Consider the following 62,038-nt stretch of genomic DNA (forward strand, 5'->3'; position numbering starts at 1 on the left):
TAGGACTTTTTCCCTAAGCCGATCCGGAATAGGGTCACAGGATATTGCACAAGTCTTTTCCCTATCCGTTGAGCACTAGAGTCACAGGGTATTTCCCAAGTCTTTTCTCTAGCGGCCAAAGTCACCACGATATCTCACGGGTCTTTTCTTTAGACTTTAATAAATGTAAACATAGTCCATGGTCGCAAACACAAATAGAACAACGGAGAGCTGGAGGCACCTGCACCAGGATTATTCTCCGTGTCGTTGCAAAGTCAAAATAATATTATGGAGTAACAAGAAAAATATGTGCAATCCAACAATCGAAAATATCATCAACAAACCTTGTATGCCAAAGGATACGTCAATTGTCAATAAATATGAGAGAGACGAATAAGAACATCACTTATCGAATTACAACGAGTAAACAAATTGTCAAGAACAAATAGGCTAAGGGGAATCTAAAAGAAAGGGATCACATGCTTAACCACTCACCTTGATTGGATAAATAAATCACGAAAAGCAATTATTGCTCGAGTAAGAATACATGTACGGAAATCAATTCAATGAAAACGGCTACTCTGGTTAGGGAAAGTCTTCAATACACACCCCTTTAAGGTGTGTACCATATGTACCTATTGTGTGGTTCATATTGTGCCACCTCATAAAAAAATTACTTGTAGGACCGATCATTCATAACATTTTATTTCGTATCGTAACTTTTATACTAAAAATTCGTAACTTTTCATCATATGATTCGTAACTTTTGAGTAATACATTCATAACATATTGGAAATCATAACATTTTAGTGTGTTTCAATGAGGGTGCATATGATACACACCCAAATAAGGGGTGTGTATTGTAGCACTTCCCCTCTGGTTACCACTGAAACTAATAACAATATAATTATTACTAATATTGATCCTCCTTAAGTTAACTCCAGGAACAACCTTATGGGTTAATGCTTCGTTTACTCCGATATAATAGAATAACGCCCCAAGCGTAGGGCCTAAAACGTCTGTTGAAGTATAATAAACCAGAAATCCGGGATCGTACCCAAGAGAATAATTATATGGCTTGCTCGGATTTGTAGATGCAAGTAGGAGCTTTCGGCTTTAAGACAGCCAACTTTGTTTTACTTTAACGGTGGAAATAAAAGGGCTAAATTAAAAAGGAATTAACTAGAGAAAAGATAGGCTAGGTCTAGGAATTATTAACACCCAAGACCCGAGCTAAATCATACTTTTCACCCAACTACACAATTTAAGATACTTGGTTAAAGTTCTCAAATTGAAAAATAAAATGATTTGAGAATCAAGCTAGCTCTAGAATTCATTTGGCAAATATCTCGTGCGAAAGAGCTCTAAGCATCATGTGTGGTGGGTAGGCGATGCTCCCACCTACACATGATCAAAGAGGTTAACACCTCGGTAATTTGACAAACAAACCCGAACCCCACATCAATTTTCAAATCAAAATTTAAAGCTTTATTGGGTGCAAAATGCAATTTTCGCCCGAGCCATGAGGTGTTAATCACCCCATGACCTAACCCTTGAAACTACTCACTCATATCTAGAGAGATAAAAGCAAGTGAAAAACTACTTGACATAATTGAAATAACAAGACTAGAAGAAAATTAGAGATTAAAATAGATCAGGAGAAGATAAACAACTTTAATTAAGGCAACAATAACAAAAAGTAACAACTAAGGGCAGAAATTGAAATATTCAAAACTGAAAAATGAAGAACACTCAAGAACAATTTGAATCTAGATCTAGATCTAAAATTAGGTAAGCAAATCTAATTCTACTTTTTTTTAAAACAATGAAATAAGCTTTTATACTTCTAAGCTCCGCGCCTGGAATATTCCCTAGATGCTCTGAAAATCCCATGCTAAGCCCCTCGGCATCGATGGCAACGGCCTTAGAAAGCTCTGCTATGGGGCTCGGCATCGATGTAAAGCATTTCATCCCATCGATGCCGAGCTCAATAAGAGACTGGACCACTAAGGGGCTCGCCATCGATGGAACGTATCACTTGACATCGATGCCGAGGTCAATAGTGGGGTGCTTGGCTGTCAACCTCTTGCTCGGGCAAATCTGGCATTGCTCGGGCAAGACAACCTCTGCTCGGGCAAATCAACTCCTGCCTTGGCCATGATAACTTCTGCTCGGGCAGATCTGCTTCCGCCTTGGCCATCCAGCTTTTACTCGGGCAATTACATGCCTTATGCAACGAAAACTCCCCTGTTTGGTGATTCACCTATAAAATAGACTAGAACACTGTACAAGCAAACAGTGTTAATAATAACTAATTAATACTTTAAGTTAAACTAAAACTAAGCACTAGCGCACCCTACATTACATTCTCGGGTGCTTATCAGTTAATCTCTGAATTCTCTCGTCTCGACACACGCACACACTGCACATGCATACAGGTTCATAATATACTCTTAAATATATATATATACTAGTAATTGCCCGTGCCTAAAGGCACGGTGCAACACCTTCTGAGCACAACTAAATGCAATTACCCTCTTTTCTGACCAACCCAAAAAAAAATTCCAGATTTCGATCACGATCTTATTGTTATTTTAAATAAGCTTCAAACAATATCCATTTAATTAGATTCAATTAAGCAGATATATGAAGAAAAAAATCAATCTACAACAACGAATAAAAAGAAACTTGTCTAAATTTCAGAAGAAAGTATAGTTACAACTTAGGCGAATTAAACCACTGCATAATGACATGCTCTTTCCAACCGCCCTAACTTCCGCCAAAACATATATGCAAAGGGTCAGGACAATGACTACCTACTGTTTTTTTTTTTTTTTTGCTTCAACATACAATGCCACAAAATCAGTTCATCACCGATTTGAAAACGAAGAAAAATTAAAAGAAAGATGAATATGGGAAATAGAGTCGAAACTAATATGATTACAATAGCTCGTATGTTTGGGCGCGGCTATCAATTCTCTTCCTTGAGGGTCTTCTTAATGGTGATCATAGACATAGAGGCACAATTTCCAATTTGAAGGAGGCACCTCTCTCGAAGCCCCAAGCTATCTAAAGATGACATGGCATAACACAACCGAGCAACAAAAGCAAAATACGTTGAGCACATTATGAGAGTTCAAAAGGCTGAACACTTACAATTCCATCTCAATTTTCCTCTATCTATAAAACTTTCTAGACCAATTAAAATTTTCAGCATACATTCAAAGTACCTACCTGTGTTCGATCCAAATACTTCCGACTTCAAACTTTCTACTTACACTTTTTCAATGCACATACTTCCGACATCAAACTTCGTACTTAACGTATTTACTTAACAAATGATCTAATTGAAATCATCCAAGAAACAAATAGAATTTTACATGTAAAATATGAACCAACAGCTCTAAGCTACAACTTATGATCACTAAGGAATATTTCAACAACTTTAAAATGCTACCTTCGAACATTGCCTTCTATGCCTTCAATTTCAATCCTGGCTCATTTGCATTCCTTTTAATATTGCATATCTGACCATGAATAAAGAATTACCCCGAGTATTCTGTTAAAACTTTAAAATTTTGAGAGAGAAATATTTCTCTTCACCAAGGTTATAAACAAATTTAATTTGATTGAACTGTACATAAGCAAGAGAAGGAGATACATTAATTATGCTTGAAAGATGAGATTTAAAATTGGTTGTTTTTTTCCTACCAAAATTTGTGTTTTAAAATAAGCTTTAGATATCCAAATGGTCAATTCAATGCAAAGAATATGAGTAGCAATATATCAGAGACGAATCCAATGCTACCCATTTTGCTCTCTTTTTAATCACACGCAAAAGTCAATCAATGATCCAAATTTTCTTTCCATTAGTCGGATTTCTTCAACATTGATATCAAAACTTTAATAGAAACATACAACAATTTTTTTTAATCCTAAAATAGACATCAATTGAATTGATCAGAACTCAAGAACAAAAACTAATTAAGAACTCGTAAAATAGAGATTCTTAACGTTAATGATGGATTAGTGAAGCTGATTGCTATTGTGTGAAGTTCTTGATTCAAGCTTCACTTTGCCAGTTAAATCCCAAGGCTACAATAAAAATGAAAGTCTGGGCCTTATCAAAGACATTGAATGCAATGAAAAAGTTAGGTTGATTTTTTAAATATAACTTAAAGTGTCATTCCCATCAGATTAAACGTCATCATAGGAACCTGCAAAGTAGGAAATAACATTCATTCAGTATTAAAGCAATTATCACATATTGTGTAAATGCACAAAGATTCTCATTACTAAATGGTGTTTCAATGTAGTATACTACGACTAAAGGAAAAATAATAATTGGACACGGAAAAAATGGCCATAATCGATTTGCAAAGAAAAAGAGAAATTATAAAGTCAACTTTGATAATGGACTTTAACGTTAATATACGAATATGTTAATTCTAATCGTGGTAAGATTTGGCCTGATTGGTGGTTTTTTTTTTTTGAAATGTATTTTCGTGGTGATATATTTTTCATTGAAAATGCATAAATAATGGTTGTGATACATTAATTTTCCAAAACATTTCCAAATTATAAACATGATTTAAGAAAGGGGAGACGTATACCAAATGTGTGCCCTAACACCTTTGACCTGAAAATCCATTCAATGCATGCATAGGTATAATACACACAGATATTTTCTAATAAATTCCAGAACTGATTGTTCTACTTCCATAATAAATAAAATCACTCAAAAAATCATTCCTTTTGCAAAAAATGGAAGGGGAAACATGTAAGACTTAAAAGGAATGTTGAATTAATGGTCTAGATTTATGCAGAAGGAAGGGATAAATCTTGAGCGTTGGTTATCTATTGGATTCAAAAGCAGCTCTGTTTTATTATATAGATATATATATATATATAGACACACATATTAACATATGCACGCACCTCTTTCTCTCCTCGCCACCAAATAAAATTCCACCGTCGTCAAACCAAAATCCATAATTCTATGCATATCTATAACTATAAACAATATACCCAGCAAGGAGAAAAGATACAATGAAAACATTAAGCTTACCCGATGATTCACTGATCCGAAAACAACTGATGAACTCTCAACTGCGGCTGCTCTTTCACGCTCTCCTCTCCAACGTATGGAATAAAATAACCCTACTTCTCAAACGTTTCCTCACCCTAATAAACTGCCCATGTTCAAACTTAAAACTTATCTAGTCTAATTACACAATCGACCCAATATTATTATTATTATTTTTCTTTTTTTTATTAGCAAGAAGTTTGAAAAAGAAAAAGTAAATATTTAATAATTTGGGTCAAAAATACTTCTTCTTCTTTTTTTGTGAAAAAGTGGGATGTCACATATAATGAGTCGCTTAATAAGGCCCTGTTTCCACCAATATTTTTGGCACTATAATTTATTCGCTTTAGCTAAGTTATTCATACTAAACTAAATTTTTTCTCAAAAGCTAAGTTATTTCCACTAAACTAAAACATCCAGTACATTTTCTTCCAATAACCAAACACATTTTCTATAATTTATATGTTAGTGAAAACAACATGACGTTTATGGACTACAAGAAGTAGTCCATAATTTAACGTTTAGTGGAAAAGCTCCCTAAATTAACGGTGCAAAATGATAAGAGTATCGACGAGTTTTATACTGATGGGGTACGGACGACTCCACGGGGCCCGCACGAGGCTTGAAATCTGAATGAAAAAATAAAAAATCGGATCGAACATTTACACATATTAGATTGAGCTGACTTTTTATAATCCCACTCAATTTTTTTTTTAAATTACTAAAAACAATTCGAATTATCCATGAGAGACCCGTAGTGAGCCCCATAAAGCTATCGGTACCCCATTGATATAAAACATGTCGGTACAACTAGCAGTCTTCGTTAACAATCATCCCACACACCTAACCTTCACCCAAAAGGATTAAATAAGAGAAGCAAATGATTTTCTTAATCATTGAAAAGTACTGTAATTTGACATTTTGATGTAGTAATCCAGTAATAGTGAAGCACGCGTAAATAACCGGTTGCCATCCCTCGTGGAACGCACTAACAAGAACAAATTGAACAATTTATTAGCGGCTTAGGCCCATTCCGCTACATTTTTTTTTATTCTTTAAGTATTTATTTTTTATTTTACGAAACAGATTATTCTTTTATAATAGATCACATTTAATTTAAAAAATAAATACTTATTTAAACCCATAGCAGAACGGGGCCTTAGTGCAAAGTAAGAATAACCACAAGGGTGGTAACCGAGCAAGGGTGTCGGGTGAAGTCTTACTCTGTCCTTGTGTTCCACAGTTCGGTTCTGTTTGCAATTATAGTCTTTGTGAATCCGATATCGATGACTCGTGAAACGTCACTCTTGTACAGCTCGCGTCCTATTAGGATTGTGGTGACAGATCGTCCCGTCTAGCTAGCTCATTGCCTACCGCACTATCATTCAACGAACGATGAAAATACCATAACATTATATCATAAAATCTTTTTTACAAGAATAATCAAATGTGCTAATTCCGCTACCGGATGTGAGAATAATGAACATGCTCTTCCGTCCTTGTATAGGTAATGGACAAGAGAGAATTGCGTTTATGCTTTCGATCTGAGGTTGAGGGCGTGAAGCAGCCGCTTCCTCGGCCTCTCCCCTAGAGCCGGCTTTGAACCGTTCCAGATACATCGGTGTCCGATTCCGTACATTTTTGTTTGTGCATGTAGTATTGTTCGGAGGAAAATATTAGTGGCCAAGATTGACGGATCAAAAGTGACAAACAATAAAAAAGGGGGAAACCTTTTTTTTATGGATTATGATCTAGACGAGATGTTAGCGGGGATTTTAATTGATCGAGTAATAGTCAAACACGTGTTCGACGGCCTGTCGCTTTATCCGGTGCGCTCACATGGGGTCCAAGTGGTACGGGCACCAACTCCTGTAGGCCAGTCGGAAAATTTTAGTATTCTGGCTCCGTTTCTTTTCGCGTAAAAATGTTTCCCGATAAAATATTTTATTTATTTTTCGATGTTTAGTTGTGTAAAAAATATAAAAAATATTTACATGCAAAATATTTTTTATTAATTGGATGAAAATGACTTACTCTTAAATCTTCCGTAATTTATTTTCCCAAATGAACATGTTGCCTTTAACTGTAATTCTTACTGCTCAGTTTATTCGATCATCAGTCCTGATCCACGTTCAATTCCAATATTCTCATATCTCTCCACCGTTTAAGCCTCTCGTTCTCTCTCTACACTATTTTGTCGATTTCTGGAAAAAAAAAATCAAGTGCCAACCTAACACCAAAAAATAAAAATTTGAAGCTTGTTTTCTAAAAAATATTTTACATTGAAACAAACGGATCCTCAATGTCTTTCGGGTACCGTCGCGTGATGTCCTGGGTCTCTTCACCACCACACATTGTGGTTGGATCCAAGTTGAAGTGTGTGGATCCCCCATTGCAATGTATGGTGGAGAAAAGACCTAGGACACCACGAGGCGATTTCTCAGGGACACTGGATAATTACTCAAGCCAGACGGAGTTTTATACTACGAAAAATTCTACCACCACGAACTTCTACACAAATACTTTATACACACTCTCGGATTTATTTATCAAAAATAAATAAATTGATCACTATTTTTCAAAAATTCTATAACGACAAAAAATAACACATACACATAGCATGTGTGAAGCCCACACACCGGAGGTGTGCAATATGTGTGCACGGGCCCCACATGCTACATGAGTGTGTTTGTGTGTGGGTTCCATGTGAATGTGTGTGTATATAAAAATGTTTGTGTGATTATTTGTGATTGCTGAAGGGTTGTTTATACTACTACTCTTGTTCAAAAAATCTGGACAATTATATTCAGTTTAATAGTTCAGAAGCCAAAGTAGCATCATTAATGGGATTTTTTTAGTGTGCTTAGGGGCGTCTGGATCAACTTACGCTCAACTCAATTAATTCCTTTCGTGGTTCGGTTAAAGGCAGATCATTCACGTCAAGACTAGACAATTCACAATAAATTACATATTTTTCTTGTGCTTGACTCTAAAATTTGAATCCGAAATCATTGTATAGGGAGCATACCCACCAACCCCGAATTAATTACCCTTTGGGTTACCATTAGTGTGATACTGGTTTCGGATTAGTTGTACAGAATCCCCCAAACAAGATGAAAGCACTATAGAAGCTATCTCTTTAAAATAAGCAGAGACGGTGAAAGCTTCAAAACAAATAAAAAATAAACCTATTTTCTTTAGACGATTTATGAGATATGATGTTCAATCAGACTCGGCCTTGAGATTTTCGAGGTCCTAGGCAAGATTTGAAATTGAAAATGAGACCTCTCATTTTCTAGTATGTATGTATGTATGTATGTATTATTTTTTCAATAGAGGACACAAAATAGCCTTGTAGTTCAGTGGCAACACTTTCTTTAGAACCCTAGGTTGCAAGTCTGACACTCCAGAGCATCGTTTTAATACTCACATTTTTTCTACAGGAATCAAAATTTGCGTTAAAAAGTTGAATGCGACATAAATTGAACTCACAATCCCATGTTTCCTAGACGCACGGCTTACCACCATGACACACTATGGTAGTTTTAAGACAATTCTCGTAGAAAATATTTAATGTATAACTTTATTATGGGGCCCAATTTTTTGGCCTAAAAGTGGAGGTCCTAGGCGGTCGTTTGGTGGGCCTGCACTTAGGGCCGGCCCTGTGTTCAATATTATTTCGAATTTAGCAGAAATACGTAGGAGTGGATACCAAAGCTAAGGGACGGATCCAGAAATGTAGTCTAGTGAGGGCACTTTGTTAATCATAATGGTGAAAAAATAATTTTTCCTAGTCAACCATAATAAGAACGTATAAAATTAAGGCATGCATTAGTAACTGTAAAATTCGGGTTTTATCTTATATATGATGATAGCGTTGAGCTCATTACCTACGTCCTTTTCAATACTCAGGTCTATTGGAGCTCTATTTTTATCCTTCCTCAAAAAGTCGCATAATTACATCATTTACTATAAAGAAATGAATGAACGGTACATGGAAATATTAAACATGAGGTGCTAAAATCATGGCCTGGAGTATCTTCAAAGAAACTGATTTTCGCGCTCGACTTTTTATTGATAACGTTTCATTTTTAATGTGAAGTTACTAGTAACTTTATAAACAAAGTGGAGCGCCATTAGTAAAAAGTGGAGCGCAAAAATCAAAATCCTATCTTCAATCAAGAATATGGCTAAATGCGTGTTTTCCTAGTACTTTCCTCAGAAATATAGATTCTCTAACTCTCCCATTCTCTTGTGGCCACATACAATCTCAACATTATATGGTGATGGAAACTTGAGACCATATAACTTAGGTGCCGTTCCGCTTAGATTTTTATAAAAAGAACGAATTTTAACACATTAAAAAGGTGGTCCACAGTGTACCTCGCATGTTTGTTTCACTAGAAATGTCACATTCAGTGAGACAGTGGATGGTGGTCCCAGAGTAATTATTCAACGGGTTTTGGAAATCCCACGCGGTGCCCCAACACCTTTATCCACCAAACATTCTTATGAGGTTTATACAATTAGCAGTGGACCCTCTAGTAATGAGTGATAGATAAGGATGTTACGACACCATAAGACAGTATCCCAAGACGACCAAATAATTTTTCAGATGGTCCTACAGTTTTCGATCTCTACCCATGATAGCCCCGCAGGTACAAGAATCCCATGTGGAGAAGGACACCCAAACTAAGAGATTATTCGTGTACCATAAATACCGTCACGTAATGCCTCAAACTCTTTTACCACTACGCATTGATTTGGAACCCAACCAAGAGATTATTCGTGTACCATAAATACCGTCACGTAATGCCTCAAACTTTTTTACCACTACGCATTGATTTGGAACCCAATCAAGAGATTATTCGCGTACCATAAATACCGTCACGTAATGCCTCAAACTCCTTTACCACTACGCATTGATTTGGAACCCATTTATTTTGTATTAGGATCCCGCTTCAATACGTGATGATAAATATGTGGAGGGTAAAAAAACACAGAACACCACGTGGCAATATCCATGGGCTCTGGATAAATTTTCCCGGACTCACCCCACAGAATCGCTACTAGATTTCCTAATTGACAGAAAGTGGGGAAACATAATATTGAGGTGTTTTATTGTATTCACATATCCTTTTCAAAAATCCCAGAACGTGGGGGACCCCACTTTGAAACTTCGACTCTATTGGGGTAAGTTGTGATGGGCTAGATACTGGGCCGTCAATGGTTTTTGTTTGGGCGTAAATGTTTAGGCCCAGTTTGACAGCTGTAAGTTCGCTCGCGCGCTCTCTCTCCACGGTTGCTCAAAAAAAGGAAAATGACGGCACATGACGTGTTTTGATAATTTCAATATCTGCTAAGGACATGCTGAGTCCTTGGCGGGTATTAAAATTATCAAAACACGTTTTGGGCCGTCATTTTCCCCTCAAAAAATTCGATGACCCGTGAAATCGGTTCAAACCGATCCGTACGTTTTGGATCAGATATGTAGATTAATGGTCTGGACACGATTTCAAAAATTAGAAGACCGTGAACTACTGATTGATCCACGGATTTTCGTTTAGAAATCATGGATTAACCGAATCGGACCGTGAGATATTTACTATAGATACATATAATATATGTATAGTAGTTTTACCTAGTGTTACATACTCCCTCTGTACTAAATTGTTGTGCCTGTTTCCTTTTTGAGACCTCATAGAAAATTGTCTATGCCTCACAATTACTATAATATCCTTTGATGATTTTAAGGGTACCCGCGAGAAATCAGCAAAAAAATTACCAGGAAAGGCTTGATCCGAACAGTTCCGAATAATTTTTTATTGAACGGTTCAAATAAAAACTGCTCAAATCAAGCCTTTCCATGTCATTTTTTTTGTTGCTAATTTCTCACGGACACCCTTAAATTCATATTCTGCACACATTAAACGATTCAGATCATAAAAATTTGATCGGAAACTATGAGATTGAGATTTGAGAAGTTTTTTTAGATGTTTTTTTAGATGTTTCCGGAACCGCCCCAATGAATTTTTGTATTAAAAGTCAAGGTTTAAACCTATCCCCAAACAGTAAGATATGTAGTACTACCTCCATCCCAAATTGTTTGTTCGGTTTGCAAAACGGAATCTTAAAAATAATGTAATATTTTAAAGAAAAAATTCAAACTTTTTGCACAAATTAAAAAAGCTTATTTGATATCTAGTAAATTGTCGAAAAATAACTTGATTTTAAAAAAAAAAATTATATTGTACTATTTTTTAGACTCCATTTTGCGGACTGGACAAACATTTTGAGACGGAAGGAGTATAATATTAGAGATGCCGAAACTTAAATTCGCAAAAGAATTTGTGGTGATCCGCGTAAAACGGAATAGATATGCGACTCACGGATTAGATTAAAACGAACTGTAGGATTTTTGGTCCGGACACGAATTACATTTTCTAAGAACCGGGACTCGTAGTCCGGTCCTCGGATTCCTAGCCTTCCGATCCGAGCTGGACCGAGAGCTGCCCTAGGCTCCTAGCCTCCACCATGCATTGAATTTGAGGGGCCGAGGATCCTGGCATGGCAAGAAAGCGACCTCCTACAAAGCCCTAAATTTCTAGGCTAAATTTCCATCACCCCCTTTACTCATTGAAATCACCTTGCACTCCCTTGTCAATCAAAGTCGTTAATTCTCCAATTAAAGTTAGAACAATACCCATCTGCAAATAAGGCCAAAATGAGTAAAATCGGACGAAACCCCACAACCACCGTTCCACCTAGCATCGCCACCACCACCGATCAGCAACCACCCCAAACCTTGCCATTGAAAATCATGCACCCTCCCAGTAGGATTCTCTAATGACCAAGTTGTATGTATTGGGGGTTTCCGATTTTTGACAAATTTGTCTTTCTTAAACTGGATTTTCTTTCGAAGTAGGTTTTGGATTTTAGATGTACTATAAGATTTTTACTAATACTGATCTCAAATAGACAGGCGAGCATTTGAGATGGAAAATGTTCAGAGAGATAGAGACAGAGAGAGGAGGGGTTCGGCGGTGCCAAAGGAAAGGGGGATTGGATTGCTGGGGAGGGGCTTGTTGGGGTTGAGGTTGCCGGTGATGGAGGTTTTCCGGGGGTGGTCATCAAGGGCTTTCACATAACAAAAAATTAAACACATAATTTGCCAACTGCCACAGTTACCTAGTTTAGTTTCACATAATTAGAGTATGCAGTTCAACAGCATCTCTCAACAATCTGAACCAACTTTGATTTTTGATTTCTCAACACAATCAGTCAACCACAGAAACGGTGACGCGAGTCCTTCTGAAATAACAAAAGATGCCACTTTTACCCCAAAGCTACATATAGAACATGTAATCTTGATAGCTACGCAAGGAGAGTAGTCCAACTTCAATCAATCTTGCTCTCATCTGCTGCTCCCACCAATTTTTGAGGAACGTCCGATGCAGCCAGGTCAGGTTTTTCTGCCACCTACATAAACAAACAATTTCCTTTCATTTGCGGCGCATATACTTTGTAAATAACCAAGGCCAAAAAGATTGGAATCGAACTTGTAATAAAAACATCAGCAACTGGCTTAGAAATTAATTCTAAGACATTAGTTGCTATATTTTGACCCAATTCTTTCCAATATTCATAAGGGAGAGCACCTCTTTGGGGTGGACTCCCTTTTGAGACTGGCTCACATTTTGCCAATGCCAAAATTATCCCCAGAAATCTTTTTTCTCCATAAATCAAGCACTCTATCTTGTACATAACCGCAAGGAGTAAACATGGAAAACCCCTTTGCGTATTTGGTAACCGCTCCTGCTCTCTCTTAAACCAAGTAACCTTCTCCAGAGGAAAACCGCTTCCCCTAAGCCCATGAGAAATCAATCTTCGGCTCATGAAAAAGAAAACTGATCTATCCAGAGAGAGATCCAAATAGGTCTTCACATGGCTCTACCCAATGACTGAAGAAATTGGCACATCACTTCAGCACTTTTAGGCCTTCGTCATCAGAGGCTTACAGAGTTCTTGGTGAGTTGCCACCATCTTTTAGGCCTTTATTGCTACTTTGCGTACATAATTTTACACCTCTGGCTCTAATAAATTATGCACACACATCGCGTGCCACGACTTCTATTGATCAAGAATGACATGAAAGACTAAACAGTAGATACAGGCAATCATTGATTAAACTCGTCCATATTTTACATCTGCATAGCCAAAATTGAAAAAAGAAGCACTGCAGCACATAGGAGTATAGGGCACCAGATTCAATTGAACATTGTATATTATTTGGCCAACCTCACAAGTTATTCACTATGGTTGCATTCTGGTAACCTCAACTTGTTATACACCTTCCCAGTAAAGGGGGAAAAAACAACAAACGAATGAAACAAAACTATCTAATACAACATCCATTGATGAAGTGATACCTATTCCAGTATTATAAAAGAACTCATTAAACAATTATGAAAAATATCCCTATGACAAGTCTCAACTTGTACCTGATGGGTTTTCTCTTCCTAGTCAAATGATCGAGGTCCAAACCTATTCAACTGAACCAACTACCCATCACTATTCTTCGTTCTTCCAGTTTCTTATTCAAACTGTAAACCAAAGATCCTGCCCCAAAACTTATCATTCAGCAATTGCAATCAATCCCACGAAGAGGATATATTCCTACCCCTAAAAGGCAAGGGGAAGGTGTAAGATTCAGAACCCCAGGTGAAGGTGTAAGATTCAGATCCCATCGAAAAACAGGGATGCGGGCAGCACTCCACTCCACTGGATATTCAAAATCGCCCCCTTCCAATTACCCTGATGCCTTCCTCCATTTGCCCATTCACTCTCCGAAGGAGGTTCTTAATCCACATAACTCAGCTGAAATCTCTGGGGATACAAAAACAAAAAATTTGTTTTTCTTCTTCCTAATTGCTTCCTTACTTCCTAGTTTCCAAGATTGTAACTTTCATTGAACTGAATGGACCATACACTCAAACTCTACTATTTCATAATTACAGTATGAAGAAAGTCATTCATATCTTATACCGAGCAAGTCCAGTGGTTTTGCCAAAATGGCTTGAGCCATCCCCAAAAAATGGCCATGAATAGTGGCATTTGGCCAACAATGAGAATGCTGGTGCAAAGCCATTTGCAATGCTATTTTTTACAATAATTTCCCTTGTATCCCTTTTCAACTTGTACAAAAGGGAGGGAGAGATTTGGTGGTTGGATTTGGTGACGCGGCAGAAATGGCTGGGCCATTTTGGTGCCATTTTTGGGTGAAAATGGGTGGCCATGGCTAGGGTTTTTTGCAAATTTGGCCATTTTTTGGGAATGGCTCAAGCCATTTTACCACCATTAGACTTGCTCTAAGACTGATGCAGGACAATGAAATAAAGAAAGACACCCTTAGAATCCACACCTAAGAAACCTAGAAATCCACATCTAGGGGTTGTAAAGGCATCCATACCCATATCAAAAAATCAATCAATTACACTTCATAAATTATTCCAAACAATATCCGTAGAGTCCCTTAAATGGTCCCTTTCAAATGATAACTACACATAAAGATAAATATCCTACGATCCTACCCTAACAAAATTACCGAACAGATAAACCATAAAATAACAACTAAATCTACAAAATAATATCCTTCCATAGATAAGAGTTACACAGATAAATAGTTTCCACGATCAAATACAAATAGCCTGTCTTGATCCCTACCAAGTAGTTAGTGGTCTATTGCACCAACATGATTGGGTTTGAAGACATTGAATAATGAATATATCACATAATTTAGTCTCTATGTAAAATCTGGTTTTCCCCATAGCTCAATGGCCCTTTTACGATGTCTGAGTACAATACGAAGAAATGCACCCATACTTTTAACTCAAATATAGGAAATCTCAAAAGTAGCTACTAGCCAGTTGTACAAACATGAGCCATTTTGGAAAAAGTGGTTATATAATTTAATCCTATGAAGATATAAACCCTCGTTTTTCCCTTAGCTCATTGCCCATTTACTAACCAGTTCTCCAATTACCTTCAGAAGAATCCACGTAGATTCCCCTCTACAATTCGTGACTCAGCAATAATCGCAAATCACAACCATTAAATACCTAATGATGGAAAAACGTTATCTCCTAACGTGAGCTAATAAGACATTCTAACCAATGAGTATCACGTTTTTTTACCAATGATTTGTCACCTTTTTCAGCATCTTCAAATCTTTTCTTCATAATGGTTCCCGACAATCCTTGCAATTTTCCCACCAATGGTTTCTTTTATTTTCCAAAATAAGCATTGAGCAGACAAAGTGTATCAACATGAGTAACAATATTTCCAACAATTCCTCAAATTAAACCTCCAATCTTTTGTGCTTCTAACTTTTGTGTGCTTGAGTTCAGTCATCATAAACATACTTCCCTGGAAAAATTTCTTGTTGAGGCTTCACCATACAAAGATCTAAAACAATTTGGTGCTACTGCAGACCTATCTCAAAACCCATCCGTATAACCAACCGCGTGTAATTGATTACAAAGCCCTCAACAGAGCAAATGGAGAAAAATATATCATGTAGACCCAATTGATTGGGACACAAGGCTTAGTTCGGCTTGATTTGCTTTGGTTTATCTTCACAGGTACATGGGTTTTCAATACCCAACCTATTTTGTTAAAAAATAGGGCTTTAGATACAGGTGTATATCTTAGGGTCGGAAACCTCAAGCCTGAAAATTGAGGATTCGCTGATATGTATCTAAATATGGACACGGATATGGGGATAGGCCACGTCACCACCTAATTCTCAAAATATTTTAGATATATTTTTATATCTAAAAGAAACACTTGATTTCATGCGCCCAAGAAAAAGAGAGACTTGTGAGTAAGATCGAATTAAAAGTCGCGTTTTAAGGCAATAAAAAAGGGATATTTCAATAGGAAAAGAGAATTTAACTATCCAAAAAAAAAGAGTACTTGAGTAGATAGTTCCTACAATAAAGAAAGCAAATGCTAGTACCTATTGGCTATTGCTACATTGATGCAAATACCATTTGGATTTGATAGTCTGAAGTTTTTTCAAGAAGAGGAATAAAACCAAAAAGATATGAAACGACATATCGACTATCGTAGAAGATCGTGGTGGGACTGAGAAAGAAAGAAAAGGGGGAGAAAACCTATTCTCCAGAATTGTTGTGAATATTGGCCTTCACGGCCCAAAAACTAACCATTACGTTACGTAGCGACTCATACTCTTGTGATTTTCTATATCACCGCCATACAATTGCATAACCATAATAGACTCATAAAAAAACACCGTTACGCAATGGCCATTAGGATCTAAAACCGTGGCTTCAACTCACCTTGTTCTTAAATATTTGATATTTCCAAACTATCGCAATGTGTCAGCAACAAACAGTCTTTAGCCAACATTTCCCAAATTAACCTAAGATATCCAACATGCTCAGTTGGTTTCTGCTAAAGTAATTAACCGAACCAAACCCAATAATGGAGATAAACTACTAGATGGAACAACTATATATACACATAGAGGATATCCATCTTGTTAATTTCAAATAAGCCATCAAACTTACTTCACTACTGCTCTTGTTGGCTGCAGGCTTGTAGGGACATGCCGGGGGTGCCCTCACCGGTTTCCGGTACTCCCATCCAAAAACCCCATAAACTTTCCCCTAAAAAAATCCCACAGATAAATGAAATAAATCAGAAAATTCCCATGGTTAACCAACGAATAACCTAAGAAGACATGATTTTGATGAAGAAAGCAAGGTTTTGAATCTCGTACCGTACCGGTATTGACCAAATCCGATATCCTGCAATTTTAGTTTCGTTCCGGCTCAAATAACGGTTGGTACCGGCCGTGCTGGTCAGTGCTGGACGGTACCAGCTACCAGACAAATACCGGACGGTGCCAGACCTTTTTAAAAATCGGGTAGAAAAACACTAATAGCAATAAATACAAAACGGTACCTAGTACCTCAACGATACCGGTACGTACCAGTAGAAAAACCGGAACTCTAGCCGGTATAGTATTCAGAACTTGGAAGGAAGGGTAAAAAATATCAAAAGCAGATGATAACGAATCTCACCATGATGAAATCAAACAGAAGGGGCAATAAGTTTATGATCGGGATGAGGAAAAGCGGCAACAGACACGCGACGCAAACCTACACGAATACAACATATACGTACACGGGTACACGGGCAAATCAGATACGGAAAAAGAATACTAAGTAACGGAATTGTTCAACTACAAATGATCTGGGAATTAGGAGTAGCATTTACCATCCTCGAGTCCTGGGATTTGGATCGTTCCTGAATCGCTTGCTGTTTGTTGCTTTGACGGGAGATTCCTATCGGGATACGCTTGACCTGGGTTTTATTTTATTTTATACAGGAATTTTTTATGGTGAGGTCGAATGAGAATCGAGAATTAGTGATAGAATGACAATTTTGTCCATCGTCACTGTACGACATTACAACCCCGTGTGTCTCATATGCACCTCAAAAATGTTATGAATTAGTATAAAGAAAATATTACGAATCGTATTGCTAAAAAGTGTTACGAATCGTATTGCTAAAAAGTGTTACGAATCATATAAAAGTTACGAGATACACCAACATGTTATGAATCATAATGAAAATGTTACGTATTGTATTGATAAAAAGTTATGAATTCTAGAACAAAAGTTAGAAAACACGCTAAAATATTATTAATGAACCATAAAATAGGCATATAATATACCCTTTTAAGGGATGTGTATTTTAGATTTTCCCTTCAAATTTTAACTTTCCGACAAAAACTTAAAGACAATAAAAAAGCATACATAACTTTTGCAACGCTACTACGAAAATCGACCCCGGCCACCGACTGGGCATATCTACAGCGACATGGGGCCCACTCCGGGCGCATCATGGATGATCTGAGCTGTTCAATAATTTTAAAATAAAAAATCGAGTGACCTTGCGAGAAATTAGCTCCATTCGATATGTGTAGGTGCTTGATCTAATATTCCCATTTTTCATCCAATCTTTCCAATTGTTTCCTATTTTTTAAAAATGAAAAGATTGAATCGAGCACGTATACAAATTGGATAGAGCTGATTTCTCGCGGGCCTATTCAATTTTTTATTTTAAAATTATTGAACGCCTGCACTCGGGCCCCACTTGGACATTGGTATACTTGGTTGGTGGTCGGCGGTCAGTTTCTGTAGACTTTTTCGTAACTTTTATGAGTAGGATCCACTATTTTTGGTTATTGAGACACATGTTGGTAACTTTAGTTATTGAAATACTCAAATTTGGTTATTGGTTAAGAGGTTACTAAATTAGGTTATTCCATCGTGAGCCATTTTTTAGGCATTTAGAAGAGGAAATTCCTTTTATCATACTCAAGTAATTTTTTCATAATGATTAGTTAAAGTATAAAAACATTAAGTCAATCCATCTCCACGAGAAAAATTTTAAAAAAAAGAAAAGAACCTTCTATTCTTCTTCTTCTTTTGCTTATTTCCACCTTGAATGATTTTATTCCTTTACTTTGCAGGTCAAAATGTTTTACCATTAGGATTCTTTTCGTTCCGACGAATGAGATTATGACAGAATTTTGACCCACACTCAGAAAAACGTAAGGAGAAGACAACATGAGTAAAAAACCAAAAGCCAAAAGTTAAGCCAAATGAAATTTATGTCACAGGAGAGAAAGGGAGGAAAAAGATTACACAGATAGACTGATATTCCTTGAAACCCTAGATCGCGAAAGCCAGGAATCGGAAGTAGAAAAAGCTTAGGCCAAACAAAATTTATACCTGTCTTGGAACTTAAAAAAGCAAAAGCATGTCCGTCTTACCTTCTTTGAGCACGACAAAATTACCAGTACCGGCGCAATGGAGATGCTCAAAAGAAATAGTTAGATGATCCCAACTTTAGAGGCAAACAACACCAGTCATATTTAAATAAACTTGGAGAAATCTTTCAGTAAACCAGCCTCGGATACAACAATCCGAAAACCGAGTTAACTTGAAGCAATTCACATATATAATCGGCTATGGTCACCCACAACGAATCATACATCCTTATGCGTAGCAATATAATCATTCTTCTAGATGTGCATTCAGCAGATAGTGTGTATATATATCTGATCCCCGCTTGACAAGGATGTAGTTGAATAGATTCTAAGCGCTATCACCCTTGCATGGGATGTCAGTGCATCGACAAACAGGCCTACCAGAGGCTTCCCAGCCGTTATAACCACGTTCCAAAACCAAAATGTTCTTTATTCCCATGTCTTGTTTCAGTTCGGCAAGGTAATCTGCTAATCTTCGTGCACACTTTGGGCCACGAACCTGCAACCAAACAATTGACAATATGGCTATTATTTTATAAACCCCTTTTGAACGCAATGTTCGCCATCAAAACAAAGAAGATTGTATTCACAAAAGCGATATGGAAAAATACAGCAGATAAACTACATACAACGTAAAAGAGCAGCAGAGCAAATGATGCAAGAAGCCAGATCAATGTGGGAAACGTATTGTGGTATAAAATGCCTGCTACCAAGATATATGCAATGCATTAACATGCACCTTCTACAAATGAGAAGGTTTTTTTAAAGAGGCTTGAAGCAATCACTATGTATCTCCTATTCACTGCAATTTGGGACATGAAAATATGTTTATATCTTGAATGCTGGCCCATCAATTGAGCTTTTCAGGAGAAATAGGGTCTATAGAGTTAATGGGTGCTGTAATAGGGAGCTGGAGGAGATTTATGAGACTGAGAAGATTAGATGATCTACTTTCTATAAAGTTGCATAAAAGGAAATGAGATCATAACAAAATTGCATTGGTTTAATGAAATCCTATCTCAGGTAGGTGATATGAGCAAGCTATATATCAAACACAATATGCAAAAGCTTTTATGTATAACGAGATTAGCGGTTGATTATTTATGATATTGGCAAGTCAACCAAAGATGAGCATCAAGTTACGACAATGTTATGAGTCTGCATAGCGGTGGATTCAGCCAAATTAAGCTCAAAGTAAACATTTCCATTCACCTATAAAAACCATCAACTAAGGGAAGTAGACTAATGAAGCAAATAAGGCAGAGCCTGACAAAATTTGTAAGACAGCATAGTTGTTGTCTCACAGTGGATGGGTCAACTTCGTGAGCACAAATTTTTAACAGGAAAATGAGGGTTTGGCACCTTCCTGAAGAAGTCTGAATTTTTTCCCGGTGTGTGGGGGTAGGGGGTATGATAACTAGAATCTCATTTATCAAAGTCGGGCTAGCTACTAGGTTCCTTAAAGCAGTCAAGCTTTCTTATTGTTCTTTCCTAGATAGAGGGACCATTGTTTTTTACTGAATTTGTGCTGTGAGGTTGCCAACTGGGTGGATCAATTCAATGGCGAAGCACCCAAGAGGGGAAGTTCATCTTGTTCTTTCTTATGGAAGCAGGAAAAGGATTTAATTGATAGACTTATTTTGTAGTCAATCATGAAACAAACAAGACAAAGTCTTGCCTATCGCTTTGACCTTTAGGCTACGTGAGCCAAGAAATTCCTCCACCAACAAAAATGTTTTCCAATATAAATGCATAGATCAATTTGATGTTTACCAAGGCGGTTTTCGATGCGTGTTTCATACAAAAGAATTGGAGGCATAGCTATGGCCTCTAGGAGAATTTTTTTTTAAAGAAAACAATGAAGAACTCAGAAAGTGAGATCAAATACTTCATTCTCATTGTAAACACCTGGCCTTATCCTGAGATCATCAATTTGCTTTCAAATCCTATATATCCTCACTACTTGTAGTGGGCCGGAATATAATTCATAACCCAAATTGCCCAAATGGGCCCGAAGTGGATCGGCCTATCACCTTTACCAACAGGAGGGTCCGCTGGGCCGCTCTGTCCATCTGTAAAACGGTCGGTCCAAGGTGTCGGCTCGGGTCACGTACGTGAACTGCAGTGGAAATCGGGTGTGATAGTACGGAGCGATTCTGTTCAGCCATGTGGCGCGGACAATATGGTTCACATAAGACGTACGGACCGACCACGTGGCACGCTAACACATGGTGTGGTCCCCTGTCGTGCAAAGGTGTTGTATGCAGTGACTATCGGACCGGATGCACAGGTACCAACCCGGTGCGTCCACGTGAAGCAACAAGCTCGAGCTTGCTCCATGATCTGAGCAGCGTCCAGGCGAGGTAAAGGTGGTCGGTGACCTCACCTCAGCACGAGGACGACACGCGCTCCATCTTGGCCTCCAAGGCAAGGCACTCCTATAAATACTACAGTGATAAACCCTCAGAGGTAGGCCTTCTTCTCCCTCGCTAAGCTTTGTGTTTCCTTCTCTGAGGTAGACACTAACTTTAGTCATTAACTATTTGCTTCTCTTGCAGTGACCCGGGGGGGGGGGCGTGGGGGGTTGTTAGGAGATCTGAGAAAGAGAGGGTTTGACCCGAAGAGTGAACACCACCACCCACTACTAATCAACACTTCGCTCGTACATCCCATTGCCAATTTACCATTCTTCATGGACCAACGACTGACATAAGTTGCCAAATTCCTATCAAAAACCAGATCATAACTTATGAATGAACTTCGGTATGTATACCACGCAAATGTTTCTGGAATAGATAAACCAAACAATCCACACACCATCACCTCTTCACTCCTACTAAATAGTAGTAATTTCCAAATTCTATATCTCTAGGGAATGATGAATCCATGAAGAAGCAAGAAAATCTCTAACATATTAAATCTAGTTCCAACGATTACGTTGAAACCCATTCGTTTTAAATCCACATCTATCCAAAAGGAGCTAGAGAGATTTTCCGGATACAGATAGATCTAACTACAAAAAGACACCTCGTGGCCAAACCCAGTTCAACATACAAACCCTAATCGCAATCGAAATCGAGAATGAATCAGGCAATCATCAATCAACAAAAAGGGGAGAAAAAGGAAGTAGAAGAGACCTGGCTGAGGGCGCAGTGAAAGACAAGGGTGTCTTTGCCCGCGACGGATTGAACGAGGTTGGGAATCTTCTCGGAGAAAGTATCGCTCGCGTAGTGGAGCGAACCGGGTATGTGCCCATCGTAACTCCTCTCGTCGTCCCTGTATGTAACCCCAATCGATCAGCCACAAAAGAGGAAAATTGAAGTACCGTGTACGATATCAAACCTGCCAATCTGTGCGTCAAAGTTAGTAGTAATAGTATGCATGTATACCTGACATCTACTACGGCGATATTGGGGCGATGCTTTAGAGAGAGAAGCTGGGAACCTGTGACGTACGATATGCTCCGAGACATTCTTCTTCTTCTCCTTCTTCTTCTTGTGCTTCTGCTGCTTCTTCTCTGGCCTGTAAGAGAGAAGACCAGTTTGTTCCTTGATTATTGGGGTAAGCGATGGTGTTAAACCCTATATTTTGGAGTAAATTACATTTCAACACGACTATGGGCACGTATAGCGATGGGCAGCCTACTCCGGATCCCACATAAACGAGAGTGATTCGTTAAATTCAAAATTCGAGTTTCTGTATGAAAAATTAGTTCAATTGGATGACTGTAAGTTTTCGATTCGATCTTATAATTTTTAAATCAAATTTTAGGAACTCGAAGTGGACCTTCAAAAAATATTTTAAATTTAATGAACGATTTAAATAATTTATGTGAGTTCCACAGCGCGATTAGTATAAAAAAAAATCTATGTGCACAGGCTTTTCGATTATATTTTCTACCCAGTATAGAATTTTCTTAGGATCATTTTGTAACTTAAGAAAGAGAGATAAAAGAAAAAGGAAATGGTTAAGAGGAAAATACAAATACTGTGCTCAAAACTTAGATGATTTTCTTATTTTCTTCTCGCATTTCTTTCTAAACAAAACAAGAGGGAGGGGGGGAAATTGTGAGTAAAATGTAAAGAAAAATGGGTTGAAGAAAAACATATATTGTGCTCAAAACTTGATTTTCTTATTTTTCTCTCACTTTTTTTTTAAACCGAACAAGAGAAGATTTTTCTTCCTTTTTCATAGGAGTACATCTCAAACAAACCCTTTGTTTTGCATCAAATTGTGGGATTAAAAGTTTAAAAAAGAATCATCAAATACAAACCAATTTTAAAAGGGTATTTTTTTTTTCATTTTTGTAAGTTCGATCTATTTTTTTAACTTTTTATTTCTCTCATAGAGATGAACCGTAAATTAAGTCAATATTTGGACAATAAAATACTGCTACTATTGACAATAAATCAATATCTTAAAAAGTAGTAATTAATTTTGTATAAACCACACCTAAGTAAAACGCAACCAACTTATACTACGGAGTACTTTGTTTTCCTCAATATTGTATACATCAACAGAAGCCTCCGACAAGGCCTTGGCCCTTTCACATGGTGAGAACTAGGAGATGTCAACTAGACTAGAGCTCATTGGCAACTCATACTACTTGAGTCGTGGTTAAAACGTGTTTCTCTTCATCTAAATTTAGGTAAAAATGAATGAAAACCGGCCTTTTAGGATGCATTCCAACTGCTTAATTCCCTACAAATATGTTCAGCCATTAGTCCTTGCATGGTGAATGACCTAAGCCAGAGAGCCACTACATTTTCCTACAGAAAGAGAAAGGGGGAAATTAACAACCACCTTTCTTTACCTGTCACTGTATGTTTGCCAGGGCGTGGGTGTGGTGGTGTTGCCATTGTTTTTTATCGGCAACAATAATTTCATATAAACTTGACAAAGGGTAAACCGAGGGTGCGGTGGTGTTGCCATTGTTGGTCGTCGATCGTCCAGTAAATTATTCTGTATATAGACTAAAACTGAAAGAAAGGGGAATGGATCGAACAACCATGAACGAGAAGGCTTCGGTAACTAAGGAGCTCAACGCCAAGCACGCCAGAATCTTGGAGGGTCTCGTTAAGCTACCGGAGAATCGAGAATGTGCAGATTGTCGGAGCAAGGGCCCGAGATGGGCGAGCGTTAACCTGGGAATATTCATATGCATGCAATGTTCAGGAATCCATCGGAGCCTCGGAGTTCATATCTCTAAGGTACGCTCGACGACTCTGGACACTTGGTTGCCGGAGCAGGTTGCTTTCATGCAATCCATGGGTAACGAAAAGGCCAACGGTTATTGGGAAGCAGATCTGCCAACCAACTACGACAGGACGGCCAGGATAGAGGCATACATTCGTGAGAAGTATCAGGAGAAGAAATGGGTCCCGAAGAAAGCAGCAACGCAACCAATCCCTATACAAGGAGAAAACACTAGCTTTAAATTCGAAAATTCTGGTGACGGTGGACCCAAGAGTTGCGTTCCGAAGAATAAAACGAGGAAATTCTCTCTCGATGACGAGATTCTCTCCAAGTATGTGGCACAGGTATCTCCCACGCCAAGACCTCGGGCGGGTTCTTTAGATAAGATGGACACGGTTCTGACTTCGTCTCCGGTAGGGCTGGTTTCTAAGCACAATAATTCTGCACCGAAGGGTAGTAATGGTAACACGGATCTCTTCAGCTTGCTCTATGCCCAAGACGCGAAGTCGGGTCCTTCTTCGACTGTCCCTTCTCGGTGGGCGACGTTCGAGTGAGGAAATCCAGAGATTCGAGTACCCAGAGATATATATACAGTATCCAAGAATTTTCTCTCGCTGGAGTAAAACTTGCAGCTAAAAGGGTGGGAATGGAGACCAAGGTCCAGGGTTCAATTCTGGCGCGTCTACTGGCGTCGGAATGGGAAGATGGTCCAACTGGTGTTCATATGCATGGCACTTGTGGGGCTAGCCATTGGCTGAGGCAATTTGTATTTAGCAGAGGCACCGAATTACATGTGTTTTTACATTGATAAACAACAATCGTATTTTGTAAGTATAATAATACTGCATATGTGTTGCCGCCATCGATAGCTAATTGGAATATATTTAGGTTGTTAAAAACGAGCGGGGATACTGGATTGAACCCATCTTTCGAAAAATAAATGTGTTATATTTTTGGTATCTGAACAATATAATTTTTTACCTTGTTTATGTTCTCTGCGATTTCTACAACTATGAATGATTTTGGTTATCAAATAAACTATTATGATTATGAGGCCCAAAATGGGGATTGGGAGATGCTGCCAAGCAGAGGTGCTTGGCAGCGGTGCCGAGCGCATCTCGGCCGTTCAAAAGTGTTTTGGATGGCCCGGATGTAAAGGTACCGAACGGATTTAAAAAAAAAGAAAAAGAAAAGGAAAAAGATGTTTCGATTCGGGCCGTTGATTCCGAGATGAACGGCCGGATTGGCCGCTCGGCACCCGCTCGGCAGGGGTGCCGCTCGGCAGGGTCCCCGGGTCCCCAAAATGGACCAATCGAATGGTGTGTGGACTGTCGAGAGGAGAATGGGGGAGCTTGCTGTGCTAAAAAAAATGGGCATCGTCATGAGCCCAAAAATATAAACAATTAAATGTGTAGAATGTGATGTATAGAACGAACCTCTAAAAAATCAAATCGGTCAAATATCGGTAACTCGGTGATCGAATCACATTTTTTGGCAATAAAAAATGTTCGAGAAATTATACCGGCGTATAAATATGATTTTTTTTTATTAAGGTCCTGTTTTCACAAACAAAAAATACAAAAATTTAACGTATTTTACCAATCTCGTTTCCACAAACAAAAAAGCTGTCTAACAAAGTACTTGCTACAGTAAACTCTATTCACACCTATCAATAACTTATTCATTACCGGAAATAACTTGATATTTCTCAACAACTTATTTATTACCGAAAACACCTAACTTCTTATCAATCACAAAGAAAAATCTATAAAATTTTCATTACAAAAAACACCCCTACCAGTAGGCCAAGCACGAATTTAAATGTTGGTCTTTCTGTTTTCAGTTTCTACCGGTAGGAACCTTTCATAAGTTATCAATATATGATCAATTCAATTTTTTTGGAGATTTATTCTACGCATCAAGCTCTACAAAACATCAATCATTCTACAACCACACACAAATACTTACACACATACTTACAAAAGGAGTGGACCCATACACACTATAGGCGTAAGTGTTTGTATATTTGTACTCATTATGTGACTATAAAATTATTGTTAAAAGATTCGGATTACATTTTTAGGCTCGAGACGATGCCTACGCAGTTACCGTGCTGTGGCACGGCAGGCCCGGTCATTCCTTCAAAAAAATTCGGTGCGGGAGGGAAAAACTGAAAAGTTGAAACCGAGTAGAGTAGCAAAACCGGAAAACGGAAGAAACCCTTTCTTTGTTCTCTCCCTCTCTCTCTCTCTCTGTTTGCACCCATCGCAGAACAAGAGCAACACCGCTTCGCGTGGAAATGGCGGGTCGTTTCCCTCCCGACGGGTCCTATCCACTTCTTCACGCCATAGAGGACGAGAACGGCAATTTAATCGCATACGACTACGACGAAGAAGAAGACGAGGACGAGGACGAGGATTCTGCCTCCGAAGACGAAGAAGGCGAAGATACCAGCGACGACGAACAGGAGGCCGTCGTTCCTCCTCCTCCGCCGCCCCCTAGGGTTTCTCCTTCGCGTCCCGCGACACTATCTGAGGACAGCGAAGTTAGTCAGAGGACGAGGGGAGGGGGCGAGACCACGACGTCGTCGTTGTCGCAGGATTCGAGTGGGCGGGAGTGGAGTAGGAGCGAGATTGACGGATTGTTTTGCCCTATTTGTATGGAAGCTTGGACCAGTGGCGGTGACCACCAAGTCTGGTAAAACTCTTACTTGTTGCCGCGGCCCGCGCGCCCCCCACAACACCCACCCCACCCCCCCCCCCCCCCCCTCCGATCTCACACTTTTTTACTCCTTGATACGTAGAAAGTAGAAACTAAGTCCCATAACGGGTGTGGGTGTGCGAGCGTGAAAACATCTCTGAAACACATCTCAAATTCTCAACCTATTAAAATTTGCGAGAGCAATGATTGAGAGCGCAAGCGCAGTGCAAGGATTGAGAGTGAGGCATTTTGAAGGGATATGTGACTAAGCGTAGAAAGTCACATAATGGGCAGGGGGTACGTGTGCGTGAAAGCATCTATTAGAAAATTTCGAGAACACGAAAATTTTCAAGAACGAGCATTGAGAGCGAAAGTGGAGGGCCGACCGAAGGATTACAAATTGTTAATGTTTAAATTTTTGCATCTTCCGAGTTGGAGAGAGAGCAAGAATGATGAGAGGAGATAGCGAAAAGAAAAAAATCAGCCAAAACTCTTATAATTCTTGGAAACTTGCTTTAAAGCTTAGGATGGGTGGTCTAATTCTCTATACGTTGGAGCTAGGTTTGCAAACCCATTTTACTCAAAAATATGTTTCTATGTCAAAAGCTATCAATTATACTACTTCCGTCCCAAATTGCTAGTACCTATGAAGAGTTGTGCAATTTTGAGATAAAACTTTTGTGCATAATTGTTCGAATTTCTTTGCACAAAATTAAAGTGCTTCCTGAGTTATTTAATTTGTTTCGAAGAAATTCAGAAAATTATGCACGGAAATACTTTATTATTTGATTCAAAAATTGCACGACTTTTCGTACGGGGCAAGAAATTTTGGATGGAGTAAAATTGATATGCTGTTTTTGGTGGCTCTGCAAAATTGATATGCTGTTTACCGAATCTAAAGTTTCATGTGATTTGAGAAAGCATGATTTGTATCTTGCTATACATGGTGCCATCCTCAAGGAAGTCCCTGTAACTACAGATTGGTCTTTTATGCCTTCAAACAAGATTGATCTCTCTGGTGAGCAGGCCAGTCACAATTATTTCCATTTTGAGTTTAGTTGTCTTGTTGTGGATCGGATTGTAAGTGCTCTTGGAGATGGGTGAGCATAGTATTACTTGATAGATCTCTTTTCTACCTGCTGGACATGTGTGTACTTGAAAAATGTACTGGTTTTTGATACCTGTTACTTTTTCTTGTAGCTATTGATACTTGTCAGTTGTGTATGATATGTATTATGTATATGTGTATATAAATTGGTATAGAATGCTGCTCCATATGGCTTCCAGTTGGCAAGTTGTATTAGGCACTTGTTGTGGAACAAAGTACTCTTTGGCCCTAAAATACGTGTATCATGATGCCTCTGCTGTAAGTTTAAGAAATGAAGTAGTGCACAATCGTCCAGACTTGATAGGCCTTTAGTAGCCAAAGCAGCTACTGGCCAGGCCCTGGTCTGGTTCCATACCAGGGGCGGGTGCGGGGCATGGCAGTATTAGATTGCGTTGAAGAAGGCGAGGCTTAAGATTCTAATTTGACCTTTTTATTATACAGGCATATGTTTGACCTGTTTACGACGTAAGCATTTAAAGACAACCCCAATGCTCTGACTATTTGCTTGGGGACAGTCACTTTGTTGGTTGTATACTTGTATCAACCATAAGCACTTGTTACATAAAAGTTGGGTGGTTCAATGTTCATCGAAACATTTTTGATTTTGGGAATTGCTGCTCCCTCTTCTTCTTCATCCCCTCTCTCATCTAGGTGATAAGAGTCACATATATTAACTTTTATGCATTCTCTTGTAATATGGCTTTCCGGACTGCAGTTGTCTTCCCTGTGGCCACTTATATGGCACGTCTTGTATCAAGAGATGGTTGCAGCAACGTAAAAATTTAGGGAAGGTACTGTTGTTGCCATAATCTCCTTAATAAGGAAAATGTTCTATCCAACTTCCGTGTTCCAATCCTCGACTCTTTTACATAAGTGTCTTCCTTTTTTAGTGTCCTCAATGCAACAGGAAATCCACATTGAAGGATGTAAGGGTAATTTATGCACAACAAATTGTTGCCATTGATCAAGAAATACAAAAGGTAATGTGTTATCTTATGAAGATTTTTCAATGGCAGGTTGCTTGTGGAGCAATAAATTTGCATTCCCTATTCCTTTTTACCCCTGTGTTTTAACCAATAGAAATAGATGATTTCTTTTGTTTGCAGAAAGTTCGATCTCTTGAAGCTAAATGTGCTTCCTTAGAGGAGAAGGTAAGAGAATGTCATTAAGACTGCTGGTTTAAAAGTAGCAGGATATTTTACTATTTTCTTATCCTTGTTGAAGCATCCTACCTTCACTTCAAAACACTGTCTGTGTTTGTTAGACTTTGTTGTTCTGTTAAGAAGTCAACATCTCATACAAATGGTGGATCTGTCCTGTGATGTTTTATTTCTATACCTTTGCTCATCAAATTTCAAATGAATTCCCTAGAGAGCTGACCTCCAAGATTAGAGAGTATAGCTGAAAAATACCATGACAACACAAGTGGAGTGGTAGCCCAGTGGTAAGCACCATGCACTCCCGTGCATTTGACTAGGGTTCAAACCTCACTAACTATGATTAACACTACTGACTTTCGCCAAGCAAAAGAAAAAAAAATAACACCATGACAACAAAATTTGACCGTGGAAAAGGGTTCTCTAAGCTGAACTAAGGGATTATCCATTTCACTGCATTGAATGGGAGTGACTCTGATATCATTTTGAGTGCCAACATTTGAAACACACCTTTCCTCTTGCCACGCAGAGTTTTGCTCCTTTCCGTCACTATACAAGACTAGGTTGCATTTTATTATTTCCTCAAATTGTTTCTCCTTGGTATGAAATTTTAGTTATTTCCTCATCTTGTCTGTTGTCAACCATGCAGAACCTTGCTACTTATGACCTGTAACTGCCACTTTGATAAAAAGTTGGATAACACTCATGCCTCCCTTTAGAATTTTTGGCTGTTTGGTCCATTTTCCAGATATTTTAGGAGATCATAATTTAGCCAGACAATTGACCTTTGTTAGCTAGATTCTTAATTATTATGCGGTTAACTAGATGCTGTAGTAAATTAACTTTGTCACTTTCTCAATGAACCTGTTTAATAAGAGTAGAGGACTTTTGCATAACCACTCTTGTGCATCTATTGGTTCCTCTTAAGGTGGCCTTAGAAATGTTAATGATTGCCTTCTGTTGGTGATAAGTACAGTTACGATTGCCTCCTTGTATTATCTATTCTTGTTGTACCTTTGGTTTAAGCTTCTATAGTTCTATTTGCCTCAGACTGTAGTACTGCGCCTGAAAACGGCTTTTGTCCATTTAGGATTCTTTATATTATTGACGATACTGTTTTCCAGACGGGGGATCAGATCTCAAGGGTGGTAAATTTTGCACTTATGTTTTCAGAATAACGACTGGCAGAAGAGAGAATGTGAATGGCGGAAGAGAGAGGCTGCTTTGGATCTTCAAGTGCACCAACTTAGGGAGGCAAGTTCAATTTTATTCATTGGGCTTCCTTTTCAAATGAGTTGCATCTCTGTGTGTTGATAAATGTAATGGTTCACTGTGTTGAATCCTATACCATTCCATGGTTCATGGTTGTCCTTGCTGTCATGGTCTGTTGCTCTCCTATTCTGTGGTGAAATTGCTCCTAGGCATGCATATTTCTCGCCTAATATTCTTTCTCATTTTTCACCTGTCAATTGTTTCTGTCAATTGTCTAGGAAGAAGCAGTTATGCTCTTCTGGTTCCTTAACAGCTTTTTGGCCAGATTGCTTACGGAGCTTATTTTCACTTTCTGTTCAGAATTTTTGTGCTGCTTATTTATTGGCTTTATTCGTGTTATTGGCTTAATTTGAATAGACCCTATTTTGATATACATTTTGTGTTGATTGCACATAATTATGCATAGCAGCTTGAACTAGATGGTTTTTTTCTGTTGAAGGCTATCTTTCAAATCTTTTCTGTTCCTTTTTAGCTATCGGTTAACATTAAGTTTTGTGGTTTGCCAGAGGAAAAGTTATTTGGAGCGTTTGTTGGGAGATGCACAAAACAGGCCATCGGGATTGCTCAATGCACACGAGGGTTGTACAGAACAAGCCATGTTTGGTAAAGATTCTTTCTGATGATAAACTTTTGTTTGGGGTTTTAACTTGTATTAGTTTTAATTTTTACGTTCCTCATCTGCCCATATCTAATACTAAAACTGCGATAACATAGCTCGTCATTAGCAATAAACTTGTAATCGCTTCACATGTCTTGTAGGACGTAACCTGGATTTGAAATATTGTGGTCAAGGATCTTCAAGCAACTTCATATTGCAGGTTTGATATTTTTATTGATCTCATCTTTTATGTTGTGCCCTCCCCAAATTAGAAGAAAGGGTTGGGGCAACCTTAATTTAGACCCAGTGTTAGCATCTTATTATTACATCCTTAGGTAGCTTTTGTGGAAATCTCTTCAAAAGCCACTGATGGACTAAGTATTTCTTCCATGCTCCTCATGTTTTCCACTTCTAGATTATCCTGTAAAACACATCCATAGAGTGCACAGCCTATTTGTTGTACTGGTTCACAGACATGTCTTTAAATCTCAAAAAAGTTTTTGAAAGATGTGAGCTTCAATAAAATTATTGCTAATTCTGGAAATAAGTATTTGTTCTCCAGGTGTATAAATGATAGGGAAAACATCAATTAAACATCTTGTGGTTTGGGTCATCTGCGTATAGGCCCTAGTATTTGAATCAACACATGACTTCCTGTGGTTTTGCTGACTAAGCTGAACGTCGAATTTTCTATCCCCTTCGTAGTTTTTCTTGTGGTAGAGCGCATCAGTGAAGATGAAGATGAACCAAGCCAGTGAAGCCATCCTGTAAAGATGGGTTGCCTCTCTGAATTCCATATTAGAGTTCTGAAGTAAAAGATGATACCCAGCAGGGCCAGCACCACCATGGCACCACAGTGCCAACAACCCCTCCTTCGTAGACCCACCTCTGCATCAGAATTGCCATCGCCTTTCCACTTCCTCGCTGAAGCAATGACCCCCAAACATCAGCATACAACACTCTCTGTGATAACCCCAGTCCCACAACAAATTTGGCCAGCATCGCCCCTTCCTCATTATTTCCCTCCTATTGTTTTGTCTCTCTCACGATCATTGTAAAACTCTTGACTAAAACCTGAGGTGTCATTTGCCCAAATAAAATGTGGTTTTGCTGTTTGAGTGTAAATGTGGTTTTATTGTTATCATTGATTGCATTTCTTTTTCGTTTCGCTACTGTGAATTCCCCGGCATAATTTTGTTAGCCAGTTTTACATTGGTTTTATTTCAGTTAATCTTGTTCTCGTATATGGTTTTGTTCCCTTTTATATTTTTAATTGAAACAGTTGTAATTTTTGTAGAAGGAGTTGCAGGTAGATGGTGCTAAACTTTTTGATGTGGATGCTTCCAGTCAAATTGGTATTATTGCTCAAAGGCTGTCTGGAATGGGAGGAATGCATGTACTCGCCAAAGTAAAGTTTTTCGTCGTCCTTAAACATCAAAATTGGCATGCTATGCTTCTCTCTCTCTCTCTCTCTCTCTCTCTCTCTCTCTCTCTCTCTCGCTCTCTCTCTGCTTTTTAGATAGGGAGTTAAGGAGACTCGAGGGGAAGGTGACCTAAGGTGCTGGTTGTCCCCTAGGGACTACATGCTATGTAATTCTAACTTGAAGCACGTGGTACACATCTCCAAGTTCTTGACAAACTAGGTTTTGCAGATGAGCTTGATTGCTCCACATGGAAGGGAAAATATTGCGCTTCCTGTCAACACAAAAGCTGTTAGAGATCTCCGTGTTGCCCCTCATGGCAGACTGGCACTCCTTGCTTCATTGGGGAAGAAATTATCGATTATCAGGTGGATTAAGAATCTGTAGTATTCTTTTTGGAGCTGTTTCTTTGCAGTACAGTTTCTCAGAGGGAATTATCTGAATTTGTCCTTCCATTTGTTTCAGTATGGAAAGCAACAACACTGTTCTTTCTTATGATTTGCCGGTAAGTCTGGTGTTCCTTGCGATGTTGCTTATTTAATCAGAAATTTACTGGCTGTTCAATGATGGTTCATGTGGTGCCAATTCTTTTTCCTTTCCCTCTTTGAGGGGTTTTATTTTGTCTTGTCTTGTTTTGTGTTGTTTATGTTTATGTTTTTGGGGGTGGTATGTAGAGGGAGAGTTTTGATCATCTAGGCACATTGCTGTTTAATTGCTTTAGATTAAGCTCTCCATATTTAAGTTTGAGCAGCAAATTGAGGTAACTGGTAGCTGAATATTCGCCAAATGCCGTGAGCAAAAAAAGGTAAAGAAAAGAACATGCTTCTTAATTGTGTCATCCCATGTCTCACACTGGTTGCCAGTTGCCTAGTGATTGTGTGAGTGATACTATAATGAACTACCCAGTTACAATCTCCTATAATAGGAAGAAGGCTATATTCTTTTTATATGTTATCATAGTTGCTCCAAAGACAGTTTGTTATGATACTTCCTGAGTTTATTTTTGCCTTTATTTTTCCTTTCAATGCAACGTTCCCAATATTTTTTTTTCCAGGCTGCTGCTTGGTCATGTTCATGGGATCTTAACTCCTCACATTACGTATATACTGGATTACAGGTCGTACAACTCCTACCCTCAGTTGTTCATTCATAGTGAGCCAACCTGCTACTTACGTGACTTCAACTGATTCTCTTTTTGTAAAATTCATGCAGAATGGTATGCTTCTTGTGTTTGATATGCGCCAAACTTTGAAGCCAGTGGAATCTGTAGTTGGGTTGACATCCAATCCCATTCATACAATGTACTCTCTTTTACCAGATTCAACTCTTCCTTCTGGCGTTAGAAGCCTCTTAACTGCCTCTTCTGGCGGTCTGTGTCAGTGGAACTTTGGGGCCATAGAAGAAAGGTAGTCTTCGCCGTTTTCTACGTACCTGACGTTTGTTATGGCTTTTTTTGGGGGTAACTTAAGATTTATTGAAACAAGGACAACACGAGATCTAAGGGGCATACCCCCAAACAATCAGTTGAGCACAGGCCGCTAGAATGAGAATAGAACTCAAACAATCAGAAGTCATGAAGAACAATAGAGATAAAGCAGCAGAACCACAGAGTAATTTCAAAGACCCTTGAGATATATTCTAGGCTAATTACAACAGCTGATTTTCATCAGACTTTCTAAGCTTCAGCCAAGAACTAACATAATCCCTCTTATAACCTTATTAACATCAGCCCGTAGGTATTGAAAGATACGATTATTTCTCTCCCTCCATAGATGTTATATAGCAGCAGCACAAGACAATATAGCAAGGAGATGCTTCAATTTAGCTCCACCGCATTGATTTCTAAGCCAATTGAACTCTGCAGCTAAATCAAGACAGGCCTATTGCATCCATTCTTCAACAAAAATGTTGCCAAACCTGATAAGAGAAGGGGCAAGAAAAGAACAAATGCCCATGAGATTTGGCTTCTTGGTCGCTCAACACACCTAAATCAGAATCAATCATCCCCCAATTATGCAGCCTATCCCAAGTGGCCATCCTCCCCAAATAGCACATCCACTGAATAATAGCCCAGCGGGGGACATGATGTTTGGACCAGATAACTCTATGCCAGTCTACTTCAGGAGCTTGTGTCTGACAGCATTCCAAGCTGATTTAGAGTAAATACCAGAAAGGGAAAGGGACCATCTGACTGAGTCCTCACACTTCACATTAGGCAATAAATTACTAGGAGTATTGCAAACTGTTATAATATAATTAGTCCCACATTGCTTAGTAAAGTCATGTAACACGGTATTTCATAATATAAATACAAGTGGTTTGTGTTAGGGTTAGACACCCTAAACACATTTTGCTCTCCCTAACAACATGGTATCAGAGCAATACCCTAAACCTAACCCACCACCATAACAGCCGCCGCCACTCATTGCTCACCATCGTCGACCACCGTTCGCCGCCACATTCTGCCGTTGGTTCTTGTCGCCGGTGACCCCTGGATACCAAAGCCCTAATTCTAGCAACCGAAAACCCACAAAATCCTTTGGTCGACCCACAAAACACTCTTATACCCTAACCTAGCCGTAACCCAGTCCTTGTATACCCTCAAAAATCCTAACTTGAACTTCGCGAAGCCTAAATTGATGTTCAAAACTCCTGATTGACCTTCAAATCGAGTTTGAAATCCCTAATCCCTGTTCAAAAACCCCTAATTGAGTTCGAAATCACCCAAATCGAGTTCAAATCCTCTTAATCACGTTGGAATTGCAAACCCAGTACTAGAAAACCCTAACTCAGCCAAGTCGGTTGCTCTAGTCGACCCTCTACTTGAGATTTCTGTCCATCTTTGCTTCGATTCTCAATTTGATGGGATTTTGCTCTCTGTTTTCATCACTTGTTTTGTACTTTTTGGTGTGTTCTTGACTGTGGTATGGTTTTCTTCTCATCTCTGGTGATAAGGCTTTGTCTATGTATGGTTTAGTTCCCCTATGCTGGTTATGCTGGTTGTTTCGATCTATTGGTTGCTAGGTGCCGTCCTCTTAGTTATGATTGTTGGCGATTGCTGATTAGTTTGGACTTTTTTAATCTTCAGTTGATTCATTGATCGTGGGTTGGTTCCATCTTGGCCTTGGGTATTCGGTTTATGTGTGATGGGCTCTAGTACTAGTTCTGAGTCTGTTTCTAGTTCCTTTTTTTTAACAGCAAAGAAAGATAAATTTATTACCAAACCAAACCAAACCAAACCAAACCGAGCCTTACGTCCCAATCACTTGGGGTCGGCTACATGAATCTGTTTCTTCCATTGAGCTCTGTCAAGGGCCACTTGTTCACACAAACCCATTATACTCATATCTTTGCACACAACATCATCTAATATCAATTTAGGTCTACTACATTGCTACCTAAAGCTATCTTATCTGCTCTCTTAACTACTGTATCTTCATGTCTACGGTAAACATGCCAAAACCACCTTAGCCTATTTTCCCTCAACTTCTCTTCTATAGGTGCTACACCTACCATCTCATCAACTGTTTCATTTCTAATCTTGTCTTGTCTAGTCATATCACACATCCACCTCAACATTCTCATTTCCGCTACTCATCTTGCTCACATGTTGTTGCTTAATAGGTCAACATTATGTCTTATAAAGCATCGCTGGTCTTATGGCAGTTCTACAGAATTTTCCCTTCAATTTTGTGAGTACCCTCTTGTCACATAGTACACCAGTAGCGCTTCTCTACTTGAGCCACCCCACTTGGATCCTATGGGTCACATCATCAGCAATCTCTCCATCTCTACTAGTAATTGAGCCGAAATACCTAAAATGATCACTCTTTGGTATCTCCAGGTCTTGAATCATCACTCTTTCTTCATGCGCACTACTGGTACCACTAAACTTGCGCACCATATACTCAGTTTTACTTCTACTTATCCAAAAACCCTTTGACTCTAATACTTCCCTCCAAATTTCTAGTTTCGTATTAACACTTCTAGCGGTTTCATCTACGAGGACAATGCCATCTGCAAACATCAATGTTCTAAAAGTCGCTCGGTTGACCACCTTCGAGCTTCAAGGCCTTTTAATCGCCAATTAATCGGCTTGTAGCAATTAATCGGTTTATACACACACACACACACACACTCCCCAATGACAACCCTTATGAAAAACTGAAAAATTAGTAAAGTACTATGAAATAATTAGTCAATACAATGAGAAGTTCAATGTTCATAGTTCAACTTCATACCAAAGGAAACCAAGTACGAAATTACTAGTCAATTACAAACCAAATGAAATCAAGTACGGAATTACTAGTCAATTACTCTTTACTCATCCTCTTCTTCCCCATATCCAACCATAACTTGGTCTCCATCGGACTCAAACTCAAAATCCTCATCTACCTCCTCTTCGAGATCATCTTCCAACAAAATATCTTCCTCATGTAGCTCTCGTACTCCAACATTTCTAGTAGTTCTTATAGGTTGAAGGACTTCATCTGCTTCCGTAGCTTTCCCGATCATCTCCCAAGTAAGTCCCAAAATCGGGTCTTCTTCGTCAACATCACCACCTTCAACAATCCATCCTTGTGCATGTGTTGCTTCACTAGCACGTAATACATCCTTCCCCTTTCTTTTATTGTTGATGAGTTTGGCATTGAATTGGACATACACTAGATTGTTCAACCTTGTCGTAACTAGTCTATTCCTTTTCTTTGTATGTATCTATACAAAAAAGAAAAATCCTAAGTTAATATAATCCCTCAACAGTGCTCCAATTTCTCTCACACCCCGATGAACTTAAAGTCAGAGAGAAAATTTGAGTGGCCATTCTTTTCAAATTGGGCGTATGATTGCCATAGTTAGATCACCATCCAACTTTTCATGAAAGAAGCACAATTCCATTAGTACTAATTAACCTCGGTAGCAAAAAAAAATAATACTAAGAAAAGTAACTACTTATTTACCTGGATCATAAGAGTCATTGTTCGTCACACATCCCATTGTGGCTAATGGTCTTCCAAATCCACCATCTTTGTTCTTGTACTTCAACAACTCTCTATTGATGACTTCATCTTGAACATTGACATCATCGGGAAAGAAAGCTTCAACACAAGTAAGAACCCCATCCATAATGATAGGATCATCTTGAATGGTATGATCTTTGTAGAAGTAAAAAGGATTCAAAAAGTAAGCCGTCAAATTCAATGCACTATCTAACCTGCCCTTGGCTTTCCCATCAATGATATCTAGTATCGGCCGGTAGTTAGTCTCAACTTGCTTGTATGCCTCTTTGATTTCTTCTTTTGCTTTTTTGAGCTTCCATGTACAAAGTCCATTGAGGGCTTCCGATCCCCATCAACAAGTCGAAGAACCATCACCAACAGACCAAACACTTTTTTTTTGGTAAAGAGAGATTTTATTACCAAAAAGAGACAAGAATACAAGAAACAAAGGGCATAACCCGGAAAAACCAGCAACCTACTGGAAAACTAGACAGGAACGCCAAACTTAAAAAAAAAAAAACAAGAGCCTAACTACAATTAGTTACAAAATATGTTCTGAGATGTTCCAAGCTCTACACAAAGCTCTATTAATAGTGCTACGACCATAATTCCGCCAAGAAGATGCTCTATCCCTCACATCCTTGACAATAATATCATAGATGGCATCTGAAGTGTACTGCTTGTTGCCAAAAACAATGCCACACTGTACCCGCCATGGCTAACTTGTAGAGGGCAGAGAAAAGACATTTCTTCTTGAGGTGCTGAATAGCCCAACCTATTTCTTGCCCCCATTCTGTTGGACTTCTAGAAATGCTAAACATATGAAGAACTTTACCCCAAATGCATGCTGAGAAAGAACAATAAAAAAAAAAATGCTTATGGGACTCATGCACATTAGAACATAGGACACATAGGGGATCCACCATCATTCCCCAAGAGAGAAGTCTATCCTTTGTCGAAAGACGCCCCCAACAAACAAGCCACATAATAAAAGCCCATCTAGGAATACCTTGCTTGAACCAAACAACCGGAGCCCACGGAATAGTAGGGAGAGGAGTTCTAGGAGTCTCCCAAGTAGTTTTAACAGAGAACGTACCATTTGAGGCAGGAATCCAGATCACAGAATCATCAACACCTATGTTAGGCCTAAAGATTGAAGGGGTACTCCTCATAAGTTGCATAATGGCCCTATTCCTTTGTCTAGGCCAGCACCACTCTCCATTTTTAATGATTGATGAAACTTGGCCAGCAGAGAGCTGCCCACATTATTAACTATGCCTGCACCAAATACTTTATAGAGAGGTCCTACATCATGCCAGTAATCTAGCCAAAGAAAAGTAGTGTTCCCATTACCAATCACATACTTGATGAGGGGCTGCACTACCTCTCTAAGCTTAAAAAGTTTTCTGATGGTCCAAGAAGAGTCTTGAGGCAAACACATTTGCCAAAGACACTTCCTTTTTATGATATATGAATGGACCCATCTAACCCATAAAGAGTCAGATTTCTTGCTTAAAGCCCACATGTGCCGAATCATGGTTGCTTTATTCCAGACTTTGAGAGGCTTGAAACCCAAACCACCTTCTTCTTTTGGGGTGCAGAGCCATTCCCACTTAATTTTTGCCCCAGCTTGTCTTAGATGAACACCTGTCCACAAAAAGGCCCTGAGCAAACCCTCAATTTCCTTCAATAACTTTTGAGGAAGGATGAAAATCGAACACCAGTATACTTGCATGCTCCATAACACAGAACTAATTAATTGAGATCGATCCCCGAAGGACAATAACTTTGTTGTCCAGCTGTTGATGCTTTGTAAAATTTTATCCTTGAGTTGAACACAATCAGAATAAGAGAGTCTGGAAGTGATGAGAGGCACCCTTAAATACTTGACAGGAAGACTGCCCTCGGGAATAGGGAGAATAGCTTGCAACACCACTTTAAGATCATTGCTCACACCAGAATAAAAGACAGCACTTTTATGGAGGTTGGGACGGAGACCAGAAAAGGAATAGAAATCATCCAAGGCAGCTTTGATTGTAGTAAAAGATCCCTGATCAGCCCCACAAAGGACAAACAGATCATCTGCAAAAGCTAGATGATGAATCTGTAATGCTCATCACGGACCAAACACTTTCCAGTATAAGGTTACACCATTCCAAAATGCCGTACTCATCATGGTAGCAAATGCCGTTTTCCCCTTTGGGCTCTTCGCCCATTTACTTGTCCCATGCCTCACTACTAAACATTGCCTGCAATTCTTGTTTCTTTTCCATCAACCTTTGTAAAGTCAAGAAGGCTGTCGTGAATCTAGTAACACCTGGCCTCACTATGTCTCTCCTTTTCGTTTATTTTCTCATTATCGCCAATGAATTATGATGAGCATGAACAAAAATAATGAACGCCTTGGCCTTATCAATAGTTCCTTTAAACTTGGATTGCTTACCGATTCCTTCAAGCATGAGATTTATCGTGTGGGTGCCGCATGAGGTCCAAAATATGTTAGGCCTTTTGATCTTTAGCAAATCCGCCGTTGCCATATTGTTGGATGCATTATCCGTGACTACTTGGACTACATTTTGTGCCCCAATATCTTCAATGAACTTGTCAACGTATTTAAAGATATACACCCTCGTGTGTGATGCCTCCGAATCTTCCTTCGAAGAAAGAAAACAAGTCCCTTGCTTACAAATAACACACAAGTCCATAATGCTTCTCCTCTTTCGATCGGTCCAAGCATCCGTCATGATAGAATAACCTGTCAAAGCCCACTCTTCTTCTTGCTTCTTGAGTAATTTTTTTGTTTTATCCACCTCCTCCTTCAACAATAGCTCCCTTAGTTGGTATTGGCTTGGAGGTTGGTATCCCGGTCCAAATTGGCTAACCGCTTCAACAAAACGTTTGAAACTATTATTGTCTACGGCATGAAATGGAATACCGGCTTCGTACACCCATCGAGCCAAGTATTGACTCACTTCATGACTCCTCTTCTTCCAAATTGCATCAGTTATGTTTGGTTGTTTTATCTTCTTGAATCCACTCGTAGTCGTGTCAGAAGAACAGGGATTGATCTCTGTATGTCTATCTAGGGGACCAAGAACGTGGGGCCTGTTCCTTGAACCTACGTGCTCAACTTCATCATCTTCAAATTCATCACCTTCTCCATGTACTATATTAACTTCCTCCCGATTCATGCCTTCTTGCTTCTTCTCTCTTTTTAGTTGCTGTCTCATCAAGTGCCTTTTTACACTTTAATAGATCTTCCTTGCTTGCCTTAGTACATGAGGCAACATCTCCCTTAACCTGAGCTCTATGTTTTTTCATCCTACTAACCCCTCCAGTATACTGATTCCCACACAAAATGCATTTTAGGCGGTCCTTATTTTTGACATCCACAATAACTCCATAATTCCATCCAACATCATTAGAATTTCTTTTCAATACCGACTCAGAATTAGAGGCCTTTAAAGATGGAATATGAGTGGGATCCATTGACATTTGATATCAGTATAGACTACAAAAAAAAAAAAAAACAGAGAAGAAAGTCAAGAAACTGTTAACATGATTATAAGTTAAGATTTTATGATTTTACACTTTGTGTTAACTGTTAACACCAAACTATACTACATGTAATACTTTGTTTTAAGATTTAAATTTTTTTTTTTTACTACACTTGCCATATGGATATGGGTATGGACTTTCAAAATAAATACAAAATTTGAAAAGAGATCATACGAGAGAGAGAGAGAGAGAGAGAGAGAGAGAGAGAGAGAGAGAGAGAGATTACAGCAGACTAGCAGAGCGGCGGCGACTTCACATGTGGTGGCAAGTCGGTGACTTCAGTCCAAGTTGGTCGATCGACTGCAACGACTTTGTCGACTGGGTAACAAAGCCTCTAAATCTGTAATCGAAGCCCTTTTAAACTGGTATGAGATATAACAGTTACCCCCTTTCATTTTCCAAAAATATTGATTTTTAACCGACTAATCGCCTTTTAACCGATTAATCAACTTATCGCTGATTAGACGCCGACTGATTAATCGACAATTGATTGCCGACTAACGCCGATTAACCTCCCGAGCTCCAAATCCAACCGCCTAGGCATTAATCTTATCGGAGATGGCAAATTTCCGATTAATCGGCGATTAATTTCGCCTTTTAGAACACTGGAAAACATCATACACCATGGAATACCTTCTTGAAATTGTCTAGTCAATTCATCCATAACTAAGGCAAAGAGGTACGGGCTCAGGGCTGACCCTTGATGCAATCCTACGGTGATTGGAAATTCACTTATTTCTCCTACTGGTGATCTAATGGTAGTGACGACACCTTCATACATGTCTCTAATCACCTCGATATATACCCTTTGGTCACTCATTTTTTCTCCAGAACCCACCATATGATGTCTCTAGGCACCCTATCATAAGCCTTTTTTAAGTCTATGAAAACCATATGGAGATTCTTCTTTTTTGCTCTGTGTTTTTCTACCAATCTCTTAATAGGTAGATAGCCTCAATGGTTTATCTTCCAGGCATGAACCAACCCAAACTGTTTCTCTGATACCATAGTCACCATCCTCAAGCGATGGTTAATATCTCTTTTCCACAACTTCATCGTATGACTCATCAATTTAACACCTCTATAGTTGTTGCAGCTTTGAATATTCCCTTTATTCTTATGGGTAGGTACTAAGGTACTCCTCCATTCGTCGGGCATCTTCCTAGTTATAATAATCTTGTTGAACTTCGTCAGCCAAGTCATCTAGACTTTTCCATACTTCAATAGGGATACCATTTGGTTCTAGGGCCTTACCCGGTTTCATCATTTTCAAAGCTTTAACCACTTCGAACTTTTGTATTCTCCAATAAAACTCATATTCTATGTTCTCGCTAGTTATATGCACTTCCTCCCCACCAAAGCTTCCTTCATGTTTCTCGTTTAACAACTTATCGAAATACGACTTCCATCTATCTCTGATCGCCTCGTCTTTCACCAACACCACCAAATCAATACCTTTTATACACATAACTTGAGAAACGTCTCTAGCTTTCCTTTCTCGCAGCTTAGCAAGTTTATAAATAATCTTTTCTCCATCTTCACTATTGAGTCTAGCGTAGAAATTCTCATAGGCTTTTAACTTAGCATCCCTAACGGCTTTCTTAGCTTCCTTGCTAGCTTGCCTATAATTCTGAAAATTTTCCTCATTTGGTCCTTTTGCCACTTTTTAAAGCACTCCTTCTTTGCTTTTACCATGGTTTGAACCTCGTCATTCCACCACCATATCTCCTTAGAAATTTGACCTTTTCCCTTTGACTCCCTAAGAACTTCTTTCGATAGTCTTTTAATACCGTCAGCTATCGTATTCCACATATTGTCATTATCGCCTTCCACTCCCCTACCATACTTCTTGAGATATTCTTTCCTTGAATACCTCTAGTTTCTCCCCTCTTAGGCCCCACCATTTAGTCCGTGGGCATCTAGTTTCCTTTCTCCTTCTATTATTCCACTTGAGACAAATATTTAACACCAAAAGTCTATGTTGTGCCATTAGACACTCTCCGGGAATAACCTTACAATCCTTACATGTCAAGCGGTCTACACCTCTAGCAAGAAAATAGTCGATTTGACTTCTATTTGCTCCACTCTTAAAGGTAATTAAATGCTCCTCTGGCTTCCTATAGAGAATATTCCCAACTACAAGGTCAAAAGCTACTGCGAAATCTAAAATCCTCCTACCACCTTCGTTAAGATTCATTAAGAAAGAAAAATGCAGGATTAAGCTAGGAAAATGAAGAACACTAGCAAGAGTAAGCAACAAATAAAGAGAATCCTATTCTAGATCTAAAAAGTGTACTCCTAGATAGTTGTGACATAATGGGGTATTTATACAAGCCCTCATTTGCCCACAAAATATCTTACAAAACACCCTAAAATTTTGCTCTGAAGGCCCTTAGTACCTATACCTCCCCAACCTTGGTATCGGTACCCACGCGACCGGAAGGAAATGGAACAGGTTGGTACTGATACCTCCACTACCTTGGTATCGGTACTGAAGCCTTCATCTGCATCTTTAGTGCTTTGGTCCTCCTCTTGGCCTGCTATGCTTTCGGGCACCCTTCGAGGCTTCCTTCCTTGGCTCTCGGGACTCGGCCACCCTCGGGGGTCATCCATGGCATCAAAAGCAGCCTTATTTGCACGGTTTTCCTGAAACATCTTCAAAACAACCTTACGTGCAATATCTAATAAAACACTAACTTTATAAACGGAAGTACGATAAAACTAATGACATAAGAACCAAGAATATGCATTATTGAGTGCCAACTTGAACTTTGCTAGTCCCTAGCAAATGAAATGCAGGAAATTTTAAAGCACACAAAAACTATTCAATCCTTCCGCTATCACAGCTCAACACATGCTCAGAGCTACCAACTAGCAAGAATTCCACAATCTATCCTTTATTTTCCTTCTACAACTCACAGCTTGAAAACTTGATTAAACGACTAGGTATAGAGCAAGTTAAAAGCGAGTTATCAAAGATTTGTATCCGCGAACACAAGGATGATACGGGATACACAAAGTGAAGCACATGCTAGCAACCATATCCCAAGAAAAAGTGCTTGGAAATAGGCGAAAGTGAACAAGATATACCACGCCTCATATATGGAGAGCACTTATTAAACCGAAATTATAACTAACACCTGAAAACTTGGGTACAAAAGTAAAGCATGCCATGAACTAAGTATGCAAACATCAAGCATTGAATCATAAAGGAATGAAGGCATACTAGAGATCAACCAAGGACTTTAAAGCTTATATTGACCTTGGTTACAACGGAGGGTTAGCAAAATGGGCGGCAGTCATATACTTGCTTGGATAACTACCCGATTGACCGCCACCGAAAGATAATCTACCAAGTCAACGGCCACTCCTCGGCCAAAACCCAAAAGCATACTACGAACTACTAATCAAGAGTACTTGATATAATAAAAATAAAAACAGGGGTGGAATGTCAACCACCCGGTACCCCGACCAAGTTTGGGGATTTTCTACTCGCCGACCACCTCCTTAATCTTTCCCTTCCTCATCCTTAGCTTCTTGCTCCCTGAAGTCGTCGCTCACTTCGGCCTTAACTTCCGGCTCGGGCACATATTTCTCACCATGTTGTTGGTCAAGGAGAGTCGTTTGCCACGCCACTTCCTTCTTAAGTCGTGCTTTCTCTCTCATTATTCCCCTCCTCTCCACTTTCTCCTTTCTCAAGCTCTTGATAATTGAAATATTCTGACAATAGAGAAATTTGGACCATGTTGGCAGCTTTGCTTTCTTAGAGGGTAAGGTAATCAAATAGTTGTCGGAACCAACGGATTTAGACTTGGCGGCGTAGGTTTACGAGACGCTCTTTTCATCAAAAGTATCAGTCATCGGCCCTGGCTCGAGTTCTTCTAGCTTGTTATAGGTTGTCCCCTTCACCTCTTTCTCCTTGCACAAAGCTGTGATCATGCATGGGAATGGCATATGGGCCGTGGATAGTGTGTCTATCTTGAAGTCCACTAACTGAGTAAAGACGTACATTGCCCAATCTGCAACAATATTTTTGGATGCAAATGCATACTAAAACTTTGAATTTGATTTTTCGCTTTCATAGTATTTCTTTGATCTTCTTTTTTTTCTTTCTTTTTTCTTTGAGAAATCGGGTCATTTGAGGTGAGATTTGTAGTGAGAGAGATTGGAGCCACATTTGGGAGGCTTTAGGGAGGCAGATGAAAATTTGGGCCTTAACTTTTGTATTGGGGGAGGAGAGATAGGGAATCACGCACAAAATCTTGAATCGTCGCCTTTCACATTCCAACTGCTTCTATCACATTCACACCACCCCCAAATCTCCTTGAATCATTGAAAACCATTTTCACACAACCCTCTAAACATCCAGTTATCTATATTTGGCTTTTGCACTAGACCGTGCAACTACTATCTGCCTCTTACTTTTCCAATTTACTAGCTTTCCCCCAAGGAAGACACAATATCATATAGTGGATCTCCAGTCAGATGTCCTCCTGCCCAATCAGAATCAGTAAAAGCCTCAACCCTCTTTTGAATTTGATTTTTCGCTTTCCTAGTATTTCTTTGATCTTCTTTTCTTTCTTTCTTTTTTCTTTGAGAAATCGGGTCATTTGAGGTGAGATTTGTAGTGAGAGAGATTGGAGCCACATTTGGGAGGCTTTAGGGAGGGAGATGAAAATTTGGGCCTTAACTTTTGTAGTGGGAGAGGCGAGATAGGGAATCACGCACAAAATTTTGAATCTTCTCCTTTCGCATTCCAACCGCTTCTATCACATTCACACCACCCCCAAATCTCCTTGAATCATTGAAAATCATTTTCACACAACCCTCCAAACATCCGGTTATCTAATAGTCCATGAAGCATTGGCAGGGATTTTCATGGCCCACAAACTTTGGTCTTTAATGACAAAAGTATGAATCCATTTAATCCAAAGAGAGTCGGGTTTACTAGCAATAGCCCAAATGTATCTAGACATGGCTTTCTTGTTTAGCTATAAAGCATTATGGGTCTGGAAAGTCTCACTACACGTTTTTTGGGTGGACTTCTCTCTTCTTTCGGAAGAGACTCAATGACTGAGTGAATGGAGGTTTCCGTAATATGGAATCAAGTGATGATTGGTTTGCTTTCCATTACTAGCCAAATCTATCCCTTCGCCAGTGACTATCAACTGTAAAACTTGGAGGAAATCTATTCCCACTGGTTTCCATGGTGATGAAGGGCGATGCTCTGAGGTCTGGCTCGATTGTTTTTTGATTGAATGGTTAGAACCTAGTTCAGAACATCACCACCTAAGAGACTTATATTTTATTGAGGCGAACTTAATAATAGGATTTTTTTTTTTGTTTTACATTGTAAATTGGAAAATAACAGTCTGATTCCTCAAGCCTGTTGATGTTTTTGAAAGTAAGTGTCCAAATAAACATGTTCTGTATTGTGTTTTATTTTGGGGGTTCTGACAATTTATTTAACTTTTGATGCAGGACATTTTTGATTCCTGGATCAGAGAATCAAGGAGTTTGTATAGCTCTTGCTTATTGTCCAAGCAGTAATCATATCGTTGCTTCCTTTCGTCCGAAAATTGAGATGTCTAATGATACGGTTGTTTCTCAGCCTTCACTTTCTCCTGTCACCTCTCTAATGGGGAAAGGAGTATGGGGCACCCATGTTCTATACAAGGCTTTGGGTAACAGTTGTTATCAGAAGTTAGGATCAACATGTGCGTCTGTAAATGAAGTACGACTGCCAAAATCTGCAATTATATACAATCAAAACCTACAATTTGCCTCTACTAACGAAGTAACATGTGAAGTCGTCTTGCAAGAGTTGCCATCTTTTATGGTGGTTCAGCATCTTAAATCTCAGACACATCCGATTCGAGATGTGAAATACACACATGACTTAAGTTCAGGATTACTAAGTTGTTTAAGCGAGGACAGATTGCAACTTTTCTCCAGGAAGACCTTGTGAAGAAGGTAACTTTGGCTTTTCTTGATCTCAGTTTGTTATTAGTATTGGCTGTTACCAATATTTGTCCTCTATCAGATGTCATTGTTACTGTTAGCTTGTAAAGTGTTTGAGCTATGTTATGGTGGTGTCATTGGAAGTGTGATACTGATGAGGACTTCAATGCTGCATTTAAGTAATATTTCTCTTACTCTTTTTCCCACTTTGATCATATTGAGAAGTACTGAGAATGCTGAAAATACTTTTACAAGGTGTCTTTTTTAACCTATCCCGACACAACAGACTCGTTTCGTTTGCCTAACCACTTTAAAGGAGTTTATTGTGTCTTTCAGTTCTCATGTAGGATTTTTTTTTCGTTTTCACATTATATCGTCGAATTCAGGTTATATCAGTGTCGTTGCTTCCATGTTAGTTCTCGATGATTGTTTGACTTTGACAATAGTATTTGATGTTTTGGCACATTCAATAAGCTACGGGTCTTTGGTTTATCTTGGTTTGTCAGATCTATAGTATGTTTTTGTTCTGTTAAGGTTGTAGTGTTTGTATATTACTTGAATGAGAAATACTTACCGAGCAGCCAGAAACAACTAGTTTACAGCTGCAGTCCATCGCGACCGTCCAAAAGTGTTTTGGACAGTCCGGATTTTAATGAAACTATTCCGGGGAGAGTTAACATCCAGACTGTCCAAAACACTTTTGGACGGTCGCGATTGAACGTTGTAAACTCTTGTTTACGGCTGCTCCGGAAATAAGATTTTCTCTGCTTGAATACTAATTTGGATTGCTGGTCTTACTAGTAATAAATGTTATTGCAGCTAGCAGTTTGATAGGCAAGCAACTGACTACAATGTCCACTATTCTTTTGGGCCATATATATGGATCAGTATCACAGACACGAACGGCATCTTCTGGAAAGGGTTTGATTGCTTTGACATGGAATGTAGCATACTAGTAAGATGTGTATATTTGGGTTTTGTTTTTTTTGTTGGTAAGTTATTAAGGGGATAGTATTGTTTTTGGTATCTGTTAGGTTTTTGAATAGATCATCGGTAGGTGTTACTCTGCAAGATTACCCTAGCTATGGGGCCTCCATTGTTGATAATATTCGTTTTACACAAGATTTTCATGATACATGTGCATTGTAAACCTTTCTTGACTTTGTTCTCGGTGCTTTGTTTACTGATGTTGAATCCAATAACCAACTTACCTTGTTCTTGTTGTATGTGTATGTAGCAGGCAACTTGTCTTAAATGTGCAAAAAGGAAGGCAACATAGGTTGGAATGTGAGTGCTTAGAATGTTCTCCATATACTTGAAAAGTTAGTGAAAATGAAAAAGATAAACTTGGTGCGAGTATGGTGTGAAGAATTATGAATTATTTCAGAAAGAGAGGAATCTTTCTATTAGACACTTCATTATCATTAAGCAACTGACTAATTTTTAAGGCAAGAATTATGACTTTGTTTGGTGAGCTGGTCGAAGCATTTACACAACAACTAGATTCAAATATAGAGGAATGTGGCCTGTCCGATTCTAGTCCAAATGGCTGTTTCCATCCACCTGCGAAAAAATAATCCTCCCATTCCTTCCAACCTTATACTATGATCATTCTTATTCATTCCCCAGTTAGGTAGAAGTATGGTTTGAAAAATTAAAATTGAGATGCACTCATCACCTGAACTGGGAATCATTTGAGATTTTTATTCATGGGTATGTGCATGTTCTGCTTCAACTTTGGACTGAAGATCAGAATGTTTTCCTCAGAAGGGCTTCACTATATTGAGATCTCTATGGAGCAGGTGGTAATGTGAGAACTCTATTGATCAGTTTTGCGTGTGTTGATGGTAGAACTGGTGGGTTTGAAATCCTGCTGTCATTGAGCCTTCCTTCACTTTCGACCCTCCCTGTTCCATTTTTGCCCCTTAATTAGAGGAAATTGTGCTTGGACTTGTGGTTAAACCTGTGAAAGCAGATTGTGGGACGCATTATTGATCAGTCTTGTGTGTTGGCGGTAGGACTCTGGTGGGTTTGAAATCCTGCTGTCATTGAGCCTGCCTTTACTTTCTACCCTCCCTGTTGCATTTTTGGCCCTTACTTTAGAGGAGAATTGTGCATGTACTTGTGGTTGTACCTGTGAAAGCAGATTGTGGAATGCATTATTTGTCCTTTCAGATAAGGTGCTGAACATGTAAAAGAATAGCTACCACCCTATGTTGCGTTGACTCGGCCAGAGGTGCATGTGTAAGTACCAGATTCTCTTATTATGGACTCTAGAACAAGACAATCTATTAAGGTTTCACAATATACACATCTTCATTTAAAGGCAAGTGGTGTTATGGAAGTTGGTTCTCTCACCGTCGAAGGCTATTAGTCCAGCTTAATCGGAATTCAAGTCTGAAAGGGCTACCGCCCCTGATCCAACTTGAAGGAATGAGTCGAATCAGGAAGCAGAAGCGGGTAGGAGCATACGAGGTAGTGAATGAACGACAAAGAGGAAAGAACCGGCAGATAGGGAGTGCACCGCTCGGAGATTGGTATGCTCTCGTCCTCTTCATTGTCCTTTACTTGCTGGAAAGCTAACTAAGGAAGTCCGTCATTCTTAACTAAGCAAGCAGTCACTCCTAACAATAGGGCTTGCTTGTTTACAAGATTCAGACCTGTCCGTTCACAGAACGTGAAAAAGCAGACGATTAATCATATGCTTCTGAAAGAAGTATGCCTACTATATGTATACCGGTTGAAATAGGTAGAAGAACACACACACACACTCTCTCTCTCTCTCTCTCTCTCCTTCTTAATGGCCGTAACCATTGCCACAGCCATTATGCAGCGTGTGCTGAAATATAAAACTTTTTTGTTAATTATAGAGGGCTTAAAGTAGATTGAGTGATCAAGAAAGCCATTAGATTTGATCAACTGCAGCTGTGTTCTTGACTAATGCTCTTAACTACAGTGCAAGCGATTTATTCAGGATATAATTTTCTAGAATTGATGTTTGGTTGATTTCACCAGATGTCGCACAAATATATCCAGGGGTAACAAATGGAGTTTCACATCGACTGTTTTCACAAGAAAAATATGGATATTATTCTTTGAAAGGTGTGATAACAAGTAGCCAAGTGGCAAACACCGTGTATTTTGGTGTGGGTGAGTTATGCAAAGCAACTTCCGCACAAAAGCTAAACAATGATCTTATCACGGGCTTGCCCTTATTTGTTTCGTGGACTTTTCTCCTGGGGCTGTCTACTGTATACATCCGAAACCACGAGACAAATGCATAGTTTTGTTTTTTAATTTAGTCTTCTTTTATCGGAAACACAAAATGTACTGTACGTAACAATTTTGAAGACCCATATCTCGAGTCTTTTTGTAAGCAATTTATTGTTAAAAAAATAAGGGAAGATGGTTTTGAATTCTATAAAAAAAAAAAAAAAAAAATTGCAGCCAGAAAAAAGTATGCAAAAAATGGTAAGGGGGTACTGTTTTTTCAAAAATAGAAACTGAGATTGTGCGCAAAAATCAAAGAAAGAAAACAGGAAAAAGCTGATTTCCGACTTGCCGGATTCGAACCAGCGACCTAAGGATATTCTGCCAGGCTTTACCCACTACAGTCCTCCGCTCTACCAACTGAGCTAAAGTCGGTTTGCGGAAGCTTTATGTGAGTAATATAATTTATAGTACTATATCTTTTCTTGTAGGTGTGAGTCTTTTGGTCACATCTAAACAATAAACAAGAAGACCAAGGAATTGACCTAGTTGTAGTGGCACTCCCTCATCAGGTAAAATACTTGGGTTCGAGTCTTGTCGATGCGAATTGCAGCGCCCCTTCCCTTATCCCCCTTCTATCGATTGACAAAAAATCAAATAAATAAACAAGTCATTTGATGCATTTTGTTTGGCTGCTCTCACCTCCAGAAATAAAAGGATGCCTACATCAAGGAGGGCCCACTTCGTTTAATTCATACTTCATCCATCCTGATTTGTTTGTCCACTTTTTGACTTTGCCTTGTTCCAATTTGTTTGTTCATTTGATTTTTAAATAGATAAAATTTCTTTTCTGCCCTTGCTTTTTTTTAAAAATAAAAAATAAAAAAATAACTTTTCAAAAAAGTTGAAGGTTAAAAAATGAGAAGTAAACTACTTTTAGATTATGCTTCCTAAATAAGTTGGATTCCCAATATTAGACAACCAAATTGGGACAGATGGAGTATAACACAGGAACAATTGTAAGGTTTCAGATTCTTTTTGGTATTTGGTCTGGACACAATTATAATTGAATCGTTTAGTTGAACACAATGCACGATAATTTCACCATGCATGTGGTCCGCAACCAAATACCGGAGCTTCTCACACGGCACGATTCGACATTATGCATTGTGAGTGTAGCAACCAAATACCAAGTAAACGAATACCGGAGCTACTCGCCGTGCATGCAGTCCGCAACCAAATACCGGAGCTCCTCACACGATTTGGAACCAAATACCGGAGCTTACTCACAATGCATGATACTTTCACCGATTAGAATTATTCCTGTAATGCATACTTGTGAGATAGCTTCAGTAATTGTTCGGTCTGCAACAATTACTGTAGAATAACTGTCCAGAACAATTATCGTAGATGGTTCGTTTACTTGAACACATCAGAGAACAGAGAGGGTAGACCACATGCACGATTTGGAGCCATCTAGATTCTAGACAAGTCACACCTTCTCTGCATGCAAAGCTCTTGTGGGTCCTAATTAATTAGACTGCTAACTTATAATGGATGGCATGGGTCATTCCATACATTAAGACAATGGATGTAATGGCTCAATACAAATGGACATGACATGGCATGATGGGGGACAAGATCCCATGCCCCACCATCATAAATGTATCAAGTCTATTTATTAACTCTGCGATCACAAGATACTGTAGTAGTACTATATTGAGCTGTTTTTTGTTTTTTTAAAAGTGAAGGTTAGACGATGTGGAGTGTTTTTGTTTTTTTTTTTTAATTAATTTTTTTTATTTTTTATAGTTGTGAATGTTTTCAAAATTGTTGCACTTACGAAACTTTAAAATAACATAGATCTGCTAAATTTGGAGTTAAACTTGGAGAATCTAAGCAATTCGCAGGAAATTAATAGATATAGATTGCGTCGATTTGATAAATCGTTACCTTTTTTTTTCCGAATTTTCCAATAAAAACGTTTACTATTTACTTGCTATCAATTTCAGTGGCCCGAAATTAAGAGGGTTTTTGCAAACTTTTCTTTTTTCTTACTAAAAAACCATATCGAAAGCTCAAAAGCTCCCCACCTAGACCCCATTTGCTTCACTCATTGGATTCATGCCCCCCAAACTTTTCCATAATCATTGAATAATTCCAGTTTTAGCTGCTATAGGAAAAGAAACATGTTTCACATACAAACATCTAAATAGATAGATGGAGGGCCACTACTAATCTGTTTCATGAAATTTGATCTTTTATGATGAGATCTTGTTTGAAAAGCTTGGTCCCCTATCAATACCCAAAAGTGGGTTGGTCCAACAATTTTTTAAAATCTATTTTATGTTTTTAGAAACACAAACATAATTATAGTCCGACAAATTAGTTTTGCTTGAAAATGTATATATGTGCTAAATCTAGATGCATGGTATTTTAATGCGTATTCCCGGTGGTTCTAAATTTTTTGTTTCCTTAGCAAAACAGGTGAAGGAGGAGGTGATCAGCGTAGCTATCTCCCCCTTGGCGTCATATGACCATAGGGACTTCGAACTCGCGACTTCCCCTTAGGTTTCTGCTGCCTCATTATGGAGCGAGTAGAACAAAATATCTCTCACAAGGCATTTTGTTTACACGACTACCACTGCAAGTGAGCTTGACCCTGTAACTTTGTTGTTGGGAGTCCAATATTCCGCCTGGGGTTTTCCCATGTGCATGTTCGTTGGGAAGTACCCACAGAGTTCACACCTCATCAGATGGACCCAATATATATTGGATAACTCATATCTACTTACAAGGCTAAAGCCTTGTAAGTGGTAAGTCTCTCAATTGTATATTAAGGTCCAATCCTTTTTTTTATTTATCCAAAATATGATACTCAATCTTTCACACATGTTCCTAACACTGGTGGTTCTAAATTGCATGTCAAAATATGTATCTTTGCATATCTATCTAAACATGGATTTTAATGCCAATTTTAGTTTTAAAGCTCATGCAAGCAAGGATTTGGTTTATTGCCGGAATGTCGCATTATAATATGATAATTTCATCAATATTTTTATATAAGATTAATTTTAAGTGTGAGTCTTGTGCATTGAGTATGAATTTTTTTTAGGCTGAGTTTCCCTTATTGTCTAAACATACTAAACGGGCTAAAACCTCACAAAAACTCGGAGTTTGAGATAAATCATTCTTCTTACATCAACTAAGAGTCTATTTAGCGAAAACAACTTCTTTAAAATCCTACCCTACAGACAAACACTCTTTAGGGGAAACCCAACATTAGAATAATGAGAAAGAAAAGGGGAAACTATTGGTGATGAGCAAAAAGTATAACTTTGCGAGGGGGATAAAGATAACCTAGGACTCACTCATGTTTTACACTGTTACAACTGTTTTTTCACACCAACTTATTAACCATCTTTCTCAATCATTGCACCCTGTTTAAAATTGGGATTTTTGTGGTGACATGAGTTCACATGTAAACAGAGTTTTTCTGTCAGTCAGCCTAAGGTAACAAAGCTATCATTCAGGGCAAAATTAATGAATCTCATGTGACAAGTTATTGTTCCAGAACCTCAATGGACGTGGTCCAATTTTATTCCACTCGTCTCGAATTTATTTTTAGGTTCGAGGCTCAATGATTACATAGGCAGCTGGGAGCCAATTATAGGGCCTGTTTGAGAGCTTAATTATTTTTGCATTTTACATTTTGGATTGTGAATTAGTATTGATTTTGAATTGTGGACCGAATAGATTATGAATCTGGTAGAGTGTTTGGAAGATAGATGCAGAATAAATTTTGCAACTGAGTATTATTTATATTAAGAGGATATGCTCAAAATAGAATATGTATTTGGGAAGATAATCTAAAATGAGAATAAAAAAACTCTTCCATAGTTGATTATCAAATTGTGCCTCTAAAGTGTAGTTTTGACTTTTTAGAATGCATTGTGAGACAATGCAATCTCAAAATTTGGCTCCCAAACAAGAAAAACTAGAAATGAAAAATGACAATCCGTAATCTGGCTCCTAAACAACCCTTATTTCTTAGATTAGGAATTGTGGATGTTAAGTTATTCATCTTTAGATTATTATGAGAATTGTGCATTGTAAATTATACATCTAATAAGATTATTATGAGAATTGTGCATAGTAAATTATAAGTGATGCATAATAGAAAAAAGGACTCCCAAACACCCCAAAATATATTTAGGACGGAGTCCTACCCGGTCCTAAGCCAAGGCGGTCAAAAAGTTTTGCTTAAATTTGGTTATTTATTCTATTGAAAACAAAAGTGGTTTTTGTAGACCTCCTTAACAAGAAGGGAAAATGACGGCTCAGGACGTGTTTTGATAATTAATATCCGTTAAGGACATTTTCAGCATTAACAAATGTTCTCAGTATGTCCTAGGTGGATATTAATTATTAAAACACGTCATTGACTGTCATTTTCCCTAACAACAAGAAAGACCCCTTGCAAGTTAAGTCCAAAGGGAGAAGCTATAACTTAAAGGAAATTCATTGAAATGGAGAATGAGGAATTAGTGAAAAGGATTAATGCTCTCGACGATTTAGATGAATTTGTTTTCGCGAAGGATGATGATATGTTCGAGGATGGAGCCTCTCTTTCTCTGGAATTTCAATTCTATGGTTTTACAGTTTTGGGTTATTTCCATCGATTTCGGTTTTGTTTTTTTCATTTTGTTTGTCGTGGTTTTGGGTTGGTCTCTTGGCTTTAGTTTGTTTTGGTATTATTGCCTGTCGCTGGGTTGTTTTTTTTGGGTTTTCGGTGTTTGATTGTGGTGTTGTTGGTTGGCATCTTGCCTTCTTTTGGTTTTGTTTCTCAGGTGACGTATGCCGATGTGCCTGTGATCCCTTTACCAATAAAAAAAAAAGTTGAGTCCAAAATCAAAAGGATATGGCAGATAAACTTGATTAAGCTTAATTTGTACTTTTGCCTCCCAAATTAAGACAGGAGTAATAACTTTGTTTTCTACGACTATTCACCCAACTTATAAGGAGGAAAACAAAAGAACATCCAGGCATGACCAATCACCAATCATGGATCACCCAACTTAATTTTGGGAAAATGACGGCTAAAGACGTATTTTGATAATTAATACCCGCGAAGGAGCATCAAATACCTTACACATAACTCATTGCTAAAATAATGGGCTAACTCTTTGCCTTTCCTAGAAATGAATGGTGAATGCACTCACTCAAATTGATCCTCTGAATCCATGAGATTCGATCAACTAGTTGAAAACACTAACGTATTTCTATTCAAAAAGTCATCATTTGTGTGTGTGTGTGTGTGTCTATATATATATATATATATATATGAGTCTGGAATAATTTTATTTTCTACAACTGTTCACCCAACTTATAAGGAGGAAAACAAAAGAACATCCAGGCAGCACCAATCACCAATCACCCAACTTAATTTTGGAAAAATGATGGCTAAGAACGTGTTTTGATAATTAATACCCCCCAAGGAGCATCCAATACCTTACACATAACTCATTGCTAAAATAATGGGCCAACTCTTTGCCTTTCCTAGAAATGAATGATGAATGCACTCACTCAAATTGATCCTCTGAATCCATGAGATTCAATCAACTAGTTGAAAACACTAACGTATTTCTATTCAAAAAGTCATAATTTGTATGTGTGTGTGTCTATATATATATAGGCGGTTCCAGGGACACTTAAAAAAATTCTTCAAATCTTAATCTCATAGTTCCCGATCAAATTTTGATGATTCGAGCCGCTCAATGTGTTCAGAACGTGATTTTAAAAGTGTCCCCGAGAAACTGGCAAAAAAACTAACCGGGAAGGGCTTGATTTGAGCAGTTTTTTATTGAACCGTTTAATAATGTTCAATAAAAAACTGTTCGGATGATGCTCTTCCCGGTCATTTTTTTTGCTGATTTCTCACGGGCACCTTTAAAATCACGTTCTGATTGCATTGAGCTGCTCGGATCATCAAAATTCGATCGGAAACTTGGGAGGTTTTTTAAGGGTTTTTTTAAGTGTCATCGGAACCACCCCGTATATATATGAGTCCGGATCATATAAGGGATCCCGCACGGCCTTACCGTCCGGGACTCCCCTTTCCCGATCTAATTGCAACGATTCGAGCTGCTCAAAGTGATCAGAATGTGATTTTAAGGGTGCTAGCGAGAAATCAGCAAAAAAAATGATCGGGAAGGGCTTGATCTGAATAGTTTTTTATTGAATGATTCAGTAAAAAACTGCTTGGATCAATCCCTTCCCGATCATTTTTTTTTGTTGATTTCTTGATAGTACCTTTAAAATCACGTTTTGAACACATTGAGCGGCTCGGATTATCGCAATTCGATCGGAAAAGGGGAGTCCCGCACGGTAAGGCCGTGCGAGATCCCTCTTTGGAAATTTGCTATGTGTATGTGTGTGTGTGTGTGTGTATATATATATATATAAATATGGCACTTCTAATGCGGCCGCCCGCATTCAAGCAAGTTGCGGACTTTGCCTTTCCCGATCAAATTTTGATGATTTGAGCCGCTCAATGTGTTCACAATATGATTTTAAAGGTACTCGCGAGAAACCAGCAAAAAAAAGACCGGGAAGGGCTTCATCCGAGCTGTTTTTGTTTATGTTTTATTGAACGGTTCAAATAAAAACTGCTCAAATCAAGCCCTTCCCGGTCATTTTTTTCCTGATTTTTTGCGGGTACCCTTAAGATCACTTTCTGAACACATTGAACGGCACGGATCATCAAAATTCAATCGGAAAAAGGGAGAAATGGTGTGGTCCGCAACTTGCTTGAATGCGGGCGCCCGCATTAGAAGTGCCCTATATATATATATATATATATATATTAAAAGATACCCTCGGGTAGAAGGGAAAAATATACTCTCGGGTAGAAGGGTACTTAGTCCATCGCTTTTATTCATCTCTCCCCTCATTGTCCAAGCAATGCACACAACCATAACCACACAAAAATTTACATTTCTATGTTTATTTATCCTTTTGGAGGCTTGGATAATAATCAACCACTCTTGCAATTGCTTTGCCAAGTGGGACCAATCTCAAAAAGAGTGTTTACAAGACAAGTAAAAAGTAAAGATTTGAGTGACTTCCAACATATGGGTATAGGATGAATTTTGCCTTCATTTAACCCCAACACTCTGGTGTCAGGGAATGGTCCCTCTTTTGGTCCCTACAATAGTCATATACCAAGGAGTGGCTATGGACCCAGCTCATGGCCATTCTTTGCCTGCTGCTGAGGCCGCCGGAGGGAAATGGTGAGGCGGAGACTGGGTGGCACCACCGCGGGGCGTAGGCGGTGCAACCGGTTGCTTTGAAATCCGTGTACGACCCGACGAATGGTTGGTACCGGTAATCGGCCTTGTATTTTCCATCCTCTGTGGCCCAAGATGAGGCATCCCATATGGATCCATAAACCCACATGGGCCTTAGTGGGAAAGTTGCGTCACTCTTCCTTGGGTACCTCCTTATGGGAACATCATCCACAAAGAATCTGGAAAACAGATGAAATTCATTGATAAGTACAAAAATTAAGGACAAAAAAGGTATCTTCTTTTCGTGAGACTACAAATTTATAAAACCAGTACAATATTTGCCCTTTTGACGTTCATGAATCACTTGTTTGTTTTGCGATTTGAAGGAGGTTTGAGTGAAAAAAGATAGATAGAGAAAATGTATTAAGGACTGTGCGTGTGTAGAAGTTTTAAAGCCCCAAAACAAACAAGCCCGAACTATTTTTATTCAGATTGCACTCTATTTTGCACATTACTTTTGGACCACAATTCGGCTCCAAACAACATATTGGGCAATGCCGGGCACCAATTTGTCATAGTCCAATGAAAATGAACATTATTCTCGGAGATTTATTCGATCATTAACTTCAGGCCCTAGAATTAGTAAGGTTCCGCATAAGTTGGGCTGAAGATGCGATTATCAAAAAAATCATTCTGATTCTATGGGTCAACAAACAATCCAAGCCAATCAAAGTTGCCAAAGTAAGGTTTTTTTTTTTATATATATATCTGAAGTTGCTAAAGTAAGATTGGATTCTTGATATATTGTTCACAACTGAGAAATTAATTGTCAAAATTATATAATGCTACTCACATAATGTCCTTAGGGCTCCATAGGATTGCATAGTGATGGAAACCTTGAGTGGGATCAAACCAGAGATGAAACTTCATCTCTCTCCCTATAATTCTCCCATCCCCACTTCCTCTGATGTAAACATTGGTCTGCAATGTATATGGCTTCCCAAATGTTGTCCCTAGGAATTCAATGTCCACCTCATCATGGTACCCCGGATGAGCCTCATTGTTTGAAAGCTGCCATTGGCAAACCAAGAAATATTTAAATTCAGCACAAAATTATATGGGACACCGATATACACGAATTTGACCCTGAATAATTGGTTGAGTGATAAGTTGAGCCGTAATAAGCGTCTCATATAACGTAGTACGTCAGGAGTTCGAATCACATAGAATTGCATACACGCTTGATTTTATTGAGGCCTTCTGTAATGTTGTCACCGATTAGATGTCTATTTTGATTAAGAAACATGATTTTCACCCTCCCCTTTGTCAAATTGCCCTTCTTTTCTTTGTTCTCATTAGTTTCATATTTTATTATTTCCAAATATCCCATCTCAAAATTCAGATAGAAGGGGTTTTTTTTTGTTTGTCATTTTGACTAACCGGGATGAAAAGGGATCTGTATTGTGGAAAAAGACTTCTGAAAACAGAAAGTCTACACACACAAGTCTGAATACAATTATATTCAAAACAGTTCGATGTGTATGGACTAATGTGCATCGAACGGTCTCGGATACGTTTGTAATATTGAAATGTATTTTAAAATTGTGTAGGTAGCGTTGATCCGAATGTCCAATTATAGATACACAAACATCCTAAAACAAGCTATAATTAGTAGTAGTATTGACAATTTTTAGTCCAATTTCTCACATAGAAAGCTGTTATAACTCCGGCAGTATAACCACGCTGGAGCTTAATAGAAGCACCGAAATACCCGGATCGAAACGGGCGAACCGACTTGAACCCACTTCCTGTTACAATCAAAATCAACCAAAAAAAACAAGTGAAAAAAAAAAAAAAATCACATACCCAAAAAAAATGGCTGTACTTAGAAACAATGGAAAAATGTTTGTTGTAATGTGACTATATCCAATACCTGAGTTCCTATCAAGCCAAATTGCCAATGCATTGTTGTCCATTCTTTGGTGCTCAGGACCCCATAGGTTTCTAAACCCTTCGTAAAAGCTCATGGACCGAAATCTAGAACTTGGGTAATAGCCAGGGGAGGGTGGCCAATAGGCAGCATTGGCTGATGAGGACATTAGAATGAGGAGGAGTGAGAGAAAGAAGGCCATGTGATTGGGGATACCAAGATGATGAAGAGAGAAAAAAATTGTGCGGAGGGGGAGAGAAGAATTACTGTTGAGTGTGAATGCAGGAGAGAGAGAGAGAGAGAGAGAGAGAGGGGAGAGGGATAGAGTTGTAGTCTTGTAGACATGGGGAGAAAGTAAATTGCTACTCCCCCCCCCCTGACACACCCCCCCCCCCCCCGGCCCCACCTCCCTTTCCCAGTTTACCCCCGCCCCCCCCCCCTCTCTCTCTCTCTCTCTCTCCCGCCCCCCTCTCCCTCTCTCTCTCTCTCTCTCTCTCTCTCTCTCTCTCCCTTTTCTTTTTTTCCACTTTCTGCTTCTTTTCTTCTTTTTTTTTTTTCTTTTCCAGTTTTTTTTTTCATTTTATTTCATTTTCTTTCTTTCCGGTTTGAATTTTTTTTTCTTTTTAATAATAGGTTCAAGTCTAATTCTAGGCTTTGTAAAGTAATTGAGAGAAAAAAAGTGTTTCAATTGATCATGTTTATCCCACTGTTTTTTTTTCTTTTTTTGTTCTTTATAGATTAAAAAATATAATTACGAAAATAAGTGTTTCAATTTTTAATCCGTTTGAACCAGTGCAAAGATGTTATTTTTCTGATCATTTCATCCTAAATGGTCGTAATAAATTTTTGGCTCCAAGGCCTTTCAATGAACACCCTAAGAGAGTCCTGAAACTAAATAATGAGTCTTAGGTTGCTCGTTGAAAGGTCGTAAAGCAAAAAATTCATTAAGATTACAATTAGTGTTCGGGAACTAATTACGAAATGTATTTTGCAAACGACATACTAATCCATAATACAAATATTATATTCAGGATTACTTTTTTTTAACTATAGTACAATTTTATAAATTTGTTAACCATTATTTAGCATAGATCCTCTTAACTGATTCAGTAGTATGTTGCTTCAAATCACGTTTATACTCCATAGGATTGCAAATGGATGGGTTCTATTTTTTTATAACTAAAACGGAAACGTTTTAGGGGCTACTATGTCAATGGAGGCAGCAGAGCCCCCGGGTCCCCCATACTTTTTAATTTATTTTTTTATTTAATTACTTATATCTTATTTATTTAATTTCTATAAATACACCATTTGTATATTTAAAAATATAATTCAAGAATTAAGTGCTTTAATTCTCAATTCAATTAAATCAGAGCAAATATCGTTTTTTTATTATTTTATTTTAAATGGTCATAATGAATTTTTTGGTTTAAGACTTTTCAACAAACTCCCTAAGACTCATTATTTAGTTTTAAGACTCTCTTAGGGTGTCCATTGAAAACCCTTGGAGCCAAAAATTTATTATGACCATTTAGGATGAAATGATCAGAAAAATAACAACTTTGCACCAGTTCAAACGGATTGAAAATTGAAACACTTATTTTCGTAACTATATTTTTTAATCTATAAAGGACAAAAAAAAGAAAAAGAAAACAGTGGGATAAACATGATCAATTGAAACACTTTTTTTCTTTCAATTACTTTACAAAGCCTAGAATTAGACTTGAACCTATTATTAAAAAGAAAAAAAAATTCAAACCGGAAAGAAAGAAAATGAAAAAAAAAACTGGAAAAGAAAAGGGAAAAAAAGAAGCAGAAAGTGGAAAAAAAAAAAAGGAAAAGAGAAAGAGAAAGGGGGGAGGGGGGGGGGGGGGGGTAAATTGGGAAAAAGAAGGTGGAGCCGGGGGGGTGTGTGTGTCAGGGGGGGGGGGGGGGGGAGTAGCAGCCCTCGGGGAGAAATGGCATGAGTACAGTTTGATATAAATGAAAAGATTGGTGGGGGACCCACCCTAATAAAGTGACACTCCAATAAAGTGATGAGAAGTTTGCATAGAGACTGTTTACCAAAAATAAAGTTGGCATAGAGATTTGGCAGTTGATTTTGCCAATTCCTGAGGGATAGTATTTGTTAATGCCACTTTTTTTTCTTGTTTTTTATTAGGTGGATTTACTAAAACACATTTGCACTTTATAATACCAAATAAGTGTAAGGGTATTTTAGTAAATTCACCTAATAAAATATAATGATGTTTTAGTAAATTTACTTAATAAAAATAAGAATGAGAGTGACGTTAACAAATAGGAGAGTGACAAAATCAGTTGCTAGAAATTTTATAGCAATAGTAACATATTGGCTCGCATATGTAGCAATGTCTAAATAGGATTCAGGGTGTGTGTTGCCCCGTCAAGTGGGGTTAGCTCTGGTTTCATTTAGATTGATCAAAAACTTTTATTTTGTAGAGCTCATCGAGTAGAATAAGTATGCTAAAAATCAACTAGATTGTATATTATTAAGTGCCTAACCAAAACACCTTTATATTGAAAAGAATGGATCTGAAACACTAGATCAAACCCACTGAAACCCGTTATTTCCAAGTTATTTGTGTTCCGATTAGACACTTAATAATATCCAATCGTGCAAATGTTGCATACTTGTTCTATTCGACGAGCTCTACAAAGTGAATTTTTACGATAAATTGGAGTGAGACCAAA

The 62,038-nt window shown here is 38.5% G+C and overlaps 6 protein-coding genes and 1 non-coding gene across 7 annotated transcripts; 2 read left to right on the forward strand and 5 right to left on the reverse strand.

The window, feature by feature from the left end:
• Positions 1–12,232: 12,232 nt before the first annotated feature.
• LOC131320984 (uncharacterized) lies at positions 12,233–17,524 on the reverse strand. The gene is made up of 4 exons (XM_058351947.1): positions 17,369–17,524; positions 17,173–17,250; positions 16,657–16,755; positions 12,233–12,544 (listed from the first exon to the last, which is right to left on the reverse strand). The coding sequence occupies exons 1-4, from the start codon at positions 17,369–17,371 to the stop codon at positions 12,464–12,466; spliced, it is 261 nt and encodes an 86-aa protein (XP_058207930.1). The 5' UTR covers positions 17,372–17,524; the 3' UTR covers positions 12,233–12,463.
• Positions 17,525–19,007: 1,483 nt separating this feature from the next.
• On the reverse strand, positions 19,008–22,519 carry LOC131320985 (dual specificity phosphatase Cdc25). The gene is made up of 3 exons (XM_058351948.1): positions 22,319–22,519; positions 22,067–22,205; positions 19,008–19,428 (listed from the first exon to the last, which is right to left on the reverse strand). The coding sequence occupies exons 1-3, from the start codon at positions 22,399–22,401 to the stop codon at positions 19,258–19,260; spliced, it is 393 nt and encodes a 130-aa protein (XP_058207931.1). The 5' UTR covers positions 22,402–22,519; the 3' UTR covers positions 19,008–19,257.
• A 1,127-nt stretch (positions 22,520–23,646) lies between these two features.
• Positions 23,647–25,065, forward strand: LOC131320986 (probable ADP-ribosylation factor GTPase-activating protein AGD15). The gene has a single exon (XM_058351949.1). It carries the CDS (start codon positions 23,924–23,926, stop codon positions 24,677–24,679), a length of 756 nt encoding a protein of 251 aa, XP_058207932.1. The 5' UTR covers positions 23,647–23,923; the 3' UTR covers positions 24,680–25,065.
• Positions 25,066–26,231: 1,166 nt separating this feature from the next.
• LOC131320987 (uncharacterized) lies at positions 26,232–48,116 on the forward strand. Its single transcript, XM_058351950.1, has 14 exons — positions 26,232–26,822; positions 28,649–28,724; positions 28,824–28,913; positions 29,040–29,084; positions 30,264–30,344; positions 30,869–30,965; positions 31,122–31,180; positions 32,258–32,368; positions 32,613–32,749; positions 32,847–32,886; positions 33,436–33,498; positions 33,594–33,787; positions 46,418–46,909; positions 47,717–48,116. The coding sequence occupies exons 1-13, from the start codon at positions 26,425–26,427 to the stop codon at positions 46,902–46,904; spliced, it is 1,878 nt and encodes a 625-aa protein (XP_058207933.1). The 5' UTR covers positions 26,232–26,424; the 3' UTR covers positions 46,905–46,909; positions 47,717–48,116.
• Positions 37,021–40,902, reverse strand: LOC131320988 (uncharacterized). Its single transcript, XM_058351951.1, has one exon. The coding sequence runs from the start codon at positions 40,606–40,608 to the stop codon at positions 39,724–39,726; it is 885 nt and encodes a 294-aa protein (XP_058207934.1). The 5' UTR covers positions 40,609–40,902; the 3' UTR covers positions 37,021–39,723.
• Positions 48,117–50,449: 2,333 nt separating the features above from the next.
• TRNAY-GUA (transfer RNA tyrosine (anticodon GUA)) lies at positions 50,450–50,542 on the reverse strand. The gene is made up of 2 exons: positions 50,506–50,542; positions 50,450–50,485 (listed from the first exon to the last, which is right to left on the reverse strand). It is a non-coding gene; the product is annotated as a tRNA-Tyr (tRNA).
• A 6,541-nt stretch (positions 50,543–57,083) lies between these two features.
• Positions 57,084–59,651, reverse strand: LOC131320989 (probable xyloglucan endotransglucosylase/hydrolase protein 32). The gene is made up of 4 exons (XM_058351952.1): positions 59,330–59,651; positions 59,104–59,204; positions 58,250–58,467; positions 57,084–57,635 (listed from the first exon to the last, which is right to left on the reverse strand). Exons 1-4 carry the CDS (start codon positions 59,526–59,528, stop codon positions 57,269–57,271), a joined length of 885 nt encoding a protein of 294 aa, XP_058207935.1. The 5' UTR covers positions 59,529–59,651; the 3' UTR covers positions 57,084–57,268.
• Positions 59,652–62,038: the final 2,387 nt, after the last annotated feature.

Source organism: Rhododendron vialii, chromosome 3a (assembly GCF_030253575.1).
Source record: "Rhododendron vialii isolate Sample 1 chromosome 3a, ASM3025357v1".
In the NCBI taxonomy this organism is placed as follows: Eukaryota; Viridiplantae; Streptophyta; class Magnoliopsida; order Ericales; family Ericaceae; genus Rhododendron; species Rhododendron vialii.

Coding starts and splice junctions, on each gene's coding strand:
- LOC131320984 (XM_058351947.1), bottom strand. Junction 16,756..17,172: donor TTCTGTTTGATTTCATCATG/GTGAGATTCGTT, acceptor GGATTTTTTTAG/GGGAAAGTTTATGGGGTTTT. Junction 12,545..16,656: donor CCAACAAGAGCAGTAGTGAA/GTAAGTTTGATG, acceptor TTGTTTATGTAG/GTGGCAGAAAAACCTGACCT.
- LOC131320985 (XM_058351948.1), bottom strand. CDS start 22,401: ATGTCTCGGAGCATATCGTACGTCACAGGTTCCCAGCTTCTCTCTCTA. Junction 22,206..22,318: donor ATCGCCGTAGTAGATGTCAG/GTATACATGCAT, acceptor GGTTACATACAG/GGACGACGAGAGGAGTTACG. Junction 19,429..22,066: donor TTCACTGCGCCCTCAGCCAG/GTCTCTTCTACT, acceptor GTTTGGTTGCAG/GTTCGTGGCCCAAAGTGTGC.
- LOC131320986 (XM_058351949.1), top strand. CDS start 23,924: ATGGATCGAACAACCATGAACGAGAAGGCTTCGGTAACTAAGGAGCTC.
- LOC131320987 (XM_058351950.1), top strand. CDS start 26,425: ATGGCGGGTCGTTTCCCTCCCGACGGGTCCTATCCACTTCTTCACGCC. Junction 28,725..28,823: donor AACGTAAAAATTTAGGGAAG/GTACTGTTGTTG, acceptor TTCCTTTTTTAG/TGTCCTCAATGCAACAGGAA. Junction 31,181..32,257: donor CAAGCAACTTCATATTGCAG/GTTTGATATTTT, acceptor TAATTTTTGTAG/AAGGAGTTGCAGGTAGATGG.
- LOC131320988 (XM_058351951.1), bottom strand. CDS start 40,608: ATGAGACAGCAACTAAAAAGAGAGAAGAAGCAAGAAGGCATGAATCGG.
- LOC131320989 (XM_058351952.1), bottom strand. CDS start 59,528: ATGGCCTTCTTTCTCTCACTCCTCCTCATTCTAATGTCCTCATCAGCC. Junction 58,468..59,103: donor GAGTTATAACAGCTTTCTAT/GTGAGAAATTGG, acceptor TGCCAATGGCAG/CTTTCAAACAATGAGGCTCA. Junction 57,636..58,249: donor TGGAGCCCTAAGGACATTAT/GTGAGTAGCATT, acceptor TCTGTTTTCCAG/ATTCTTTGTGGATGATGTTC.